A 58,477-nucleotide genomic window follows, 5' to 3' on the forward strand; every position below is an offset into this window, starting at 1 on the left:
AGACCCCATTGCCATGAACTTATCATTTCAAGTTTCCTGCGAACTAAACATATGTCAGTTAGATGATCTGGGTTAAGTGTGCCAGAGCAAGAAATGCTTGGAAATGTGACCGGTAGTGGGGCCTAAAAACCAGAGCTAAAACACCTGATATTGGTATTTTGTACTCTCCAGTCAACTGGAATAGTAAATACAGTGGAGGAACATAGGGCAAGACTTTCTTACCTGTCATGAAGCTGATATTTCTCTCTAACTTCTTCCAGAACAAGGCGCTTAGGACCTTCTCCACCAATCAGAAAGCAGAGATCTGGATGTCTGGCACAAAGCTCTGGAATAATTCCACCCAACAGGTCAATTCCTGGAAACAGTGATGGGCCAATCAATCACAGAACACACTCCAACACTATAAAAGTCCCCTATTACATCATGCTCTGCCTACCCTTCCTGTAGACCAATCGGCTTACTACGACAATGGTTATTTTGCTTTTGTCACGGCAACTGGGATCAGGTGTGAAATCAGTAGGGTCAACTGCATTGGGGATGACAGAGACGATGTCGGGGTTGAGGGCGGCCCTCAGCACAGTGTTCTCCTTGCTGGTGTAGGACACACATACAATGTGGTTGGTGTCGCACAAAGACACAGTAAGCAGTTTATTGGTCAGCACAGAGCTGAGGTCAGCGAATCCGAAGAGCGAGTGGTCTGTGAACACGGTGTTGAGACCCATGGTCTTGGCATGGAACAGAGCATCATGGGCCATGGCTGAGAAGGAGCTGTGGGCATGCACCACAGTGATACGCTCACGCACGAACACACACCTGAGAAGTGGCAGGCTATGGAAGCAGGTGGTGGCCGTGGATTGGTTATACATCACCTACGGGAAGAAGTCATGAAGTTATCATTCTCAGTTTCTGGTAGTAAATTAAAGTGAATGAACTTGTGTAGTAATTTTAAAGATATTTTGCTCCTCAGATGAGGGACTTCACTTTAACTTTAATTCTGGTATAATATTGACACACACTACACTCAGCCAAAGCTTCTTCACGCTCACTGCTAGTCAGATGTACCACCAGTACTTTAATTCCAGAAGTATGATGGTATCTTTTCATTCCATGTTTATTCACCAGCAACATACTCTCCAGCAATGGGTATATGAAACATTGATAAAGGGGCAGAAAGTGGAAAAACACAGATAAAAAAAAAGCAATGAAGCTTAATGAATAGCATACATAGGATGATCAAACCAATTATTTTACTTTTCAACCTAATGCGGTCGTGTTTAACTCACAGACCTGAAGTGGGAGGTAATACACCTTCAGTCCATTGTTGAGGTAGCGCACTCCACGCCGCTCGCCATAGGCGTGTGTTGCTATCACCACCTTGTGGCCCTTCTCTATGAGGCACTGCGAGAGCTGGTAGATGTGGCTCTCCACGCCACCCATGTTGGGGTAAAAGAAGTCAGACACCATGCAAATGCTGTGCTTTCCGCTCTGCAGATATCCATGATGTCCGGAAGTGTTGAACGAGTGTGTGTGATGAGGGATCTCTGTGGAGGAGTGTGTGTGAGGACTGAAGGGTTGCGTCTCAGAAGGACAGGGCACAGGAGACTGGACATTAACTCGCTTTCTTTGCCCCATTCTGAGGTGTGGTCATGGACTAGAAAGTGGAGAACCTGTAACACAAATCCAAAGAAAGATTACAATTCCTAAAGTCCACTTACCAGAGTATGGAAAAATGCACAAAAAAATTTCACCCACTTCAAAATGAATAAACACCAGTCCTCAAACAAGGGTTAGTACTGTGGAGTAAAACCTGTCCCTGGGGGTGGGGCACAAACCTTCTACAAAGCGTTTAAGTGAACCAAAAAAAAAAAATTAAGTGAAGGACAATAAAATACATATATTTTTTTAAATGACACCAACATTGATTTCAGGGGCACATTAAACTCCAAATTAGGATTCAGTCATTTATTTATTTATTTATTGTTCTTTTAATGCCTTGCCAGCATCAGTAGCTATTTTAATGACAAGATAGAGGTAGGTTAATCAGGACATGTTTAACAGGGTTAAACATTCATGTATCATCAGTTCTTTTAATTATTTCATTAATAGGACATCTATTTTTTTAAGAAAACCATTCAATCCAGTATGGGTACCATTCAGTCCAGTACATTTTGACTCCCTTTATGCATTCGTGAAGTTTTTTTTTGTTCATGCATTGTATCGTTAAATATCAAAAATCTAAAACGTGTTTCTCATACCTGACACCTAGTCAAACCCTTTCCAGTTGGTTTTGTGACTGTACATCATTCCTTCAAATGCTATTGAGCTTTAAATTATGGTATATTTTGTGTATGGGCCCATTCGGTAGTGAAATTCATATAAAATTTACATATGATTTATTAGCTTATTTTAATAAAGATCAAAAATCTAAAAGGTGTGTGTCATACCTGACACCTAGTCGAACACTTTACAGTTGGTTTTGTGACTGTACGACATTCCCTTCAAATGCTATTGAGCTTTAAATAATGGTATATTTTGTGTATGGGCCCATTCGGTAGTGAAATTCATATCAAATTTACATATGATTTATTAGCTTATTTTAATAAATAACAAAAAGGTGTGCGTCATGCCTGACACCTGGGTGAACACTTTACAGTTGGTTGTGTGACTGTATGTCATTCCCTTCAAATGCTGTTGAAGTTAAGGTCCTATTCCTGTATTCAGTAATTAAGTGTTTTTTTTCCTCAAAATTCATGTCTCTAAATAAATAAATAAATAAATAAATAAATAAATAAAATACAAAACGAACTAAGTAATATTACGTTGAATGTTAGGACAGCTAGTGCTTCTACCAGCCAACCAATGACAGCTCATTTTCATGTGAGAACTGGTTCTGTAAATGAGTCAGAATCCAGCTGCTTGCCCGTGATGACAGACGATTATAAACATCTGAGCAAATCTTTGATATTACAATTGCTCTACAAATACTCTATGCAGTAGTAAATCGGCACTCTTATAAAATTCAACACCTGTTCACCTGATGCTGCCTCAAATACGTCTCAGCGTCTCAGCCGTTCACAACAAACCATTCAAGTCTTCCGACATTTCCGCGTCAGTGTTTTTCTTCTTCACCACTAACTTGTGAAGTACATTTCAGTTCAATGTGTCACACTGCCCTCTAGTGGATTGCTCATGAACACAGCGCCCATGATACACCCAAGAGTTCTTCTAATACAAAGAAACGTAGAGTAATTCAGTCATTTAATTGAACAAAAAGTTTAACAAAGGGCTTAACATTACTGATATATAATACACAGTTTTGCTTATCCTCGTCTCTTTAAAGTTTAGCTGTAGATGTTTATTTAAGACATGGTCTATGTCCCATACCACATACTGCACTGAAGTACATGTCTGAATAGAACACAGATATGGGTACTAATAGATGTTCTGATCTACAGTTCTGATATACTTCTTAGCATGTGATTTAGGACCGAGCCATGATGAAACATACACAATCAGTTGCATTCTTTTTTCCTCACTAAAATATGAAAGAAAGCAAGAATCAAATATCAAACAGCTATTAAACGTCAAAGGATCGAAATTATTCTCTTATGGTGGCATTACTAATGTTATGCTACACAGCCCATGTACAAAAATTGATGTTAACCTTTTTAACCCATATTTATTTGTTGTTAACCTGTTAAGTAACCTGTCATTATAGGTAATCATAAACCTTGCCTACTGTACAGTGGATATAAAAATTCCAAGGCAATATTTGGTGTGACGACCCTCAGGTAGAATTAGGTAGAACATTAATTTTTGTGCTGGAAAACTAATGTTTGGAAATCTAAAATATTTTTGTACTGACTTGATAATGTAGAAGTCATAAAATAAAAATCTATAGCAAAGTTTGTACTAAATACAGTGAGGGAAAAAAGTATTTGATCCCCTGCTGATTTTGTATGTTTACCCACTGACAAAGAAATGATCAGTCTATAACTTTAATGGTAGATTTATTTGAACAGTGAGAGACAGAATAACAACAAAAAAAATCCAGAAAAACGCACATCAAAAATGTTATAAATTGATTTGCATTTTAATGAGGGAAATAAGTATTTGACCCCTCTGCAAAACATGACTTAGTACTTGGTTTAAAAACCCTTGTTGGCAATCACAGAGGTCAGACGTTTCTTGTAGTTGGCCACCAGGTTTGCACACATCTCAGGAGGGATTTTGTCCCACTCCTCTTTGCAGATCTTCTCCAAATCATTAAGGTTTCGAGGCTGACGTTTGGCAACTCGAACCTTCAGCTCTCTCCACAGATTTTCTATGGGATTAAGGTCTGGAGACTGCCTAGGTCACTCCAGGACCTTAATGTGCTTCTTCTTGAGCCACTCCTTTGTTGCCTTGGCCATGTGTTTTGGGTCATTGTCATGCTGGAATATCCATCCACGACCCATTTTCAATGCCCTGTCTGAGGGAAGGAGGTTTTCACCCAAGATTTGACGGTACATGGCCCCGTCCATCGTCCCTTTGATGCGGTCAAGTTGTCCTGTCCCCTTAGCAGAAAAAAAAACCCCAAAGCATAATGTTTCCACCTCCATGTTTGACGGTGGGGATGGTGTTCCAGGGGTCATAGGCGGCATTCCTCCTCCTCCAAACACGGCGAGTTGAGTTGATGCCAAAGAGCTCCATTTTGGTCTCATCTGACCTCAACGCTTTCACCCAGTTGTCCTCAGAATCATTCAGATGTTCATTGGCAAACTTCAGACGGGCATGTATATGTGTTTTCTTGAGCAGCGGACCTTGCGCGCGCTGCAGGATTTCAGTCCTTCACGGCGTAGTGTGTTACCAATTGTTTTCTTGGTGACTATGGTCCCAGCTGCCTTGAGATCATTGACAAGATCCTCCCGTGTAGTTCTGGGCTGATTCCTCACTGTTCTCATGATCAATGCAACTCCACGAGGTGAGATCTTGCATGGAGCCCCAGGCCGAGGGAGATTGACAGTTCTTTTGTGCTTCTTCCATTTGCGAATAATCGCACCAACTGTTGTCCCCTTCTCACCAAGCTGCTTGGCAATGGTCTTGTAGCCCATTCCAGACTTGTGTAGGTCTACAGTCTTGTCCCTGACATCCTTGGAGAGCTCTTTGGTCTTGGCCATGGTGGAGAGTTTGGAATATGACTGATTGATTGCTTCTGTGGACAGGTGTCTTTTATACAGGTAACAAACTGATATTAGGAGCACTCCCTTTAAGAGTGTGCTCCTAATCTCAGCTCGTTACCTGTATAAAAGACACCTGGGAGCCAGAAATCTTTCTGATTGAGAGGGGGTCAAATACTTTTTTCCCTCATTAAAATGCAAATTAATTTATAAAATTTTTGACATGCGTTTTTCTGGATTTTTTTGTTGTTATTCTGTCTCTCACTGTTCAAATACAACTACCATTAAAATTATAGACTGATCATTTCTTTGTCAGTGGGCAAACGTACAAAATCAGCAGGGGATCAAATACTTTTTTCCCTCACTGTAAGTACTGTATATTTAACAAAGATATTTTTGATAAACCTGTGCTTTGTTTGCAACTGTGTGATATCCATGTATGTTTTTTTTTTTTTTTTTTTTGTGAATTTCTTGAACAAAAGATCAAAAGGTTCAACAATAGAGATCATTTTTACAGCCTTCTTTGCTCATATTTACCAAGAGTTCTAATATTAGTGGAGGGCACTGTATGTATATTATCTCTTATTCTGACTGTTAGGACAGCTAGTTCTTCAGCTTCATAACTAATAATATCTGAGTTTCATGTGAGAATAGTTTTGTAAAAACCGTCTGCTTGCTGACGATGAAAGCTGACTGTAAACATGTGAACAAATCTTGTGTTGTGACCACACAACTGCTCTCCAATAAATAAATACTCTAAATAAATACTCCTATAAAACCCTGTACAATACTTATGCATCTAACATCAACTACAGCTCCGTCTTTCATAATTCAAACCAGCTCACTTCCAATCAGACATTTCTACCATCAGTGCTTTTTTCTTCACCAGTGTATAAAATACATTTTACTGTGATATCGCCCTGTAGTGGACATTCCCTCATGAATACAGCACTCATGATACCATCACCATCACCCTCCCCTTCAATCAGCTATCAATACCTATTAAATATTAAACTAGAAAGCCTTGACTGTTGTATATGGCATGAGTGATTATTATAATTTAGGCTTAGGCATGTTATCTAAAACTCCACCTATTCACAAGCAGGTTCAGTGTTCTGGTGAGCTTGGTTTTACACATTTTTAGCTTTCACATTTTAATGCATTTTTATTCAAATTCATTATCACATTTTCATTGTTCAGAAAGGAAATAATTGCTAACTGAAGGAAGAGTCATGGCCATGTGTTTATCTCTGAAATCATGGTGTCATTACTTTCCCAGAAATGAAAGTGAAACTCTGACCATTTTGACTGGAGCAAATAACAACAGCAAAGGAGACTTTCTTACAAGAGAAAAGTCAGAGATCTTCATCTGCATCTGAAATGGTCTGCAGTCTGCACAGTGCAAAACTCAAACTCTTCTGTCTGGATGATCAACAGCTGGTGTGTTTGGTGTGTCAGATGTCAAGAAAACACACCAAGCATAAATTCTGCCCCATTGATGAGGTGGTAACAGACCGGAAGGTAAACACGCACCAAAATATGCGTATACAGAGATATCTATATATTTTATTCTCTCATGCAATGTATAACACACCACATAAGAAAAAAGATGAATTTTCATTTAAAGCTTTCATTGCACCCCCTAATTTCTGAGTAAAAAGATAAGTTTAAAATGAAATGTGTATCCCACAAAAACAGTTTGAATTTTACATGGCTCTTTTGGCCTCCAGGCATGATTTATAGAATAATGTGATGACTAATTAACAGAAGTACAGTTGGGTCCATACATATTTGGACACTGACAAAGTTATTGTTATTTTAGCTGTGATTCACAGTAAATTGGAATTAAATAATGAATATGACCTCAAAGTGAAGATTTTAGTTTTAATCTGAGGGTATTTACAGCCAAATCAGGCTGAATGCTGTGGCAATAACACACACACACACACACATTATTTTTTACAGGACCAAAAGTAATTGGACAAACTAACAATCATAAATTACATTGTCATTATAAGTGCTTGGCTGCAAATCATTTGTAGTCAATGACTGCCGAAACTCTGGGACCCATAGACATCACCATATGCTGGTTGTCTTCCCTGGTTATGCTCTGCCAGGCCTTTACTGGTTGTTCCAAAACTGTAGAGGATTTTTTCTTGATGTTTTTGGGAAACTCTAAACTTGTGTTCCTGTTGTTGAGGCTTAACAATGGTTTACCTCTTGTGGTAAACCCTCTGCATTAACTATGGTGGTCTTCTCATTATTGTTAACTTTGACCATCCTCCCAGAGGTTGTTCTTGATCTGGCAAGCGGTTGTGAAGCTTTTCTTCACCAGGGTAAAAATTCTTCTGTCATCCACCACAGTTGTCTTCTGAGCCTTTTGGTGTTCCTCAGCTTACCAGTGCTTTCTTTCTTTTTAAGAATGCACCAAATAATTTATTTGGCCACAGCTAATGTTTTTGTTATTGCTCTGATCGGTTTGTTTTGATTTTTTTCAGGATTCACTGGTAGTGACAGCTCTTTGGACTTCATATTGAGAGTTAACAGCAACAAATTCCAAATGTAAATGCCACACTTGAAATCAACTCTTGACTGATTATCTGCTTACTTGTAAGTCAAATAATGAGGGAATAGAAAACACCTGGCCATTTAACAGCTGAGCAGGCAATTCTCCAATTACTTTTGGTATCTTGGGGGGCACATATAAAAAGTGCTTTAATTCCATTGCTATTTACTCAATTTGTAAATCTGAAAATATTAATGATCAAATCCATTATACTGTGGTAGGCAGCTAAAATAACAATAATCTATCACACTGTAAACCCGGATAAGATGATTGTACTTGATTGAAAGTGGTTGCCTTAGAAAAATTAAGTACTGTTTACTCGATAACTTAACTTAAATATTCCAGCCCTTCTAACAATTATTTTAAAGTTCAATGCACTAAATTCCAAGTTGATTTAACTCAAAATCATTTGCAATATCAATTACAGCAATCATCAACAGCTCCTCGAATTCACTTGCAACCACAAGAAAATGGCTTCCCCTGACTCTGCAACAGCTAACCTGTGGAGAGGCATGGTCAGGACAAAAGCTTAATCATTTTAATCCATTTAACTTAAAATTATTCAAACATTGAAATATGTCTACAAATTAGTAGAATCTACTTACATTTTTTAGTAATGCACTAAGCTTAAATAATTTAAGTATGTTGTAATTAAATTGTTAAGTAAATATGAAATCTGGGCTAACAGTGCATATATGATTATTAATAATTAATAAATAATTATTGTTTTATTGGATAATAATAATAATTATTATTGGACCTGACTGTTTGTTCTTGTCCTCAAAATGTTTTTAGCTAAATTGCATAAATTAAAAGCTAAATTATATAAATTAAAGTGTTTTACATTTATTACTGGTTATTAGATGCAAAGATGTCCTCAGTGAGGTTATAAGTAACAGTGAAATGTCATAATTTTTGTTTAAGGCCCTGGTACCTTTTACTTGTTTAGGGCCTTGGTTGCTGTGGCCCCTAAGTAACTTAGATTGCTCATTAGTTAGAGACAGCTCTGCATGCTATAAAGCTATGATCACTTCCAGTGAAACAAATAATATACTCTGAGACATTCAATAGAAGTCCTTCCCTAAATCTATTTAAATGTAGTGAATGTTAGGGTTATTTCTGTCACAAATTTCAATTTAGCATCTATAAGTAATGGATTATGGAGTATTATAAAAACAATTTAGTCAAAAGTTGTTAAAATTTATTCATAGTGAATTTCTATACTTAAGGACATACTTATCAAAAATAAATACATTAAATTTTAATACATACTTATTAAAAAATAAAGGATCATTTTTTTCAACTGTAAGTGCAACCTTTCTTACACTGTAATTATCTAACAGCTAATGTTAGTATAACAAATGTAAATGTCTGTGTTATGCTAACCATCAATCACTTGTTTTTTTAATACATAAAGTTGTCTCTGTTATGTTCATTTTCTCATTAAGCATTACTTTGAAATCAATATCTGAAGCACATAGTCTGTGCTTCAGCACATGCAGTGTGTTGATTTGTTTCAGGAGGAGCTCAAAACTTCACTGAAGCCCCTACAGGAGAAACTGAAGATCTTTAATGTCTGTAAACTGAAACGGAGTCAGACTGCAGAACATATAAAGGTTAGAATCAATAATGGGGTTTTATTGCTATAGATGTGTTTTGCATCATTGCACTGTTTTATTTTATTCATCAGTAATGAAGAACAGAAGCTTCCTGATAATCCAGAGAGATTTGGTGGATTAAGATGCATTCTGGGCTCTGACAGCATTAACTCAGGGACACACTGCTGGGATGTTGAAGTTGGAAACTGCACACTGTGATTAGTGGGTGTGATGACAGAATCTGCTCAGAGGAAGGGAGATATAATCTCCAGAAGTGGAATATGGTATGTGGTGTATAAGATCGGTCAATATGGGACACGTTTTACACCACAACCGGCCACGACCCTCTCAGTAGCACAGAAACTCCAGAGGATCAAAGTGCAGCTAGATTGGGACAGAGGAAAGCTGTCATTCTCTGACCCTCTCACTAACACACACATACACACTTTTACACACAGATTTACTGACAAATTACTGCCACTTCTAGCTGTTGCTTCTAAAGACTCTCCTTTGAAAATCCTCCCACTTCAGTGCTCTGTGAGAGTCTGTAAACTGGTTCAGAGTTAGCGCTCATTCAGAAAAAAAAACAATTATATTAAGAATTTTAAGCATTCTTTCTGTAGGTAAAATTACCCTTGTTGGACAATTGTCTTTATATACTTACAATCCAGTTTGTTCTACTCTCATGTCAACAATTATATTTTGGTCTTGCACAGGCTTGTAATGTTGCTTACCTTTAATCTAACAAAAGCATTTAATTAAAAATTTTAGTTATTGCTTGTGTTTTTCTCATTTTTCCCCCCACATACAAAAGTTTGTGTGTGTGTGTGTGTGTGTGTGTGTGTGTGTGTGTGTGTGCACGCGCACGTGTGTGCGTGTGCGTGTGAATAAAATTTTTTCCATATATCTCTCAATGGTACCAATACTAAAGGTACCAGTAATTCAGGAGTTGGTTGAGGATTCTTCTAGATTATCATATTGCATTGATGCATTTAATGGATTAAGGCTTTAGAAACTCATGTAAGAGGCTTTATGTGCTTATTAGTAGAGCAAAATTGAAACAATTTTCCATCTTCCAGCAGTTTGTAGTATTATAGAGAAAATCAGATTCAAATTTTTGTTAATTCTGTTTTACAGTTGATAATTTAAATGCATATTAAATGCATACTGAGTGTAACAAAATCACATTTTATTCATGTTAAACATGTTAAAATTGTGTAATCGTTCTACATTAGTCTGTTAATAAGAAACATAAAACAATAAATACTGATACAGTCACACAGTGGATATGAATTTAAATCAGAATGTGTTCATTTGACAAAGAATTTCATTGTGCATAGGGTGCTTCAACTAAAATACCACTATTACCAATAAGATTTATCCATCCATCCATCCATCTTCAACCACTTACTCCTTTTCAGGGTCGCAGGGAACCTGGAGCCTATCCCAGGGAGCATCAGGCACAAGGCGGGGTACACCCTGGACAGGGTGCCAGTCCATCGCAGGGCACAATCACATACACACTCCCATTCATACACCATGGACACGCCAATCAGCCTACCATGCATGTCTTTGGACTGGGGGAGGAAACCGGAGTACCCAGAGGAAACCCCCACAGCACGGGGAGAACATGCAAACTCCGCACACACATGGCCCTGGCGGGAATCGAACCCCGGACCCTGGAGGTGTGAGGCGAACGTGCTAACCACTAAGCCACCATGCGCCCCCAATAAGATTTAATTTAATTTAATTTATTTCAACAAATAAATTTAAAGTACATTATTATATAAAAACTCTACCTGGCATAGCCAGTAAGATAATTAAAAATACAACCCATTCATAGACCATCAAGTGTATGAAATAAGTGTCCCTGCTATGAATAAGATGGGAGGTGTAATATTTCCCTCCAGCCTCAATGTCTTTGGAAACCAGTCTGACAGTGGCTGGAAAAAAAAAATTATTATAAAAAGTGCTTTATGACTGATGTAGAAAATCTCTCCAATCTAAGGTCAAAAACTTACAGAGACGAAGGGTTATAGATGTCAAAAGATTTGAAGTCAAATAAAGCTGAGACCTCTGCAGATAGTCTGAATCATACAATCATGACACAGGCTTTTATGCTGGCTTGCAACATCAACTAGGCAGGGTTTACCCCTTCTCCTTTTTTGGAAACAACTTCTCTTTTTGCCACCATTAACCCCTTCTAGTCATATACTGTTTACAAGTGTGGTGCAAGTCCAGTTTATTCATTTAAAAAAAAAAAAAAAGGTTTATTCTTACTCTTTCAACATCATCATATGTCCAAATGTAGTCTTTGGACACCACAGTGTTCTGTTTTAACATCCTTAGCCCTTTACATTGTTATCATTAAATTTCCATCTCAGGTCGGCCTCAGGGCCCAAGCACAAGGGCAGACATTCCCTACTAATGCTCTCTTGTGAGCATTACTGTGACATAATCTTATATACTGGTTACATAAGAGTTGACTAAGGCAGGGGTTCCCAAACTTTTCCAGGGCAAGGCACCCCAAATGGCATTAACACAAAGGCCCCCCTTTTCCAAGATGTCCTTAAAACAAATTAAAAATACAGACTTCTGAATATATCCCCCCTTTTTTTTTAATTAATAATTACGTCTTACATCTTTACATTACATTACATTACATTACATTAGGAATTGTGTGTGTGTGTGTGTGTGTGTGTGTGTGTGTGTGTGTTTGTCTGAGAGTGAGAAAGAGACAACATACTAGTGGGAGGGATGGGCACACCAAATTGTTGAGGCCCCCCGGGCGCCCCCTGGCGGCCCCCACTTTGAAAACCACTGGACTAAGGCATTGTATTGAGCCAAGCATCTCCTTATATTTTAACGGTGGAGGGCCCAAACAGAATTTAAATCAGTAAATTAAATAGATACTAAATAAATAAACAAATTAAACATGCTGATTTACTTGGTTCGGGCACCAGACTAGCTTAATCTTGTCAAATAATGCTGCTTTCACCCAGAATAGCTCTTGAAGCCACCGGTTACAAAACAACGTGAATCAGATTCCGACACAAAAAAAACTTCAGTTCCACAGTTATATTTTCAACAATCAAGGAAACACACCAAAAATTAGCACTTTGGCTCGAGTTCAAATACAGTCTTTGAACCCGTTTTCCTTTTGTTCCACAATAAAGAAAACAAACAAACTTTGTGTGAAAGTTGGTGCCTCTGAGGTAGAAGTATCTCAGATGCTTGAAAACCTCGGCAGATTCAACACTCCACTGCTCAACAGTGCGGCGTAGAGTGAGAGAAGAAACGAGAAGGAAAGAAAAACAAAAAAACAAGAAAACATGAAATAGAGAAGTCTTACATCACACTTTAAACATTATTAATCATTTGACTATATTTGCGTTGAATCAAACCGCACAGCACGATCAAAATGCTTCCTGAAAATGCGTGCGTGAATGTTTGTGGAGGTTTGCGCGTGGCGAAAAGGTGTGTTTGTGTGTGTGTGTGCGCGCGCGCGCGCGCGAGGTGAGCGCTTTTCTTAAACGTATGAGTTGTATGAGGCCTGTAAAACAGGAATTCACCTGGTGAGCTCGTTGCACTCATCAGCACAAAAGGCATGCTTCGCTCTGCAGACGGCGTCCAGCGGTGCCGGTGATGTGTTGTAGTGATGTGTCGTTCATTTTGAATGAATCACATGCACAGTGCGAACATCTTCCCCGGTGGACTCCACTTTTTGAATTAAATTACGGAAAAACGTTAACTTTTCCTCAATATTCCAATTTTTTGAGATGCACCTGTATAGGGTGTGTGTGTGAGAGAGAGAGATTGGGATCAAATGTGACTAAATAAATGTGACTGTAAATGTGAGAGAGTGTGTAGAGTGTTGTGGTGCGGATTGTAGTCCGTGGTGGCCATATTTGAAGGTCATGTGTTGTGGGAAGTGGAGTTTCTCCACTTCACCTGACATGACATGAGGCACAAGGCGGGGTACACCCTGGACAGGGTGCCAGTCCATCGCAGGGCACACAATCAGACACACTCACACACCAATTCATACACTACGGACACTTTAGACATGCCAATCAGCCTACTATGCATGTCTTTGGACTGGGGGAGGAAACCGGAGTACCCGGAGGAAACCCCCACAGCACGGAGAGAACATGCAAACTCCGCACACACAGGGCCCCGGCGGGACTCGAACGCCAGACCATGGAGGTGTGAGGCGAACGTGCCCACTTTGAAAACCACTGACCTAGGTAACTGTGCCCCCTCACCCTGGTAAGCACCCCACTCCACAAACCTGAACACGATTTCAGCCGCTGGGACCACGCTACTGTGCCCTCTTACTTCTTGAAATATTAATAATTAACTAAATATTAAATTAAATTAATTTTATTAATTTAGTTTTAACATGAATACTGATTATGAATGAAGAGTAGAAGCTGAATTAAAAAAATGCTTAACATCATGACATACAGTCATAATCAGCCAATTACATACACATACATGCTGCTATTACGTCAGTGACGTAAATAGCGGTTGAGCATGGTCGTGAGAGCCAACTTTGCAAAGCTGACATTGTCTAAAACATTTAACATTTAGCTTGATAATTCAACAATAATGGAAATTCGCAACGAATGGAAAGACCTTGTTCTAAGAAAGTTTAACACTTTCTTAGAAAAAAAACTTTTTCTTAGAATGTTTTTTTTTTCTAAAAATAAGATGTCATTGCTTTTTTTTTTGTCTTTGTCACTATGTGGTTATGTGAACAGTGCTGGTCGTTATTATTAATGTGAGTGCTTTATGCGTAGCCTTGCTATTTAGCGTCGTTGGGTAATGGCATGATGTTTTTATAGTGTGCCATGTTTAATCTTTGCTTAAAAATAGGTTTAGTAAAGTGGTATTATTATTATTATTAGTAGTAGTAGTAGTAGTAGTATTGTAATCATTCTTGGCTAAGGTAATATAAAATGTGAGCCTCTCTTTACACTACTCACAACCCAAAATTAATCAGCTGCCACCACCTTTAATTACCCAGGGAAGTCCAGGAAATGAGTCTGATCAAACACACTGCATTCACAATTATAAGGAAAATATACGGTACTTTATCAACAGTTAATTCTTTAAAATTATCATTATTATTTTAGTCAGGTGGGAGAGGTCCCCCCCCAAGTGACACATCGAGACCCCCTGATTCCGAATGCCCTGGCGCCGACCCTGGATAGGAAAATAACCAATGATGGGGTGTTTTTTTTTTACCCTCTTCCAATTGGTTTAATGGAATAGCAGATGAAAAGTGCTAGCGGCACCCACTGTTCGCCCTCCCCATTACCTCGTAAAGATTCGTTGCCTGAGATTCTAAGTAACCCTGTAACAGGGTCGAAAACAGATCCGTTAATGATGCTAAAATTAAAGGAATTGGAGGTTAAACGGGAGGAACGAGAAACTAAAATGCTGTGTATTAGGAAATTAGAGCTGGAGATGGAAAGGGAAAGGAGACTTGTGAGTATGACAGTGGTTTCACCTGGCTGGGAACTCAGCGAGGTGTTCCCCTGTGTCTCATTACTTTGCTCCGCTGCCCTCAGCTCCTGTTCCAAATTCTTCTAGCCCTGCTTCGGGTCCAGAGGGGAGGGGGGTAACAGGATTTGATATAAGTAAACACATTAATCTGGTTCCTCCTTTCAGAGAAGCCGAAGCTGAGTCATATTTCACATCTTTTGCAGGTGTAGCAGCTGCATTGCCATGGCCAAAAGAAATGTGGGCTCTGCTCTTGCAATGTAAGCTGGTTGGGAAGGCACAGGAAGTATGGTCTTCGTTACATATTGAGCAAAGCCTTGATTACAAGATTGTGAAAAAAACTGTACTCTGTGCTTACGAGCTAGTGCCTGAAGTGTATAGGCAGAGATTCGGGGCCCATAAGAAAACGGACAGACAAACGTTTAGAAAGTGTGCGAGGGAGAAGCAAACCCTTTTTGAAAAGTGGTGTGTGGCCAGTACAACTAGTACTTTTGAGACTTTAAAACAGTTATTTTATTGTAATACTTTAAGACCCAAAAGTGTAATCTCTCTCAGCAGCCGTTGTGCTTGCTGATGAGTTTGTATTAACACACAGAATAGGTTTTTTTTCCTGGTAGGGAACGCTGAGAAGGTTGCTGTCCATGGTGCTGAAGGACAGACGAGGTGGAATTTATGCGGGCCGTAGAGGGACTCAGACACGTCTTGGGGATGGTAGTCTGCTTTTACTGCCTTGATGCAGGTCACCTCATCGCAGACTGCGATGCCTGGAAAAAAAAATGCATAAGGCAAACCAAAAGGGGTGTGGTTTGTAAATTATATGCCATGCGTTAAGTCACCTGTCTCCTCCATATCCGGCTATGACCCTTTTATCCTACAGGGCCAAATAGCGTGCTGTAGTGAGGACAAGTTAACACCACTGTCTATTCTGAGAGATACAGGTGCAGCCCAGTCTCTCATTTTGAGCGGTGTATTAAGATTAACACCAGAATCTTATACTGGATCTGATGTGATTCTCAAAGGGGTGGGGGAGGGTTGTGTTAAAGCTCCCTTATACAAACTGTCTCTGAACTCAGAGCTAGTCACAGGTTGTGTGTGTGTGTTGTAGTATGCGCCCAACTCCCAGTGGAGGGAGTGAAGTTCATTTTGGGGAATGATTTAGCAGATGGACAGGTGTTTCCTCACCCTGTAGTGGTTAATAATCCAAGAGTGTATGAGAGCGGTGATACATTGGCCAAATTGCTAAATATTTTTCCTGCCTGTGTGGTTACACGAGCACAAGCTCGGAAGTGGGATGAAGTTGTTGATTTATCTCATTCCTTTCTTCAAGCTGAAAATGTCAGTTTGACAGGAGAAATGTTAGTTGATGCAAAACCCTCAAAAAGCAAAAGTGAATATTTTAAATTATGTGAAGTTTCATTGCAGATTGGACGCGAACAACTGGCAGCTGCTCAGAAAGCTGACCCTTCGCTGGTGAAGTGTATTGAGGCTGCAACAGACAAAATTCCACTTGAAAATTCCAAGGTAACTTATTTTGGGGAAAATGGTATATTGATGCGTTTGTGAAAAAATGACCATAGTTTGCGTCAGGTGGTGGTACCCACAGGTTATCGTTTCCAAATATTGAGTTTGGTACATAACAACATGTTGTCCCGGCACTTAGGGATTTTGACAACATATGCGCGTATTTTGAGGTATGTTTTTTGACCTGGTTTGAAGTCAGCTGTGTCCACCTTTTACCGGTCATGTCACATCTGTCAGGTGGTTGGAAAACCGAACCAGAAAATAAGTTCCGCTTCGTTGTATCCAATTCTTGTATTAGGTGAGCCATTTGAACGCATCATTATTGATTGTGTTGGTCCTTTACCAAAGTCAAAGTCAGGATATCAGATTATACTTACCGTTATGTGCGCTGTGACGCGGTTTCCGGAAGCATTTCCCCCGCGCAGTATTAAAGCGAAGAATGTGGTAAAAAGAGCTGATCAAGTTCTGTTCTATATTCGACTCGCCAAAGACAGTTCAATCGGATCAAGGTTCCAATTTCACATCGACATTGTTTAAACAAATTCTCCACGAGCTGGCATCAGGTATCTAGCACTTACCATCCTGAGTCACAGGGAGCGCTTGAACGTTTCTACCACTTAAGACCATGCTGCATGCATTCTGTGTGGAAACGGGAAAAGATTAAATTAGTTTTTGGACACACTGTGCGTGGACGTTGAAGTTGTTGAGAGATCATCTTCCCCCAGTGTTTGTACTTGACTGTGAGTGTAGTGTATGAGCATCTGAATTGTGCCTATGAAATTGCAAAGGAGATTTTGGACAAGACCAAGATAAAAATTAAGAAAACTTTTTGATGCACATAGTTCCAACCGAAATTTTCAGCCAGGTGATTCAATGCTGGTACTATTGCCCATTCTTGGTTCCACACTGCAAGCACGATTTTCTGGCCCCTATGTGGTGGAAAAGAAATTGAGTGACACTAATTGCATGATTCGCACTCCAGGAAAAAGAATGCGAGTGTGTCACGTTAATATGCTTAAGCATTATGTGGGCAGAGAGAGCGTGGACAGTTGCTCCATCGCCCCTTGATATTTCTGAAGAGGGTGAGTTAGGTGATTGTGATGTCGCTATTCCACGATTCACTGCCTAATTCAATGCCTATGAAGCAGCATCTGTATCCTGTAAATCCTAAGAAACAAGAAGAGATGAGGAAGGAGGTAGGGTATTTGATGGAACATGGTCTTGCAGTGCCTACATTACCAGTCAAAAGTTTGAGACAGTTGACTGAAATGTTTCTCATGATCTTAAAAATCTTTTGATCTGAAGGTGTATGATTAAATGTTGAAATCGATGTTGCAGACAAAAATATAATTGTGCCAACATATTCATTTCTTTCATTAGAAAACTAACATTTTATTTACAAAATATTTTTTTAATGTATGACTTGGAGCAAAATATTCCGAAAAGCAGCCAATAAGTGTCCAGCATAGATGGGAACTCCTTTAATACTGTTTAAAAAGCATCATTTAGAAATCAGTTGAGAAAATGGCAAGAATACTTGTCTGAAAATTCTAGGCAAAAATGGTGTATGCTTATGTCGACAACGTGGTGATTTATTCAAATACATGTAGTGAGCATGTTAAATCATTACATACAGTGTTTAGTCGACTAGCAAGAGCTTCTCTTACAGTGAATCTAGCCAAGTGTGAGTTTGCCAAAGCGTTTTAAAAGTTCACCTACATCCAACCTCAAATTAGAACTACTATAGGAAACAAAGTTTAAACTCCATGTTGGTCTTGAAAATTGAAAGAGGTTTAATGTAATCATGTCAAAGATTAAATATTCTCTAATACATCATAAACTGAAATACACTTAGCCTTGTACGGAGGAGGTGAGAGAGAATGCTCTGGATGAAACACAGCAGATAGATATGAATCCAAACACCTCGGGTTCCTCTCTCCCATGCCATATTAAAGCAAATGTCCAAATCACCCTAGTCATAAAGAAGGATTCTTATGTTCACATTCACACATATATTTTTAGTGCTCTCATGTTCTCTCTTGATGTCCACTGAGAAGAGGGATGCTGGCCCCTTACATCTATTTCTTTCCATACCATTACTCTATACTATTTGAAATGAGCATAAACAAGCTGAACAATATACAGTGATTGTAAATATTAATTAATAGTTGTAAATCTGCATTGCATTTTAATCATGCATTTAAAAAACAAAAAAACAAACAAAAAAAACTAAACTATTGAATTACGTATCATGGAAGGATTCGTAGAGAGAGGCTGCAGGAGTGTAAACAGCATTTTAATCCAAGCACAGTGGTATGTGAAAACAGAGTCAGTTAGAGATTAAACATAGTCATAAATAGATATGATGTTGCTAGGCCAGTTTTGAGATAGGTGTGGCTAAAAGCATTAAAAGAATGAAATGAATGTTCAGAAAAGTTCATTCATTCACTCTTTCATTTATGTTCAGTAACTAATTCATCCTGTTCAGATTTGTGGAGGAACACTGTGCACAAGTCAGGAATGCATACAGAAAGAAGATTTTTTTTTAAAGGACATTGTTAACTAACATAACACGACTAAAACTGTCCGATTGGCTTAAAGCTCAACTACTGCTCCAGATGATAAAGGTTGAGAAATGCTGTAGTGTATGTGTTACCTCCTCTAAAATTATCTGCATTGTTTCAGAAAAAAAAAAGGTCTTTTTCCAGTCTTCAACTTTTTTTTTTTTTTGAGGAGGACATCCCATTCAACCGCACACAGAGTGTTCCCAGGATATCACCTGGAATTCATCACCACCCTGAGCAGGATAAAGCAGTTACTGAAGATGAATCAATGTTATCCGCTGAAATTAAATATTAAAAAAGATAAGGAAGAAAAATTTGAGAGAAGAACTTGACTAATACTGTGCTATTGTAATACTCGTGTATGGGTGTTATGGGGCTTGATTCCATAAATAAAATACAAAGATACTCTTGTGAGCTTGTTATAGTGTCTTTGTGAAAATATTGCATTATTTCTGCTGAGTAAGAATTAATTGATTTGTTAAGTAAGTTATTTCTTTTGTATTTGGGGAATGGAATATATGGTATTACTGAATGAACGTTTACTTTGATGGGGAGAGGGAGAGAGAGGGGTAGAGTTGGAGAAAATTATTAAGGAAGAGCTCGTTATAGTGTCTTTGTGAAAATATTGTATTATTTCTGCTGAGTAAGAATTAATTGATTTGTTAAGTAAGTTATTTTTTTTTGTATCAAAGTAAACGTTCATTCAGTAATACCATATATTCCATTCCCCAAATACAAAAGAAATAACTTACTTAACAAATCAATTAATTCTTACTCAGCAGAAATAATACAATATTTTCACAAAGACACTATAACGAGCTCTTCCTTAATACTTTTCTCTGTCTTTATTTATTTATTTATTTTTCAACTCTCTTCCCTGCTCTCCGGCTACGTCCGAAATCGCACACTATAACAGTACGTACTAATCAGTATGTGTGTACTATGACTACAATCCCGGACATACTACATCCGCCATGTTAGCATTGTCATGTGACCTTCAACGTCATCTTAAACACAAAAATCTTAAACAAGTTAACAACTTATTAAACAAGTCCAGTTTAACCAAGGTATTATATTAGTATATATATTAGTATATAGTATATAGTTAAACAATATATATATATATATATATATATATATATATATATATATATATATATATATATATATATATATAATTTATTTATTTATTTATTTATTTATATTTTTTACGCCGACGCTATCTTGCGTGATTTTTTTCTGAGCTCGTCCGCACCAATCCCGTTGCATCATGGGATTGTTTAACTCTCCTAGTGTGCATCGGTTGCATACTGCAAAATCTCGCCGGAAGCAGTACGTCATCCGGGTATTTCTCGCCTACTTAGAATTCGGACATACTACCCCTCTGGCGTACTACTTTTCGCCTACTAGTGGGTAGTATGCGGTTTCGCAGCCCAACTCTTTTTTCAAAACCGTATTCTTCATCAAAATAAAAGTACATTCAGTAATACAATATATTCCATTCCCCAAATACAAAATAAATCTAAATGATGACATTATACAAAATGAATATGTTATTTAACCTGTAATATCTATTAAAAGATTTATAAGCCTTGCCTGCAGTCTTAACAGGTGTCTTCTCCTAAACTCCGCCTATTAAGGAAGTGCCGAGTCTGAGACTCTAGTCCTTCATAAACAACCTGCATTGTTCTGCTCAGGTGAGTTTCTTCACCAGATTTTATATTATTATGCATTTTATACGCAAAAACACGGAATTATATTTTCAGTGTTGTGAAAAGAAGTAATTATTAACTGGACCCACAGTCATTTGTTTACTTTCCCAGATTGAGTACTGTCCCATAAACAGACTGGAGCAAATAACAACAGCAAAACAAAATGGCTACTAAGTTTTCAGAGGAGGATTTCTCCTGTCCTGTGTGCCATGATATCTACAAGGATCCTGTTGTCCTGCAATGCAGTCACAGTATGTGTAAAGTGTGTTTAGAGAAGTCCTGGGAAGCCAAAGGATCCAGAGAATGTCCTCTTTGTAGGAGGAGGTCGTCTATACCTGATCCACCCAGAAATCTGGCCTTAAAGAACCTGTGTGAGACTCTCTTACAGGAGAAAAATCCGAGTTCTTCACCAGCGTCTGAAACAGTCTGCAGTCTGCGCAGTGAGAAACTCTTCAGTCTGGATGATAAGCACTCGGTGTGTGTGATAAATCAGGATTCAGGAAAACACAATGAGCACAAAATCTGCCCCACTAATGAGACAGTAACTGACTGTAAGGTAAACAGGAATGAAAACTTTACATATACAGACATATCTGTGGATTTTACTCTTTCCTGAAAAGTATAGCACACCACACACAAATTTTTCAGAAAAGTTTCACATTTAAGTCTTATAATAGATTTTACTCTCAAATTCGAAATGTAAGAAAACATACCAAGCTCAATCCCTCCTGAAAAGTCCATAACAATCTGTAAGTTATGATTTTGATCACATTTCCCGTTACATCCTTTACTACACTTTAATTTTGTTTAAATATTTGTTAATTTCATTATATTATCTGTAATTGTTACACTGAAAATCTACTTGTTTTCAATATACAGAATAAGCATTGCAAAGTTCAGTGGTGAGCAGAATCTTAATTAATATCTGAAGCATAGAGTCTCCATGTAGTGTGTTGATTTGTTTCAGGAGGAGCTCAAAACTGCACTGAAGCTCCTACAGGAGAAACTGAAGATCTTTAAAGACTGTAATCTGAACTGGAGTCGGACTGCAGAACATATAAAGGTTAGAGTCAATAACATTGTTTTAATATTATAATTATATATTGTATCATTGCATAATCAGTTGTATTTCATTTGATTTGCTCTTCACTGCAGATTCAGGCCCAACACACAGAGCGGCAGATTAAGGAGGAGTTTGAGAAGTTTCACCAGTTTCTACGAGATGAAGAGGCAGTCAGGATCGCTGCACTGAGAGATGAAGAGGAGCAGAAGAGTCAAATGATGAAGGAGAAGATTGAGAATCTGAGCAGAGACATATCGTCTCTTTTGGACACAATCAGAGTCATAGAAGAGGAGATGAGAGCTGAAGACGTCTCTTTCTTACAAGTGAGGATCATTTAGTCAGTATTTATACTGTGAGAAAGTGAAAATTCTTTCTAACATCAGAAACATGACATTTCAGTGGTGTAAAAATGTAAATCATATACACTGATGTTTGCGTTGTTGTTTTACAGAACTATGAAGCCACAGTGAAAAGGTGAGTGATGTGGTTCATGTCTCTCTCGTTCTCTGTGTTTCTGAATCCAAACCCACAGCAACACTGACTCCTGAATATTTTTGTAGAGCTCAGTGTACACTGCAGCATCCAGAGGAGCTTTCAGGAGCACTGATCCATGTGGCAAAACATCTGGCCAACCTGAAGTTCAGAGTCTGGGAGAAGATGCAGGACATTGTCCAATACAGTAATATATTTTATATTTATGTACTGTGTGTGATCTTTAAATTGTGACTAGCAGCTAATATTCTGTTTGCTGTTCAGTCATTGCTTAACAACATTTCTCTCTCTCTCTCTCTCTCTCTCTCTCTCTCTCTCTCTCTCTGTGTGTGTGTGTATGTTTTCAGCACCTGTAACTCTGGACCCCAACACTGCTCATTCTAATCTCATTGTATCTGATGATCTGACCACTGTGAGACGCAATGTTAAGAAACAGGAGCTTCCTGATAATCAAGAGAGATTTGATGAATTTGAATGTATCCTGGGCTCTGAGGGCTTTAATTCAGGGACACACTGCTGGGATGTTGAAGTTGGAGGCTGTAAACAGTGGTCACTGGGTGTGATGACAGAGTCTGCTCAGAAGAAGGGAGATATATTTAACAGAATTGGAATCTGGTTTATGTGGTGTAAGAACGGCAAACATGCAGTATGTTCTACACCACATCCAACCACTCCCATCTCAATACCACAAGAACTCGAGAGGATCAGAGTGCAGCTGGACTGGGAGAGAGGAAAGCTGTCATTATCTAACCCTATTACTAACACAGACATATACACATTCACACACACATTCACTGAGAAATTACTGCCATTTTTAGCTAATACATATAAAGAGAATTCTCTGAAGATCCTCCCACTTCATTGCTCTGTAAGCGTGAATCAGTTAGAGCTGGTTCAGAAATAAAATATATATTTTTAAGCTTAATCAGATCTATTATTTATGAATACTTGTCTTTGTTTAGACAGTTTACTTTATATTCTTACAGTACAGTGTGTTCTGTTGTGTCAACAATTATATTTCAGTCTTGCATAGACCTGCAATGTACACTGTAAAACATTTTATGTCTCCAACTTTAAAAGATTACATAACTGATTTCATCATATTTTTAACATTTACATCTATTCATTTAGCAGATGCTTTTATCCAAAGTGACTTACAAATGAGGAAATAACTTCATGGATGATTAGTTTTTTTATGTAAATTTAAATGCTAACCAAACTGAAAGTGCTTACTTGCAGCCTCTTAAAGTTCTAATGCATAACTTGTAATTTTAGGTTGACAGAACTTGATGAGTTAAGTCAAAATTTCATGTTATATTTCCCAGCTAAAAAACACATTGTAATTAACTAGTTAGTATCACAAACACACAATTGTATTTTTTACCTGGCAACTGCACAACCTGGGTGCACTGAACTAATCATTAAACTATTCAAAGGCATGTTGAAAAAAATAATTCTTTATTAACAGTAACAAGTAAAAGAGGAGAAAGATGACTTTTTCAATAATCCCTAGTGGTATAACGATACACTCGGGTCATGATTCGATTCGATTCACGATAATGGCATCACGATTTCAGTTCGATTCTAAGAATATTTTGTTTGAAGAAAAATTATGACTGAAAAGTGTTTTTTTTCTGAAACATTAACAATGCATAATGTGCATTTTTGTCTGTATAATACTAAATAAATAAAAAAAAATTGCTAACAACAGAGGTCTAATGTTGTAAACAAAACGTACTAGAGGTTCACTATACAGTATCTTAAAAATAAATAAATACATTTATAAATTTATTCGATTGAATAAACAAAATGTCCGTAAATGTTCATAGAGGAACCTTAGGAATCATTTTTACCGGAAATAGAGCTGCATAGTTGGCTAAAATGTCCAAGTTCTGCAACCTTGGGGGCCGAAGATCACAGCAGCATGGAGCTGGTGTTATTTTAAAAGCTACTGAAGAGCTCTTTTTAACTGTTATAACATGATTGTGTAACCATATAACCTATAATGCATGTTGATAGTTGTGATCCGGAGATACGATCCCGGCGTTCTCTTTAAATACTGTATGTTTGAACTTTATTGGTTGTGCAGATTGGGACCTCTGGTGTTCAAACAGTGCAATTGCATTAGATGCATTATTAATAGAATGCTTTCCCACCATGAGAACTGCACAGTCCCAGGATGCACCTTGTCAAATCTTCTGCATCGCAATGCATAGTGTCAGAATGCATCGTTACACCCCTAAGTTACCTATCTTTTTCAATAACTTTTTTAAGTAAATATACAGCCCCAATATGTGAATCTGGAAAATAATTACTGGTAATGCTAAAACAAACCTTTTTAAGCAGCAGTTTTGGGGCTCAAGACTAGGACAGTAAATCTTCCTCCATGGGAAAGTTTTCTGGCACTAGGTCATTTATTGAGGAGGTCCTGGATTGGCCAATAATATGAAAGAGTATTTTTTCATACTTTTATACATTATTTTGGTGTTATGTGATATGTGGTATGTGGGACAGAAGCTCTGCAGGTCACAATGCAGGTCAATCTCTCTCTCTCTCTACTGAGAAAAATACTGATAGAGAGAGTGATGGGTCAGCTATGATTTTCCTCTTACCTTCACTTCATCCCAGAATATTACTCTATACAAGAGGTTCTCAACCTTTTGTAACTAAAGCCCCCCCCCCTTTCACCTATCATATGGCACCCCCCTCCCCCCCAAGATTTGAGGAGACCAGGTATAATGGTTATCTATTCTATATAATATATATACCTAATCTATAATCTGTTTTAGATAGATAGATTTTTTGTTTGCTTTTGTGTTTTTGTACTTTTTTAATTACTTTTATTATTTTTAAAATAACTTTTATGACTTTTATAAAACTATATAACGGACAGTTATGGAGCATGAATTATAAAAAATGTTTCTGAACACTATAACTACTTTGAACAAGAGAACTAGGCTGTAATAACGTGTACTATTTTACATGTAAAATATATTGCAGTCCATTCGTCTTATATTCTAAAAACATTCGCATATGAATGGTGTAAATTGGGAGGAAGGGCGCAATCCATGGCAATGTTAAATCTCAGGCTCTCAGCCTCTCACTGAACAGAGCAGACGTCCCACGAGAGGTGAGATGGCAGCGGGAAAGCAAGACCTCGCGCTTGCAGGAAAGTACTGGTGACATTTGGAAAGTTGCTAAGGTTTGTCCAAAAAGTCGCTAGATTTGTCGCTAGGCGCTTTTTTATTTTTGCAAAAAAAGGTCGCTAAAGGGGTCGGAAAAGTCGCTAAGTTGGCAACACTGGTCTGCATAAAAGGCAGGCTAAGCTCCGCTTCTCCCCAGCAAAAAGAAAATACAGAAGGAGAGGGAATGCCGGGTTTTTCATTTATGCACATTCTATTTGAAAAGCAATAAAATACACAAAGTACACAAATGATGCCCTGTCTGTGTTTTTTTCTTGAAAATAATTTGCGCCCCCATTCCAATCTCTATGTGCCCCCCAGGGGGGCCCCTGGTTGAGAACCACTGCTCTATACTGTCTGCAAGTAGTATAAATATATATTAGAATGTGAATTAGAATATTTTGTTAGTAAAATACTGAATTAATCTTGTAGATGAAATCAGTGTTGGGTTTTAGTCATAAAAAAGTCATTTTAATTCAAAAGCATTTTAATCCAAACACAGTAGTAGGTGAAAACAGGGTCAGAACTGCAGGTGGATAACTGACATGGTCACATACAGATATGTTCCTGCTAGGCCAATTTGGAGATCAGAGTGGCTTAAAGCATTAAAAAGTCTACAACATGTTCAGCAAAATTCATTAATTCCTCTTCAGTAATCAGTTTATGCTTGACAGGATTGTGAGGGATCCAATCCTGGGATCACTGGACAGCACACAGGAATACACCCCGAATTGCATTCCAGTCCATTGCAGGCTCAACAAAATGATGGAACTAAATTATTTTCATATATGGTTATGATTGAAATTAGAGGGCTATTGTCTTGCATTTCCTTCTTGACTTACCAAGTAAATGTGTTCATCTATGACACATTTTGTATAATTAGTATTTTGAGTCCTTTTTGAGTCCAAGTTCCTTCATTTTTTCCTGTTTTTAACATCACAAACTTTTTTTTAAGTTGCCACTAAAATACACTCAATTTCACACTTCCTGTTTGTCTATAATACACTTTCACTGTACAATTGAAAAAATGTGCACACATTTTCTTCTCATTCTAGCTCTATAACTTCCCATTGCTGTAATTTATCCCTCTCTTCCACTCCTCCTTTTCCATGTTCTCTCCATCCTTTTCACTTTGTCTGGGTGGAGATCTGCAGCACTGGTGTACTGAACTCACTGGACTGCTGGCTGCTGGTGGCTCTCAGCAGGCAGCTGAGAAGCATGTCTTTGACCTGCCCTGTCTCCAGCTTGTGCTCTCGGCTCAGCTGTAGAGTGATCTGCTCTAGCTCAGACGCCATGATAGGGCCCTCAGTAAGGTACTCTGTGTACAGCTCCAGCAGCTTCTGTTCCAGGTAGCCATTCAGCTCTGAGTTAGAAAGCGGACGACCATCCTGCAGCAGAGAGAGACGTTCACGCACACTGCCCTCTCTCCAGCGTCTGGAACTCCTGTATTCAGGGAGCAGAGGAGGAAGAAGGGAGGGAGGAGGAACATCTCTGGAAAGCAGGAAGGGCCCAGGGTGGGGGTCCTGTGAGGAATTGCCTTCTAGATTGCCTACACCAGGACTGAGAGGCAGCACCTGGCCTCCAGCAATGTATAGATCATTGTAATGCTGGCAAATGCTGTGGCAACTGGAGGGCACTAGGAAGGCCTCTGTTCCTGGAGATGGTGCTCGACCAGGGATGCCGACGCCTGGAGACAGATTTCGGCAATCCAGGGGTGCTACAGAAACAGACTGAAAGTCTGGGGACTGGAGCTCTTGAGAAGAGTTGCTGGGAGAGCAGTGGACTGGGACTTCAATTTGTGCTGACAGGTTGTTGGCCAGAGGAGGAGATTTAGGAGCATTGACTGAGTGGCTAGTGGGAGGATCCACACACTCAAAATCAGAACAAAAAATCATATGCCACAACCTACTTTCACACAGCATCCCTATATACACACACAAGCAATATCCAAAAAGAAATTATTAGTTAATATAACAAAACTGTCAGTCATTTGTTATTGTTGTAATATCAGATTGGTTTAAAGCTCACCTACTGTTGCGATGATAATGGTTGGGTAATGCTCTGTATGACTGCAGTGTGTGTGTCCCTTGATTCTGTGATAGTGTGAGAGGTGGAGTGAAACTCCTGCCCTTTTATGCAGGTTTTATACAGTACTACGTGAGGAAGTGAAAGAATCATTTGTGATTTCAGAACAGTTGTGTATCATGCAATCATATTAGACTTAGTACACATATATAGGAATGTATGAGTTATGTTTAACATCTTGCTATAAGTTAGAAATGTAGTAACTTCTATCCATGGCAAAATCGCAAAACACAGAGTCTGTAGAGATGAACTGCTATGGTCTAACATTAAAACAATCAGCAAGTCTGTAGGTATTACAGACAAGTTCAGATATAAATTAACTGAGTAACATTTGGATCAAGACTTCCTGATGAGGAGTTTATAAGTTTAGAATTCTTGTACCTGTTGTAGTCTCACACACAAAGACGCATGTACACTGTATAGCACAGCTGTCTATATGAGAAAAGGAAGAGATTAATTTCAGTTTCTAGAAAACAAGTTAATCAGTATTTCAGTCAGAAAATATTCCCCAGTCTTGCACCTGGAGCTGTATCGTCACTTGTGGTTACCTTGCCTCTGTAGCAAGCATGTTGCAAGGGCATAGCTTTAGTTCTAACAATGATAACGACCAATAACCAATTAGAACACTTAAGATAGACAGATAAAATATAATGAAGCCTCTTTGGTTTTACCTGCAGAAACACAAAGCAAGTACAGTCTCCAGAAGAACCAGAAGAAAAAGATAAAAACTAAGCTTGGGTGACTAGGAACAGGGAATTGTTCAACCATGGCTTCCTGATTCACAGGGATATACATATGAGGTAACACATAGGCCAAATTTCATTCATAACAATGGGTAAGACCAAGGAATATAGCTGTGATGTGTAGCAAAAGGTCTTTGAGCTTCACAAAACAGGAAGTGGCTATAAGAAAATAGCACAGGCATTGAAATGCCCATTTACACCATCAGGGCAATAATTAAGAAGTTCCAGTCAACTGAAAATGTTATAAATCAACCTGGAATTGGACGTGTGTCTATATTGTCTCAACACACTGTGAAGAGGATGGTTCGAGTGGCCAAAATATCACCAAGGTTCACAGCTGGAGAATTGCAGAAGTTAGTTGCGTCTTAGGGTCAGAAAATTTCCAGAACTACAATCCGAAGTCACCTACATCACCACAAGTTGTTTGGAAGGGTTTCATGGAAAAAGTCTCTCCTCTCATCCAAAAACAAACTCAAGCATCTTCAGTTTGTCAGACACTACTGGAACTTCAAATGGGATCGGGTTCTATGGTCAGATGAAACCAAAATAGAGCTTTTTGGCAATAAACATCAGAGGTGGTTTTGGCGCACACAGAGAGGTAGCCATATGGAAAAGTGCCTCATGCCCTTGGTTAAATATGGTAGGCTCTTTAATGTTTTGGGGCTGTTTTTCTGCCAGAGGACCTGGACATTTTGTTAGGATACATGGCATCATGGACTCTACCAAATATCAACAGATATTAAATGAAAACCTGACTGCCTCTGCTAGAAAGCTTAAAATGGGCCGTGGTTGGATCTTCCAGCAGGATAATGATCCAAAACATTCATCAAAATCAGCACAAAAATGTGTTGACCACATCAAAATCAACCACATCAAAATCAACACAAAAATGTGTTGAAATGTGTTGACTGACCCCAAAATCAAGGTCTGCCTGCCATGGTCATCCCAGTCCCCTGACTTGAAACCCCTACCCATACCCACACCTGTGGAATGAACTTAAGAGGAGAGTCCCCCAGCGTGGACCTCGAAATTTGAAGGATCTGGATAGATTCTGTGTGGAGGAATGGTCTCGGATCCCTTGCCCATCTCCAAACTCATCAGGCATTATAGGAGAATACTCAGAGCTGTTATCTTGACAAAGGGAAATAGCACAAAGTATTGATTAAAAGGGTGCCAATAATTGTTGCACACCTATATTTAACAAAAACTTTTTATAAACCTGTGTTTTGTTTGCAATTGTTTGATATCCATGAGAGCAGAGTATTTTTGTGAATTCTTCGAACAAAAGATCAAAAGATTAAACAATTAAAACAATTTTTCAGAGCCGTCTTTGCTCATATTTACCAAGGGTGCCAATAGTACTTTGAGTGTCTAGAAAAGCACTATATAAATGTAACTGTAACTAACTAAATATTAGTGGAGGGCACTGTATATAAGGAATATTTATGCTTACCCATAGCTAACTAATACTAATGTCTCTAGTACTAGTGTTAACAACTATGATAATCTCTGCATGTTGTGCATTGACTAGCACAGGTCCTATAAATAGCACAGGCCTATTACTTGGACATAGACTATATGGCATGCCCAAAAGTTTGTTAACATGTGGCAATCACACTCATGTGTAATTGTTGAACATCCATCCATCCATCCATACATTTTCTGTACTTCATATCCTTACTGGGTCACGGGGAACCTGGAGCCTATCCCAGGGAGCATGGGGCACAAAAAGGGGGACACCCTGGACAGGGCCCCAATCCATTGCAGGGCACAATCACACACCCATTCATACACTATGGACACTTTTGGACATGCCAACCAGCATACAATGCATGTCTTTGGAGCACAGTGAGAGCATGCAAGCTGAGCACACACAGGGCCACAGCAGGAATCGAACCCTTGACCATGGAGGTGTGAGGCAAACATCCAAACCACTGACCCCTACTTGTTGAACATCCCATTCCAAATTTAGTCCCCCCTTTGCTGTTATAATAACCTCCACTCTTCTGGGAAGGCTTTCCACTAAAGTGTGGAGTGTGGTTGTGGGGATTTGCCTCAAATGCATTAGTGAGGTCAGGTACTGGTGTAAGGCGATGAGGCCTGGGGTGCAGTTGGTGTTCCAGTTCATCCCAAAGTTGTTCGAGGGGTTGAGGTCTACTGCCACATGATTGGCTGATTAGATAACCGCATAAATGTGCAAGAGTACAGGTGTTCCTAATACAGTGGACAGTGACTGAGTGGATAAAAATAGGGGGTCTATGACTTTCACACAGTACTAAATTGTACAACGATTCAAACATCAGTAAATGCTTTTAAGCACACATCACATTCTTTTTCTAAATGTCTCTTCATTTTTTCATGGGATAAGTGAATCAGGCCAGATTGTCTTGCTCACCTGCTGGTTGTGAGCAAGTGAAGAGTCCCTGACCTGCCTTCAGATAATGACAATAAGACAAAGTTTACAAGGGGGACAAAAACAATCCTGGCCTGTTTTTGTTGAAGGCCTACACATCAACCCCTGAAAGCTGTACCTGTTTAAACGTGTTCTATACTGTATGCTAGCCATTATATAATCTAGACTAAGTCAATCTGGGCCCAAATGGACACTCTTAGTGTCTTTTCACCACTGAGGTAATGAATGTTCTCTGTGTAATGAACGCCTGTTGGCATATAAAGCCCCTGATTATCTGTGTGTAGTCTAATACGCGTGTCGCTGATTCATTATTAAAGTTTGGTTTAGAGTTACAAAGCCGGTTGCCATGGTTACGTTACACCGCAACACCGCGAGGCAACATGGGAGTTGTTTTGCCTTTTTAATCCGTGCGTGCATTTACTACCATTCAAGGACAGGTATGTTAATTCTATCCCAATTTATCACTCATTCCATGTAAATCGTGTTACAGACTTGAGTGAGTATTTCCATGTAGGCTATGAAGTTAATCCAGACAGGGGATGGACGCGGATTGCGAGCATCTATTGGATTATTATTATTATTATTATTATTATTATAATTTGATGACCTGGTGGTCGGTGTGTTTGCTGTGATGTTCAAGAAAATCAACGCGGTTTTCCGGCCGAGCCGCGACCACAGCGCGCGGGAGGACTACCACAGCGCGTGCACGGTGAAGCTCGTGCGCAGCGCCTCCATGCTCGCAGTGGGAGAGAGGAATCGCGCGCACAGGGACTCGACGCTGAAGCGAAGCGCAAGCGCGATCAGTGTTCAGTCCAGCACCGCGCTCTACTATTACCACAGCCGCGAGGAGCGCGTGTGGTTCTACTCCCAAAACCAGGAATGTCTAGAGTACCTGCAGGAGCTGGTCGCGCTCAGGAGACGTTACACCAAGAGCGTCAGTGACCTGAAACAAGGAGAACGGCGAGCGCAAACCTCGAGCAAGAAGAAGCATGCACCCCAACCTCCACAGGTGAGAAAATCTACTAACGACTGCTTAAAGCAGGGGTTTGAGAAGCTCAGCCAGGGAGTCCGTGATTTTTATTATGTTGCATTGGAGGAAATCGCAGCTCATTAATATCGAAGTTATTAAAGGCTTCCCTGTTGGAAAATAAATAAATAAATAAATAAAATAGAAACTATCACAGAAATTCCAATAGTTTCCACTACAAATACCATTGCAACCCAGCTGTTAACCATTAAAACCATTAATATTAACATTATTGGTCTTGAATGGTATCCACTAGACATAACATGACACCAATAGAAGGCAACAAATTACCAGTAGAGACCGGCAGGAACCATTAAAGATTCCATTAAAACAAATACAATCCCCATTATAACCATTAAAACCATTAAATATTCTATGAGGGTTTCTATTGGGGTTTTTTCCCTAGCACGGCTGTTTATTATTGCTGTCCCATAGCACTGGTCACTTAAATTGAATGGGTTAAATCCAAACCTCATTAACTCAAAATAAGTGTCGCTATAAATAATGTCACTCTGGCCCAGTGTGACGGTGGAAAGTTGAGGAATAAAAAGATTTGTGGCTCCAGTAAATAACCATAATATTACTGTACACATTAAAAATGACTCTAATTTACCCTAGAATAGTACAGTAAGATTACATTCATACAACTACTGAAGGGGTACATGGAACTATATGGACGGGGCGGCTGTGGCTCAGGTGGTAGAGCGGGTTGTCCACTAATTGTAGGGTGGGCGGTTTGATTCCCGGCCCACATGACTCCACATGCCGAAGTGTCCTTGGATAAGACACTGAAGCCAAGTTGCTCCTGATGGCAAGTTAGCGCCTTGCATTGCAGCTCTGCTACCATTGGTGTGTGAGTGTGTGTGTGTGAATGGCTGAATGAGACACAGTGTAAAGTGCTTTGGATAAAAGCGCTATATAAGTGCACCATTTACCATTATTTTACAATTTAACTAATTTTAGTTTCCTGGCTGCAGAAAGCTGAATACCCATGTTTCATGCCCATCACTTAAAGAACAGTTTCCTTTTCCACTCATTTGAATTAATGTCATTATAAGCTATCAATTAAGAGACATAGGATGCTAATCCTGTTCCTGGAGTAAACTCTGTTCTGCACATTTAGATGTTAGTGTTCTCAACACATCTGATCCAACTAATCAGCTAATTTACAATCATTTCTGAGTTAAAGTGGGTGTGTTAGAGCAGGGAAAACACTAAACTGTGCAAGACAGGGGGTACACATCAGGACCAGAGCTGGAAACCTATAACTTAAGAGACATCCATTCTCAAAGTCCATTTATGAGATTTAAACACCAAACCACATTGGACATATGACTGTCATAAACCAATTAGTATCCAAGTGCATATGCTGAGCAGGTTTTTAACTGTAGGAATGCACATTTAATTCGACTGCATTAACAGTATAGCACACTTCAGTTTCGATCTTCAGAAGTGCGAAAACGGTCAGTAGCCTATGTATAACTTTCCCTGAACTCACCCTTTCTATAAAATATTATTAAACAATGTAACCACTGGTGTTAATTACACTTAAACCATGTTACATGGTATATTTCTCCTGATGCCTAGACAATGCTACAGTTATGCAGAAATGTAACACAGAAAGGGCTTGATAATTAGCATATTGATCATTAGGTTGATAATACGCCTACTGAAATGAACCTGTGAGCCGATTATCAGGCAGTATTAATGCATAGTCTTTTTCCAAATCTTTCAAAGCATATAAATCCTCAACCATCTGCCCCACCAATCCCCAGCGAAGAGGACACACTGCAGTTTTTTGATGCTGTTATTGCCAGCTGTGACTCAGAGCGCACAAGAAAACCACATGTGGATGATGGCCATGCAGATGTAGACTTTATTGGTATGTTGAGAGAACATTTAACCAATCATTGACCAATTATTTTTATTATGAGCATTTTCCTAACTTTTGGCATTTTATAAGAACTGAAACCTCATATGATTTAAATTGTCACATAGTCTATGAACCAGTGAGAAATTCATCCCATTTGAACTGTACAGAGACACATGGCAAGTCATTACATCAATCAGAAAATATTAGAGCCATGTTTAAGGTGGCTAATTAGTTTTTTTCTATGGAGTTCACTCTTGTTCAGTTAATGCATCATCATTTATCATGTCTTCATTGTGCCTGTCCACAGTGGCGACCAGTACGAGTCAGCACGACCTCCATTCTAACTGGGTGCTGCGAGACCCACGGCGGATAGCCACAGACGAGTCTCGGCTGAAGAGGGCAGAGCTGGGGTCAGATGAAAGTGCTTGGAGGAAGGCGGCAGGTGGGACCACAAGCAGTTTGAGACAGCTGCAGAGAAACCCCATTCACCTACCCAAAGTGGTGGAGAGTGCCTTGCAGAGCCTGCGCTTCAAGCCCAAGCTTAAGAAGAAAGATTAGCATGTGGCATTAAATGCAAATGACTGATAAGCATCCCAGTTGATTCATGATGACATACCTTTGTAATGGATAAGCCATTCAGATTTCAGTTCTATTTCAGTCAAAATAGTTCTGTAGTGGAATGCAACACAGGTATGCTAACTCTGCGACAGCTTGTCAAGTGATTCATCTTGACAGTTGGTCAGTATAAGAATTACATGTAGTGACACTGATGACCCTCACCAGGAAGCAGACTAAAATGAATGAATGAATGAATGAATGAATGGATGGATGGATATAGTAAAATCAGTGGCACTATCCAAACATGGAAAAAAAAAGAATGTCCTGGCTGGGGAGGCTAGAATAATTAAGCATACAAACATACAATTTGAGGAACAGCCTTCGATGGTGTTCAGAGCTGCTGAGAGTGAGCGGAGTCGTGTGTTGTGAAAAATGTATGTGAGTGTGGTGATGTAATATTGGGGTGGTGAAGCTGCCTCACTGACCAGCTTCATCAATAATCCACAGCAGATCAGAGTCTCTGTTTCAGGAGTTTTCAACAGCAGCAGGGCAATTGACTATAGACGGGGGAAAAAAACTCTGTTCAAAGAGTCACCCAGCCCGAGTAATAAGACTCTCTCCTACTCAACAAACCTCAATTAGAGATTTGTCTAGGGGAGATCAGATTAAATCAGTCGGCTGCTCAGGCACTGGTGTATGTTGTATATAATCCGTCAGGCCATTTCTAAACTGCTTTGTGGCTGGATATGAAACCTGAATGTCTAGCCTTCTTATAACATCCTCTGATTGGATGAACCTGTGTTAGTCTGGACACTTAACAAGTTAAAAGAGACATTTGGAGAACAAAAAAATTATTAAATTATAAAATACAGTGTAAATGAAATATGCTTCAGGTTTTAAAGTGCCTTTGTTGTATTCTAGGGCTGTTTTTATAAGTATAGAAGAAGCCTCATCTTCTGCTAAAACATGTTTAAACAAATAGTTATTATTTATTCCAACGTAAATTGTGCCCCCAAAAAACTTTTTTTATTTAGAAATTAAATGTATATAATTGGTTTCCTGGTGCGAGATAAGCTCACTTTTTTGTTGTTTTTAAATAAAAGTCAATATGAGGAACATGCACTTTCTTTTTCTCAGGAAAGAGGAAACAAAACAAACAGATGTTTTTACTTTGCAAAGCCAGACCCTGAAACCTTAAAAGACGCACATGGCAGGATGTTTAACACAAAATTAATAAATTAGTAATTCAGTTAGTAGTACTGTAGTACTGTAGTGTTACATATAGTCTTAAATACACGGCTATCCATAAGCACTGAAACAATAAGATCAAATTGTTTTTTCTTTTCTTCATATAATATACCACACACATCAACCATCATTAGTTTAGTTATTTTTCTTTTTTGGAAGTATATTTTATCATGTTTAAGCATGAGAAAGGTCTTCAACCTTCACACCTTTTCTGTGAGATTTGTCTATGTACTTGCAACCATTTAACTAAACCATAGTTGGACCAGTTTTCCTAATTTGCACATTCCAATCATCTATAACCAAGTCTTAAACAATTTCAATCAAGAAATTTGAGCACACAATACTAAAATGACACTGCAGATCCAATACGCATGGAAACACAATGGTGACATGCTATAGTGGTTAAGTATTAAATACTTACACTTAAAAATGCAAGTGGTGCTCATAAATAAATAAAGGGGAAATAAATGTTTATTGCTGAAAAACTGAGAAATGGAAAATCAATGGCAAACAAAGGCCTTGCCATGAGGTAATGGATACCTGAAATATACACTGATAGGGATGCAATAAATGAATGAGTGACTAAGTACTTGTTTTTTTTTTACTTTATTAACAAAAACATACACATATTCAAGCATATACAGACACAAACACACTCTCACTTCATTTCCTGCTTGACTTTAGGGCTAAAGAATGAAGACATGCTCTTCATGCCAGTTTTGTCCACTTTAGCAAGTGTCTTCTGAGCAGCTGTCATCTTCTTAGGGGGCTATCAGGAAAACATAAATGTATTTAGTCCTTGTGCTCACACACACACACATAGATGCAGAAACTGTGTTCAAACAGTAAAGATAGAACAGAAAGACTGCAGCCACACCACATCAATGGAAGGATAGGCAGACAGTTGCCACAGGCAGCCTTACGAGAGGCCAAAAGGAAAAAGCCTGTCATGCTTGGGTCTATATTCTCACTCACTTTTCGGGCAAAGTCAGCACTGTTGAACTTGGTGTAGTCCTCCCCTGCCTCCACTGGTTTATCTGACAATTTCCTTTTCTGTTCAGTAGAAGATAGCAATCATACAATCACCACATCTTTTCTATCTGCTGCTTCTGTAACAAGGCAGAATAGCTGAAGGACAGTGTTAACTACAAATGTGTTGATTATCAACTAAAAGAAGCATCCTTGATTTGCTACCACTTCTTAAAATGAAAGAAAAAAAGTGATCCCTCACACACACAACCCCTTGCAGACTTGAATATCACTGACTTCCAGATTATGCTGCCACTAACTGAAGTCAAATGTGCATTGTTAGAACAATACTACATGTCAATCCACAAAATAATCCACAACTAAACTGTATGGCCCAAATTTTTGGACACCTGACCATCCCACCCATATGTGTTTCCTTCCCCAAGCTATTGCCACAAAGTTGGAGGCACACGATTGTCTATAATTTAACATTACAATTTCCCTTCACTGGAACCAAGAGGCCCAAACATGTTCGAGCATGACAATGCCTCTGTGCACAAAGCGAGCTCCATGAAGACATGGTTTGCCAAGATTGGAGTGAAAGGACTCGAGAAGGTTTGCACAGAGCCCTGACCTCAACCCCACTGAACACCTTTTGGATGAACTGGAACACCGACTGCATGCCTGACCTCACTAATGCTCCTGCGGCTGAATGGGTAAATCCAGAGCCATACTCCAAAATCTAGGGGAAGCTTTCCCAGAAGAGTGGTGGTTATTATAACAGCAAAGGGGAACTAAATCTGGAATGGGATGTTCAAAAAGGACATACAGTAGGGTCCAAAATCTGACATCACTTTTGAAAATGTGCCATTTTCTAATTTAATAAAAACCTTTTTCATTACAAATTATATCCTTATAATTGGTTATATGATTTTATATAATTATAAAATTTATAAAAATTTTCATGGATTTCAGAAATTCTTAGTAATTGGTATGCACCATTTTAATTACAGCATTCACTCAAACTGGCACGGTCTTCAAAAATTTGTATAAAATCTGACTATCCATGTTAGATCAAATACATCACAGTGACATCTGAACATGTGCCATAGAAGGGATAAGACTCGCAGAAAATCTGACATTAAGTTAACATGGTCAGATATGTTAACATCACAAACATGTTTAAATGTAAATGGTGACCTAGAAAGAGTTTATACTTGAATATTCCAAGAAAATTTCCTTTCTTTGGTTAAAATTCTTTTCTATTCAGAAACTGTTTATTTCCAGTTTCCAATAAAATTTTTTTTTTTTAAATTCTACATTATAAATGTGGTCTCAGACTTTTGGGCCCCACTGTTTCCATGATTGGTCAGGTGTCCACAAACTTTTGGTCACCTAGTGTATGTTTCTGAACATACCGCACACTAAATCTAATTAACTGAACTCCAAAAGGAGAATGAAGAAGCAAAGCATTAGAAAGAACAAAAACAGCTATAGGTGAAGCATCAGGTGATTTGCTCAAAAATAAAACAGCAAATGATATTTTACAGGAATCAACAGTAGAAATAAACCGCTACAGGACCCATTATGAGTCAATATTAGAGCTGCAACAACTAATCGATAAAATCGATAATAATCGATTATGAAAATCGTTGCCAACGAATCTCATTATCAATTAGCTGGTCTGCGCACGGCATGTTTACTCACTACGTTACTTCTGTTCTGAAAACACGCTTCGGAGAGTAAATACTAAAGTTGTGTCCCAAATGAAGTATTGTACACTTACACTATGTACTGTGTACTCTATTGTCTAGTGTGTGAATTTTAGAAAGGTAATATCATCTAAAATGAAACACTAGCTTTTTTTTTTACTAACCGGAAGTATAAGCCGGTTAGCTAGCTTTAGCCTAATACCCAGAGTCAACGACAATGACTTCCTTCAGTTTACTGTTTATGTCAACATTACCTTTTATTCCCAACATGATCTCAGTCACCATCAGACGGAGGCTGATGGACGAAAGTGTGCGACCCCCAAGTCCTCTAAGGCAGGGGTGCATTTTATATTAAACACCATGGAGAAGATCAAACTTTATAAAGCAGAGTTTTTGTAGCACAGAAGCACAACAGTAATGCTGTCGCGAGTTGCTTAAAAGGGTTAGTTTAATTTAAGTTTAACATTATATGCTGTATCAGTGTAACTTCTGTAGTTTATTATAATGGAAGTGATCTGTTAGTAACGAGGCCGCGCTGATACACAGTGGGAGCGCGACTAAGATCTGTAATGTTTAATTAAAACACTATGATCAAAAGTAAACAGAAGTAAAATAAAATTCCTAAAGACAGCAAGTAACAAAAACCACAAGGTGCAGTGAAAGTGAGTTTTTATTATTAATTTAGGACTGTAGTTTAATTCAGTGATTTGTGTGCATCCATAAAAAGTTATGCATATATACTATTATATTATATTATATTTTATATATATATATATATATATATATATATATATATATATATATATATATATATATATATATAAAACAAGTATTCATGCATAATTTTTTATGGATGCTCAAAAAGCACTGAATTAAACTACAGTCCTAAATGAATAATATATATTCTGGTGTGTGTGTATTGGGTTCTTTTCAGTCTTATATAATTGGACAAACAGTAAAATTTTAGTCTGAAGTGTATATTTGTAACACTCAGTTTGTGGATTTTATTTTAAATAAACTGAAAAAAAAAAAGGTTTCAGATTATTCGATTAATCGGAAAAATAAATAAATAACCATTGAATGAAAATAATCATTAGTTGCAGCCGTAGTCAATATAATTAAAACTGGCTAGGGTGCATTAGAGCATGCTACCATTTTAGCTGAACAAATACTAAGCCAATCATTGTCTGCATAAGAGTAATCAGAAAGGGATAGAAGAAGGAAACACTGGCTTCTGCCGAAGTCTATCTGGTTTACCTTGGAAGGAGGCTCCACCTCTTTAGGGCTGGATATTTCAGGTAACCTTTTGAAAGGAGCAAACATGTTGTACCATGAAAAGCAAAGACAAAATAAAATTAATTGTAAAAATAAAAGAATGACACGCACTCTGTGTGGTTACACAAACAGCCATTGAAAATGTACTGTACACTTAATTTGTGTAGAGAAATGCTTGTATGACCACGGGGAATGTGCCAAATACCATCAAAATATCATACTTCTTTAGATAAAGTCAATTCAGTTCCTATATAAAATATTTTACATGTGCGTGTGTACTTACTGCAGATGCTTGTGCAGGTCTTTGCTCAGATCTTCACTGATGTATTCCGAGATGAGTCCGTGAGCGTAACGCAAATAATCTTCTGCAAAAATAATTCATAATATTATCAGCATACACCACATACACAAATAATCCAGTATAGGCACAGTTTTCATTTCAACTTACCTTCAGTCACATCTGTCTCCTGTTTAACTCGCACATAAGTGGTGGACTTCACGCCTCCACCTACAGAAATGTTGCTCTTTTTAAGTGCACTCACTGTGTTCAAAACCTGAAAGGACAAAATATGACAAAATTAATAGATTTTTCTTCCCTATAGCAGTGTTTTTGCTCCATAAGAAATTTAGCAGTGGGCACCACAGTGAAATTATGGACCACCAAAATTCATTGCCCTCTTAGCGTAACACTACTAGCATAGTGTGTCACACTCTATTTAAATGCTCGTTCACCAGTGACATAGATTGGCACATTTCAGTGTTTGTAGCAGTAGAAACATTTTGGGTGTGTTGTTTAAAGTCAAGGAGGTTGATATTCGTCTATTCATCTAGTGTATAGTTCAGATAGGTACCTGTATAGCAAATATACACTGTGTGGTACAGCATTCAAAATGCACTATTTAACAGTCATGTAATCACTACCCAGATGAGGATGGGTTCCCTCTGAGTCTGGTTCCTCTCAAGGTTTCTTCCTCTTAACATCTAAGGGAGTTTTTCCTTGCCACCGTCGCCACCGGCTTGCTCAGTTGGGATAAATTCGCACCTTTAATATCTATACACCGTGTTGATACTTCTGTAAAGCTGCTTTGAGACAATGTCTACTGTAAAAAGTGCTATACAAATAAAATTGAATTGAATTACACACATTACACTGGTCTCATGTAATTTGAGACATTTCACATTTATTGGGAAAGCCTATATACCCACCTTTTTCTTCAGCCAGTCCATGGTCTTCTCTTGGCTATATCTGTGGAATTTCTGACTGCCCACAACTACAACAGGAACACAAATGTTAGTATAAAACTGGTGCAAGTGATGTGTGTGCATCCTCACATACATACCTTTCTCATCTGCCACATGCTGAAGTGTGTCCAGAGCCTGTGTGCATTTCAACAATCTTGTGCACCCCGGGTAATCCTCATCCATGACTATCTGCTGCAGTGGTTGAAACTTCCCCTGAGGACAACATGATTACTTCAATTCCAGATCTTACTGCTTTATAAATGATCATTCATTATGCCTGTATAAAATTGTATGTACATGCTTTTCACACGTCAGCACATTTCAGCTGATCAAAAAAGTGAAAGATGTGCAGTTCCATGATGATGTTTTCAAAAGTTTTTTTTTTGTATTATAGAGCAATTAAACATACAGGTTGGGGATGCTTCTTCAATAACGTACCTCCAGTAGATACGTAGATACTACCTCCAGTAGTGCGGAATAAATAATGTATGTAGCAATAAATATAAGCTTTAATTTCCTAATATATAAATGATATACTTAAATCTAATATAAAAAAATAAGGTAATTAATTAAATTTTAAACCTTTTATGAGTATAAAAATATTCATTCGTATTAAACCAATAAAAAGACGTCAGTGTTTTCTTTATTTAAATATTGACGGTTTTTAACACACTCGTTCTCATATGTTATGTTTCTATAATACTACTATATCCTATACTATATTACCGTATAATATACTATATAATGCCCCCTGCATAGAACATGCCACATACCCACACATCTCCACATCTCACAGGCACTTGTATGGTGGATGCTCATGTAATTTAAAAGTTGTTTAACTAGTAAAGAAGTATGATTGATGCTCTGGTTTAGCTTTCTATAAGAAGAATGTTTATTTAACATTTAAGGAAAGGAATTTCCACATCAGTGCCTTCTAACACTCCGAGGTAATGGTAAAGTTGTCCTTTAAACATTTCCATCTGCAATTTTACAGTTTATGAGTAACATGATTAGGTGAATTTTTTTCTAATTAACTTTAATGGAGGTTTCACATCATTAAATGTAACTATAAACAGATCAACTGTATAACACATAGTCCTTTAATAAATACCAGTGTGTAATCGTTAGCAAACTGTTGTTGTATAAATAGAATGAAACATTTCGGAGTAGTTACAGCATCAAACATTGCCACTGAGTAATTTCCTATAACAGCACTCCCTGTGATGTTTTAGATGTTAGGCTGTTATAAAAATCTAACTTTATTACATTTTTTGAGCAGTACTATTTTTATAATGACACCCTGAGCTGGTTTACCTCCACTGCACCGCTCTGTAGGTAAGGCAACAACAAGAACAGTGGGTCCATAGGAGTCACATACAGCAGTCTGCCATCTAGAAACCCATAAATACAACCACACACAAAAGACGTTCATGCCAAATTTCAGTTGATGTGAATCAAAACAAGCCGTCGACATGTCAATGTTTTAATTACACCTACACTTTCAAAATCTACAGTTAGTTAGTGAGTTACAGTTGTTTAAAAATAACAGTTATCCAAGCTTTTCCACTGAATATCAAAACTCTAATTACATAAATGTCAGTGTAAATTATTTAATAGAACAATGTTTGCAAATCATGGTGATGGCATGTTCTGATCATGTATATACTGTAAACAGAGTTAACGGGGTGTTCAGGAAACCCACGCCCAGGATGAGGAACCGGTCCTGGCTAATGAACAGATTGTCTGACACTAACAGTGACTGCGTTTACATGCACATCAATATTCCGATATTAATCAGAATTTGGCAATATTCTAATTAGAATTGCGTCATGTGAACAACACAATACGATTGCCCGATTCAGATTAAGACAATATTAAACAGAATTTGATGTATGATAACGTACATAGTCAATGATGTAATGCACACAAATCATGCATGCCAGTGCTTGAATGAATTTACTGTGACTTCGTCAAGACATGCATTACATTTTTGCTAGACGTAGCTTCCAATGCACAACTTAAAAGTTCCAATTCAAAAAATATTTTCCAAATTCAATTCCAATCTTTTCCATTCCATTTGTTACAGGACCTGCCCAAATTCGTTCTTTTTTTTTGAGCCACCATTTTTTGCTGGTATCGTCCCAATTCCGATCCTGGGTATCGGGATTGGATTTATAGAAAAACATAGTAGGCTGCCTCACAGCAAGCTCCGTCAGTCAGTATCAGGGAATCATCAAACTGTGTGTTCTCACCTCTTTGGACTGTTTGGTCGATAAACCAAGAGTGGAAATCTTCAACAAATGCCTTCACCTCATAAAGCCGCGCATCTCCTCTACTGAACAGGTATTGTGAAGCAGCACCTAATGCACAGATTAGAGAGCTATTAGTTATATAATTCAGGGGTTATCCACACCAGGCCTGATGACCACTGCCATTATTTTACATACTTCCCTACTACCAACTCTCCTGATTTTGCTTATCAATTAGTCTTAAAGACCTTCCTTATGTGGATCCGATCACTTGGAGTAGGAAACTTGAACAGTGGCTCCACAGGACTGCAGTTGGAACCCCTAATCTAGCCAGATGGTCACCATGAGTAATACAGTAACAAGACATTGTTAAGACCTGTAGCTGGGTTTCTGAGTCTGATGAATGTTGGGTCACCATCATCTAGTTTTGTCTTGTCCAGGGCAGAATCTGTTCAGAACAATGTAATATGTTAAGTAACAGGGACTTCTGCCAAACATACTACAAGCAAATTAGTAAAAACAAAATTCAAGGTTAGTAAAACATCTCTCAAACTAGCATCACCTGGATGACAATATTTACCGTCTTAAAGGCAAAATACAACGTGAACAATGTGCATTTATAACAAACATGTGATCTTCAGTTGTGCCCAAGATTTATTTTGCAATGAAACTGATTGACTTTTTAAACCATATTTAAATCAACATGTTGGCCCATTTCCACTCCATCTTTGGCAAACCATGTCTTCAAGAACCTGTGCACAAGGGCACTGTCATGACGAAATATGTTTGAGCAGCTTATTTCCGCTGAATGGAGATTGTAATACTACAGCATACAAAGACATCTTATACAACTGTGTGCTTCCAACTTTGTGGCAACAGTTTGGGTAAGAACTACATATGGGAGTGATGGTCGTGTGTCCATATACTTTTGGCCATAAAAGGGGTCAAAAGTGTTTTTCCTTTGTTTCGAAAGCTTTCATTGTACAGGTGCATCTCCAAAAATTTGAATATCGTAGTAAAGTTCTTTTTTTCCATAATTTAATTCAAAAAGTGGAACTTTCATATATTGTAGATTCATTACACATAAAGCCTTTTTTTGTTTTAATCTTGATGCTTACGGTTTACAGCTCATGGAAATCAAAAATCCAATATCTCAAAATATTAGAATAAAGAATTTATAATACAGAAATGTCAACCTGAGAAGAACTCAACACACCTGCAAAGGTTTCCTGAGCCTTTAATCTCTCTGTCTGGTTCAGGACACAACCACAAATCATGGGGAAGATTAAAGTAAATTTTGCATTTCATTTGGAAATCAAGGTCCCAGAGTCTGACCACGGTATTACTGTGCTTGACTGGCCAGCCAACTCGCCTGACCTGAACCCCATAGAGAGTCTATGATAGACACCAGACCAACAATACAGAAGGCCACTATCAAAGCAACCTGGGCTTCCATAACACCTCAGCAACCTGGGCTTCCATAACACCTCAACAACCTTAACTTCCACAACGCCTCAGCAATCTGGACTCCCATAACACCTGAGCAAGCTGGACTCCCATAACACCTGAGCAAGCTGGACTCCCGTAACACCTCAGCAAGCTGGACTCCTGTAACACCTCAGCAAGCTGGGCTTCAATAACACCTCAGCAACCTGGGCTTCAATAACACCTCAGCAACCTGGGCTTCAATAACACCACTGCAACCTGGACTTCCATAACATCTCAGCAAGCTGAACTTCCATAACACCTCAACAACCTGGACTTCCATAACATCTCAGCAACCTGGACTTCCATAACACCACAGCAACCTGGGCTTCCGTAACACCTCAGCAACCTGGGCTTCCGTAACACCTCAGCAACCTGGGCTTCAATAACACCACAGCAACCTGGACTTCCATAACACCTCAGCAACCTGGGCTTCCATAACACCTCAGCAGTACCACAGGCTGATTGCCTCCATGCCACGACGCATTCAGGCAGTAATTCGTGCAGAAGGATTAAAGCCCCGACCAAGTATTGAGTGCATAAATTAACATACTTTTCAGAAGGTCGACATTTCTGTATTATAAATTCTTTATTCTAATATTTTGAGATACTGGATTATTGATTTCCATAAACTGTAAACCGTAATCATCAAGACTAAAACAACCAAAAAAAAAAGTTTTGAAATATATTTCACTTTATGTGTAATGAACGTAGAAAATATGAAGGTTCCACTTTTTGAATTAAATTACGGGAAAAACGAACTTTTACATGATATTCCAACTTTTTGAGTCGCATCTGTATTATTAAATGGGTTTTCCGTTATCTGACTCGCTTAGTAAAATGGTTTACCTACTGTTCAGCTTTTAGCCCTGATTCCATTAAGGAGTTAAAGTGTATGTTTATTGTTATGAATACTGTTTTGTTTCTCATGTTCAGGCAGAAAAACCATCAGCCTGAGATAATTTAGCTCTGCCTAAGTGCTCTGTAGATCCCTTTAGACTAAATCACCTACACAGCATCGCTGTATGACTCAGGACTTACCGCTACTGCTAACTAAATAAACAGAAAGTAAATATAACGCATCATGAACACAGCGAAGAACAATGTTATAACATACAGAGACTACAGTGCGAATAGTCTGTTGCTAGGAAACGCATAAAGAGAAATTAGCGCCAGTGATAATGGCCGTTTCAGTTGCAGAAGCTTAACTTCAGTGTCCTGCCGGTTTGTGCTGCTCTAACACATAAAGTAAAATATATATATATATATATATATCTTGGTTCATTTGTCATACCTGCAGCAATGACAACCCAGCTATCATTACTGGTGTGTGCCGAGCGCTTCTTTTTGGTTGTCATATTCAAGAGTTTGTGCTTTATTTGTAAGGCCGCTGAAGTGCTGTTGCCCCTGCCCCACGCAGAAATGGCGCCACACTTTCATTTCTTTACAGCGTGCTAAGGGGTAACCACATTTTGTTTAAAATGTTTTTTCCGGACATAGTTAGTACATGTGTCAAGAAACGTTGTTTGTCCTAGTGTTTTGGACTAAAAAATAATTTTCATATTCTAAATATCATTATAAATGTATGCACGCAGTATTTTCTACTGAAACCTTGTTATTGCGACTCCCCCAATAATAATGGTACGTTCCACATCAGGCTCGGGCGCGAGCTGCTTCTACTGCAGGCGTGTTTACTCCATGTCATGGACAGGAAAACCAGCACTTATCATTTAACGGTTATTTGACACAGATAGGGAGGAAAACACACACTGCATAGGTGAAAAAAAAACGATCAATTGTTACTGTATAACTTCATTTCTTCAATGTTCCAGCTCTATTCTTAGCATTTGTTTACATCATAGATTAGATATATTAAAAGAATTATTGTATTGTATTGCTATTTATATATTGCACTACAGAAAACACAGCAATCAAATAATGAAGGGGTAGTTATTGATTTGTTTACAAAAACTCGATACACAGTCTTTAATCGTGTGTTTAGTTTTACACATTTCTGTTATTTCCACAAGATGGCGCCACATACTTCAGGAATGCTTACGGAACAACTAAAGGGGCTGTGTAAGAATTGCATTTGCAGAAGATGTGTAATATTTCTAGCTCACTAGAGTACGTTATATATACTAAAAAGTAATTTATAGGATTGAGGGAAATAGCTTGTTTGATGCACCATGTCTGAGCATCATATAAAAGCTTTCTCACTCTCATTCTCTTTCTTTCAGGGTCTACAGAAAAAGGTTTCATCACACTCAAGCAGTCATCGTAGCCAAAAGACATTCATATGCTCTTCTAGGCTTGTGTGCCTTTAAATTTGTTGTGAAACCCCTGATCTGGAACAATGATAGTGGTATTCAGGTCAGATTGTGGTCTGATGATCGGGACATGAGGAGGCTCAGACCCTCCAGATGGGCGGGAAACCATCATAAACTAACAAGGGGTTGGGGGATCATGCGTGCTAAAACATACCATGTTTTATTTTGTGTGACTAAAGGAAAAGTTAGTCCAAGAGAAAGAAATGTTGCAGTATATGCGGGTAATATAGTTACAGTATTCATTCATGCATTCATTCATTCATCTTCAGTAACAGCTTTGGGTTAAATGTAAGGTAAGCATGATATTATGTTTCCATTTACTTTCTGATTAAAAGAAGAGTGATGGGAAACCAAAAGATTAATCAAACACACAGTAGAGTTTAAGTGTGTTGTCATCACATATAGACTCTGACTGCTTGGGATTTTACAGAAACCTCCTTGGCACACCACAGGAATGGTAAGACTTCTCAGATCATCAGGGAGGAATTCCCACAGCTGGGATATGACAATCCCAGACATACACACACTCACACATACATACACCACACACGGAACTCTGTATCTAACTGTGGTTCTATGAACTGCCAAGGATGGTCAAAATCACCAGGGTACTTACTTTCTTGTGCACGTATATATGCATACATGTTGTGACCTTAAACAAAGTCACAAAGTGACCGCATGTGTTCAATTCTTAACCACCATGTGTTCACTCCGCTTAACCACCAGGGGTGGTGAGAATCATGTGGATAACCTATACGATGATGTCATAGAGTAGCATTTCACAAAAGGGTCTTGGTGTTGCAGCCTGCCTGTGGACCAAAGCGATGACTCACCATCCAATGGGCCAGTCTGTTTAGACAGGGGAGTGCCTTGTGTCTTCTTTCCATGGCACATGAACAGTTGATCTGATGTTGGAATCTCTACTGTCCAGTCCAAATAGTGCCCCATAGGGTATGTACTGCACTCAGCAGGCTCGCCTTAGTGGAATGCTGTAAGGTCAATAGATCAGGTCAGTGGTTAACAAAAGAAGGTGATGTGAATGGCCAAAAAACCCAGGGTTCAATCACAAGGGCACTCTAGAGTCATCTTTTGAACTAGGAGATATGTTTAGTAGAACACCTTGTTCTGGACCACAGGGTCTAGTTTTTTGATTGCATCTCTGTTCAAGAGTGAACTTTCTGGAACAGAGCATAAAAAGGTGGTTGTCTGAATTTGACAAGGTCCTGAGCCCTGAAAACTTTGGGGGCTGACAGTGGAACTGAAGTTTGTACCTCTGCAACAGGAAGATTCTGGGAGACTTTGGGGACTGCGTGACTGAGCTTGAAGTGCAGAGGGAGGCCTTACTTCGGCCAGTGTATGTATGATAGTTAAATACAACTATCTTTGCACTATGACAAGGGAGAATTATTGGCACTAGCTGCACATTTACAGGCACACAAGTTGATGTGACACCTCAGAGCGATGTGAAAACTCAATGTCATGAGAAGGCACACCCATCAAGGGACTGAGAGGTGAGTGCTGCACTGAGCAGCAGAACAGTTTGTAATTAACTTGCAGACAGCACAGGAGTAATAGATAATACAGCTAGTGATCTAATAAAGCCAAAATCAAGCTAGTATTCAGGGAGTTCAGAATGGTTCCAAAAAGTAAGAAATACGCTCACTGCTGTGAAGAGGTAAAAGGAGATGATAAAAGTCTATTGGCAGTGTTGGATGAATATAGCTTGGATAATATAGCTTTTCCTCTGCTAATGCTGTGATACTGAAAAGCCCATGAGACCCATCATCATGCGCACGTGTGATGTCCATTTGTCTGGTATAATATTTTTAAAGAAATTTAACAACAATTATGTCAGGATGAGTTTGGCACGATGTGACACTGTTTCTGTTAAACTATTGAAACAGTATGACCAATTTATTTGTTTATTCTATACACCAAAGCCATTTGGATTTGAGCTCAAAAGATGGATATGAGACGAGAGTTTAGGATTTCTGTGTTTATTTCCTGATATTTACATCTAGATGTGTTAAACAACATAAAACATATAACCTTTGGTATCAGACCACCTAACTTTCAGGCGAACAAAAGTATAGGACCAGATAAGTCTTGAAGTAAATAAACATAAATAACACTTAATATTTGGTTGCATATCCCTTAACTGCATCAAGCCTATGAGTCACTGACATCACCAAATTATTGATTTCTTCTTTTATGTTACTTTTCCAGGCTTTTACCACAGCCTTTCTTTCTCCACTTCTTTCTTGCTTTTCTCCAATAGACAGCTCTCTGATCTTCATGTAGACTTATCCTTTTTTAAAGACAAAAAACGCAGTCTTTTTTGGAGGCTAAAACCAAAAGTAGACATTTAGAACTATTTATTGTTTAAACAATGAATCTAACAGGACACACCTGGGTAACAAGTAACACTTGTTCCAACATTTTTGCCCGCGTACAAATTGGGTGGTCTGATACAAAATGTGCTCTATGTCGTTTAACACGTCTACATATAAATACCAGGAAATAAAAGCTCTAAACTCTCTTATCATGTTCATCATTCGATCTCAAACCCAAATATCTTTGGTGTATAGCACAAATAAATAAATTGGCCTTGCTGTTCCAATAGTTTCGGAGGGGACCGTACTTCTTCCCATTACATGTGTTCCATACTGTCTCTCCCTTCTCGTTTTTCATTTCATTACCTGGCTGGGTGCATTTGTATAAAAAGGGGCATATTGACCAGAGACAAATAATTCTTCAAGATGATCTATGTAGTGATACAGTATAAAGGAGATACAGTGTGGTTGGTATGTGTGTGTGTGTGTGTGTGTGTGTGTGTGTGTGTGTGTGTGTTTGGGGGGGATTTTGTGATGATGTAATTCCTGATGATATCATGATCTGGACCATCTGGCCAGGGGACCCTAATAAGTTGACTTTTCTTCAGTGTTACCAAGTCGGTTTTCATTTTCTATCAGCTATTCAGATCAGATACTGCTATTAAAAACACTCACTCTGTGTGTGTGTGTGTGTGTGTGTGTGTGTGTGTGTGTGTGTGTGTCAGCGGTTAGACTAAAACCGCACATCTTTCAGACAGATGCACACCATCCCTATCCCTATCGTCAGCAGCAGCAGCAGTAACACCACCACCATCCGCAGGTGGTTAGCACCATCCAAGGTTAGAGCTATAATATTTGTCCAAAAGGAATGATCTTTAAAAACTGTAGAGCACAAAGTGATGATTCTTACTTTGCATCAGAGCCACACTTCCACCCACACACATGCAAAATTAGCCAAATACGCGCACACTGACCAACATGCACCTAACCATGAGATAAAGCAACAGCAGTAGACTACACACTGAAAACTCATGTAACGAACCTATAATTACCAACAGCAGTGATTTTTTTTTTGCAAAATATTTTATGTTACAGTGTCTAGAACAACAGGCTTGCGATCACGAACATTTGGAAGGATGTCTTTTACAACTTTTTTGCTCACTCTCTGCAGTGTCATGAACAGATTTGAGATCATTTCATCGAGGTTGTGGAACAGTGTATTTTTTCACTCAGAGGACAGAAAGCGAAAATCTTTTGAGTTTCCAATCAAACAAACAAAAAACAAAACAACAACAAGAAAAAAGCACTAATGGCGCTTTAGGATGCACGGCCAGCTTTTCTTTCTAGTTCATTTGCCGGCTAAACTATAGCTGTAAGGGGTCTGTGAAACTAAGTGTGGTTTTCTGCTGGAGCAGTTACACTGGGTGAATTTAAACCGACCGACAGGTAATCCGAAAATAGACGTGTGAGTAGGATTTCATGACAGCTCGTGCTGCTTCTGAGTGCCGTCTGTAAATTGAAAGGCTGACCAATTAGGCATAAAATTAACGATTGTGAACCAATTTGTGAGTTCGACTCATAATTAATGTGCAGTTCTCCAAACGTGGCTTTAATTCATCCAATAAAATAACTTCAGTAATTCAAATGAGTTTCTGTACTGTTCATCTTGTTATTTTCTACTGCAGGTTGGACTAAGAATATTTATTTATTTATTTATTTATTTATTTATTTGTTTGTTTATGGAGCTGGGTCAAATCTAAGGTCGAGAAAACATGACATATTACATACAAACTGGATGTGTTAAATCATCAGACTGCCGAAGAGTTGAATTTCGTTAGAATAGACTTTTAAAAAACTCTCAAATCTACTTTTCTCTTATTTTCAAATCAGTTTTAAAGTTAGGAGAAACGTACAGCCTTTTAATGTGAATGGGCGATCACATTTTCAACTTTTTTTTTATGAATTGATGTATTTCTTTTCTTCAGTGTCCATCTTTAATGCAGAGAAAAGAAGAAAAAATCGTAAACTAAACCTATAGGCTGCGCACTTAATCGGCTTTTGTGCATTTAAAGACAAACATAGGAAGCGTCTATGGAAAATGCAGAGAGCATCACCTCAGCTGTGTCAATAAGTTCGTGCCCAGGCGTTGTGTTTCTCCTGCATAAATAGCCTAAAGAACTCAAGCGCCTATATGCCTGCTAAAGTAAAACACAATTTAATGCTGTAATGCAGTTGTTTTTTTAATTATTATTATTATTTATTTATTTATTTATTTATTTTTAGAGATTCCAATCAGCCCATAGGGTTATAAAGAATTAGACTATTTACAACATTCCCTCAACCAATATAGCACAACGCCCACTAGAAAATTACACCCCATGGCCAATACTTTTGTAGTGTACAAACAGACATGCTTTAAACACAAACTTCTATCTTGAGGTTTGTAATAGGGTATCATATTCATATTCATGATCATTATCATATTAAAATCGATCATAAAATGTACAATTCATAATAGGAGAGTATAGTTACCTATGGCTTAGTTCAAAATAGCCACCAAAATCGTTAGTCATAGTTAGCATACCACTATACTCTTCACTAGTTATCACTGTCCTCCTCACTAGTTATCACTGTACTCGTCACTAGTTATCACTGTCCTCTTCACTAGTTATCACTATACACTTCACTGTAGTTATCACTGTCCTCTTCACTAGTTATCACTATACACTTCACTATAGTTATCACTGTCCTCTTCAATAGTTATCACTATACACTTCACTATAGTTATCATTATACACTTCACTATAGTTATCACTGTACTCTTCACTAGTTATCACTATACACTTCACTAGTTATCACCTTACTCTTCAGAGACACGGGTTTAAGACGCATTTTATGCACTTTGATTCAATTTTACAATTTGAAGAGATGAACGGGACACATAAGGACTCTTCTCAGTTATTTAGATATCACCATTACAGTAATAATAGCCTATATGTCAGATTATTCCAAGGTAATGCGAAACAATTCTACTACAAAACAGTATTTGGAAGATACTAAACTATGGCTCCATTTGGGGGGAAAAACCTCTTTCTGTTAGGCTGAAACAAATTAGTCTGAAATATTATATTAAAAATACATCTGGGTCTCCTTATTGACTTGTAATTAGTTTCTAATAATGTCGCATTACAAAAGGTCCACATGACCCCCAGAACATGAACATATGTTATAATAAACATTTTAAGCAATAGAAAAAAATATATCTAATAAGGGATACATATCAAGTCACAACATTTCAAGACATGCACTGATGCAACTCTATAGCAACTTGTGGTGATCGAAAGAAAGCAGCAGTCTACCGACAAAATAACGTGTATCACAATAACCAAGGTGTTGCGTAGGCTAAGTTTCCCACGTCTATTTTATATGGACATTCTGTTCCTCAGTAAATCAGAGCACTTGGCGTTCACATAATCTGGGACAGGCCCATGCAGCGTATCAAGTAATGCATGATGTATGGATTATGTAATACTCAAATGTCCTATTTTGACATACAGTAGCAGCTTATGTTTGGGACGCAGTCCTGGTTGGCCATAGATAAACGTAAAGCTCGGCTCGAGCGCCAATTCTCTGCTTGTCACCACAACAGCGCGTTGCGCCTCAAACCTGAGACGCTGTTCCAGGTGACAGAAACTAGTGCACTGTTTTGGATCTAAAAGGTCCACTAGTGTCTGTGTCTATAGGTCGGGTGCGTTTGGTCTCTTTTTCAGTCCTTCCTTTATGTCAGCGCCGCTCCGCCTCCTGAGCGTGCAACTTTGACGCTGTGTATAAATACTGGAACAAAAGAACTTCCTCAATGCCCGGCGAAACGGCAATAAATAAACTCACAGTTATCCGTCGCGATCCGAAATGATCGATTATTATAATGATTATGATTATTATTATTATTAGATCTGCGAGGTAATGGTGATGACTGCATTTGATACTTCTTTTTCTCCAAACCAAGGAATACTTCGCACATTCGCGTTTCTCTTCAAATGGTAAGATGCCTATCCTAAACATATCAACTTTTTTTAAAATGCTATGTCTATGGGTTTATTTAGAAATATGAATATGAATGACCTAAGGTCGTACAGCCAACATTAACAGAGTTGTGGGGATCTTTCGAGCGAGATATGTTGGAAGTGTAGCAGGTTGAGAGTTAAGGCGGAAAAACTCCATCTGGACTTCCTGAGATGGAAGCGCTTTTGATAAAACATTAGTTGCTGCACACAGCCTTCAGTAACAAGCCTGTCAATCAATGTTTATAGCATAAAGCATATTTAAAACTTCTGGTGATTAAGAAAGACGCTTAATCTAGGCTAGATGCGTACTGAAGGTATTTTCGTGATCAAGAAGGCACTTAAATGTTTAGGTTCAAAATAGAAAATGATGATATGAAATCTAAAATGAAATAATTTTTAAATAAACTGATTAAAGTTAATATGTGTTCCAAGGTTGAAGACAAGACAACTAAGACAGGTTGCCGTTCAAAAGCGTGCTTTGTATATCTGTATGTCTGTGGGTTTTTTTGTTTTTTTTAAAGATATCAATCAAATCGGATTTTCCTGTTATACAAATTGATAATTTTGCAATGAAATATTAATATTCAAACTATAATATATTGTAATGTTTTGTTGATCCTTGTGGCGTCTAAACAAAGATCTGTGATAGGTTAGACCGTGTGCTGGAGCGCCTGTAGAAAGTAGGCACCCTGTTTACAATAACAGCGGCCTCGTCTTATCACGTGATTGACAATGAAGGCGCACCAATAAAGGCGTGGGCTGGCGACGGTGGGCGGGGCCTGTGGCGCCAGCAACGCGCTATATTTGGAAGGGGTGACGTCATCGCCAGTCTGCATGTCAGAGGCGGGACATCCGTGAGGATGCGCGCTTGTCTGGGCATGTCTATAGCTCTCTTTGTCAGCCACTGTTTACTTATTTTACCGGCGACCTAACGACATTGAGTTTAATATAAAATACCAAACATCTTTATTCTGGGCTGGTAACTTTTCAACTATGACTCTAATTTCTTCATTTCTAAAAATGTGTGTGTGTTAGTGTGTTTGTTTGTTTATTTACATATGTGTGGGAAGGTTTTTATCTCTTGTTGGGGACCAAATGTCCCTACAAGGATAGGACTATTTGATCGTTTTGACGTTCTGATGACATCTAGCTTTTTTTTGTACAAAAACTGTAGCTTCGATTAAAAACAAACAAATATAAACTAAAAAGGCTTACTTGTGGATACCGAGGGTAGGGTTAGGTGGAGGTATACACTCACGGAGCACTTTATTAGGAACACCTGTAGGCTACTGTACACGTAGCCGTTCATGCAGTTATCTAATCAGCCAATCGTATGGCAGCAGTGCAGTGCAAAAAATCATGCAGGCTCTGGCCAGCAGCTTTGAGTAATGTTTGTGTCAACCAGCAGCATGGGGAATAAATGTGATCTCAGGGATTTTGACCATGGCATGATTACTTGTGCTAGATGGGTTAGTTTGAGTATTTCTATAACTGCTGATCTCCTGGGATTTTCATGCACAACAGTCTCTAGAGATTACTCAGAATGGTGCAATAAGGAAAAAATATAGAGTAAGTGGCAGTTCTGCAGATGGAAACGGCATGTTGATGAGTCAAAAGAGAATGACCAGACTGGATTGAGCTGACAGAAAAGCTACAGTAACTCAGATAACCACTCTACAATTGTGGTGAACAGAAAAGCATCTCAGAATGCACAACATGTTGAACCTTGAGGCGGATTGGCTACAACAGCAGAAGACCATGTCGTGGTTCTACTTCTGACAGTCAAGAACAGAACGCTGAGGCTGCAGTGGGCACAGGCTCACCAAAACTGGACAGGTGAAGACTGGAAAAACGTAGCCTGGTCTGATTTCTGCTGAGGCACACAGATGTTGGGGTCAGAATTTGGCGCCAACCGCATTAATCCATGGACCCAACCTGCCTTGTGTCAACAGTCCAGGCTGGTGGAGGTGGTATAATGGTGTGGAGAATGTTTTCTTGCCACACTTTGGTCCCGTTATTACCCGTCAACCATAGCTTGAATGCCACAGCCTATTTGAGTATTGTTGCTGACCATGTGCATCCCTTCATGGCCACAATTTACCCACCTTCTAATGGCTACTTCCAGCATGATAATGCAAAAGTTGTCAAAGCATAAGTCGTCTCAAACTGTTTTATGAACATGACAATGAGTTCAATGGTCTTCAGTGGCCTTCCCAATCACTTGATCTGAATCTAGTAGATCACCTTTGGTATGTGGTAGAACTGGAGATTTGCAGCATGAAAATGCACCTGAAAAATCTACTGGAATTGCATGATGCAATCACGTCAACATGGACCAGAATCTCAAACCGGAATTTTTTTACCATCTTGTGGAATCCATGCCTTGATGAATTCAGACTGTTCTGAGAGCAAAGGGAGGCGCTACCCAGTATTAGTATAGTGTTCCTAATCAAGTTTTAGGTGAGTGTAAATGGAGAAAAATCCATGTCAGATTGAAAAGCAGTCATACTGGGGGGAAATCATGAAATACAATAAACAGGTGCTAACGTGCCACAGTGAAAAGCAAAACTTTCACTGCATTGCTCTTCATCACTATGTGAAAAACAATCAATATGGGTTTTGCCTTTTAAGAATGAAATGCTGGTTGACTGCCAGAAGTGAATATTATCCTCCATTAAAAGCAATCCATGTTGCAGTATTGTATTTAACTGTGTTTCCTTTTTGTGTGAAATACAATACAGAAACAGTGACAAGCAGAAAATGTTATGCCTAGTTAATCAGTACATGTGAGAGCTTTCATTGTATTTTTCATTAAAGCATCCCCAGTATGAACATAAAAAAATGCCTCATTTTGAAGGCTGAAGATGCAGCATTGATGAAAATACTAAGTCTAAGAATGTGTTCTTGTCTAAGAATGTGTTTTTAGTCATATGAACATTATCATATTTTAGTAATAATTAAAAAAGCTTGATGATTAAGAGTTGAAGGCAGTAGGAATGAAGAAACAATGAGCCTATATGAAATTTTAAGGGGAAATATTTTATCTGGACTGCAGTACCTCCTGGAATATTATGCTTCCAGGACCTTGTTCCCACCTCTGATTACAGCCATGCCCCCAAGTAAAACAGCTAAAGACCCACCACTTCTGTGAATACTTAACTAACCCCTAAAACGCCAACCCCACATAGTCCTTTACATATATATATATATATATATATATATATATATATATATATATATATATATATATATATATTTATAAATAAACTTTGGCACTTACCTCTACTCTGCACACTCTGCTTTTCTAGTACACTGTTAAAAACATCTTGTGTGGTAGCACTACTTATATTGTTCTCTGCTTGATATATCGCTTTGCTTGTATTTCCCCATTTGTAAGTCGCTTTGGATAAAAGCATCTGCTAAATGAATAAATGTAAATGTAAGTATAGCGTGATTGAACAGCCAGTGCATTATGTTGTGCACAAGTAGCTCATGCACCACAAAGTAAATTGCGATGCACAGGGCAATTACATTCACTTCTGACCAAAGTCAGTGTTTAATTCTTAAGATGTATGGTGCTTTTCAGTGTGGAACGTTTTATGTATGTCACTAATGAAAAAGCAGTATGGTTTGTGTATTGTATTTCATGTACTGACCCGACCCCCCACCCCACCCCCCAAGTATGATTGGTTTTCTACATAATATGGTCAAAAGCATGTGGACACCTGACCATCACACCCATATGTGGGTTTTCCCAAACTGTTGCCACAAAGCTGGAAGCACATAACTGTATATCTTTGTATGCTGGAACTAAGGGGCCTAAATATGTTCCAGTGTGACAATGCCCCTTTCCACAAAGTGAAGACCTGATTTGCCAAGGTTGATGAGGAAGAGCTTGAGAGGCCTGCACAGAGCCCTGACCTCAACCCACTGAACACCTTTGGGATGTATTGGAACAGTGACTGTGCCCTAGGCCTCTTCGTTCAACATCATAGTCACTAATGCTCTTGTGGCTGAATGAGCACAAATCCACACAGCCACAATCCAAAATCTAGTGGAAACCTTCCTGGAAGAGTGGAGGTTAATATATCATCAAAAAAGAATTAATGGTCAGATGTCCATAAATTTTTGGCCATACAGTGTAACTGCCACAGAATTAATTAGCTGAATTAATAATTATGCCAATGGCAGGTCTTCTCAAAGATAGTAATACAGCAACCTTTTGACTTTGACTGTGTGTGTGTGTGTGTGTGTGTGTGTGTGTTTGTTTGTTTGTTTATTTACATATGTGTGGGAAGGTTTTTATCTCTTGTTGGGGACCAAATGTCCCTACAAGGGACAACAAGTATTGCTGGCTTGACTTACAGGGATGTGAACAAGTAACTACACCCCTACATTTATCACACCTTCAAATCCATAAAATTAGAATCAGGTGTTCAAGGTTGAGTGCCAGTGACTAGACCCTACTTAGGGAATGCAGGTGGATCCTGTCTTATTTATACCCCTCTCATATCTAGTGTCTGGTTTTCCCTTATTGAGGTGTGTGGTGTCATCATGCCAAGGTCTAAAGGGTTATGTAAGACCTTTAGAGAAATGGCTGTGGATGCGTATGAGTCTGGCAAGGAATTTAAAAAGATCTCCAAATTATTTGAAATACATCATTCCACTCTAAGGAAAATCATCAACAAGTGGTGCAGACTTCAAACGACTGCCAATTTGGCCGTCCCAGCAAATTCAATACAAGAGCAGACCATCTGATGCAAAAATAAGTATCCAAGAGCTCCAAAATTTCATCACAGGATCTGCTAGTAAGTCTTGCAACTGTTAGTGTCAGAGTGCATGCTTCTACAATCAGAAAGAGATTTGACCTGCATGAGAGCCGTGCCAGGAAAAAGTCTTTGCTGTCTGAAAAAGAACATTAAAGCAAGACTACAGTTTGCCAATGAGCATATAGTCAAAGACCAGGCCTTTCAGAATAATGTGCTCTGGACAGACAAATCAAAGATAGATTTGTTTGGCCACAGTAACAGCAGACATATTTGGTGCAGACCAAAGATAGCTTTTCAGGAGAAGCACTACATACCAACTTTGAAGCACGGTGGGGGATATGTTATGGTTTGGGGTTGCTTTGCTGCCTCAGGGACTGGACATCTTCCATTCATTGATTCAACTATGAATTCTACATCATATCAAAGACAATGTGAGGCCAACTGTCCGATAGTTGAAGTTGAACTGAAAGTGGACCTTTCAACAGGATAATGATCCTAAGCACACTAGCGCCAACCGCATGAATTTGGAGTGCCTTAGTCAAGGGTCTCAATTGTTACCTAATGAGAGGTTTCAGTTTTTAAGTTTAAATAAATTTGCAAAAAAAAATTATAAAAATGTGTTTTCGGTTTGTCATTATGGGCAATTGTGTGTGAATTGATGGCACAAAAGTAAATTTAATACATTTAAAATGAAATCTATAACACAATAAAGTGTGCAAAAACTGAAGGAGTCTGAA

The 58,477-nt window shown here is 38.5% G+C and overlaps 5 protein-coding genes across 12 annotated transcripts in view; 2 read left to right on the forward strand and 3 right to left on the reverse strand.

Moving 5' to 3' along the window:
* The window catches only part of piga (phosphatidylinositol glycan anchor biosynthesis, class A), a 5,272-nt gene extending 2,128 nt beyond the window's left edge, over nt 1–3,144 (reverse strand). Inside the window, exons 1-4 of one of the 2 annotated variants that reach the window (XM_053626641.1) lie at nt 3,035–3,144; nt 1,288–1,667; nt 437–869; nt 223–355 (exon numbers count right to left, since the gene is read on the reverse strand). In XM_053626641.1, coding sequence (XP_053482616.1) covers nt 223–355; nt 437–869; nt 1,288–1,632 — 911 coding nt within the window. In that variant the 5' untranslated portion in view covers nt 1,633–1,667; nt 3,035–3,144. Of the gene's footprint in view, nt 1–222; nt 356–436; nt 870–1,287; nt 1,668–3,026 lie in introns of both variants that reach the window. The other variant, XM_053626640.1, reaches the window with a different exon arrangement.
* Nucleotides 3,145–20,596: 17,452 nt separating this feature from the next.
* LOC128609356 (E3 ubiquitin-protein ligase TRIM35-like) lies at nt 20,597–23,087 on the forward strand. The gene is made up of 7 exons (XM_053627888.1): nt 20,597–20,613; nt 20,720–21,184; nt 21,596–21,691; nt 21,784–22,014; nt 22,143–22,165; nt 22,252–22,370; nt 22,531–23,087. Exons 2-7 carry the CDS (start codon nt 20,792–20,794, stop codon nt 23,085–23,087), a joined length of 1,419 nt encoding a protein of 472 aa, XP_053483863.1. The 5' UTR covers nt 20,597–20,613; nt 20,720–20,791.
* Nucleotides 23,088–25,369: 2,282 nt separating this feature from the next.
* Nucleotides 25,370–31,258, reverse strand: LOC128608705 (TLR adapter interacting with SLC15A4 on the lysosome). Of its 6 annotated transcripts, none has more exons than XM_053626649.1 (5): nt 30,589–31,258; nt 29,217–29,324; nt 27,832–27,882; nt 27,394–27,518; nt 25,370–27,289 (listed from the first exon to the last, which is right to left on the reverse strand). In XM_053626649.1, exon 5 carries the CDS (start codon nt 27,285–27,287, stop codon nt 26,493–26,495), a length of 795 nt encoding a protein of 264 aa, XP_053482624.1. In that variant the 5' UTR covers nt 27,288–27,289; nt 27,394–27,518; nt 27,832–27,882; nt 29,217–29,324; nt 30,589–31,258; the 3' UTR covers nt 25,370–26,492. The 6 variants fall into 6 exon arrangements, with proteins under 6 accessions (XP_053482624.1, XP_053482626.1, XP_053482621.1 ...); XM_053626651.1 differs by having other exon boundaries at nt 27,398–27,518; nt 29,177–29,324; XM_053626646.1 differs by having other exon boundaries at nt 29,177–29,324.
* Nucleotides 31,238–35,180, forward strand: LOC128609357 (uncharacterized protein C13orf42). Its single transcript, XM_053627889.1, has 3 exons — nt 31,238–31,615; nt 33,371–33,515; nt 33,814–35,180. The coding sequence occupies exons 1-3, from the start codon at nt 31,238–31,240 to the stop codon at nt 34,062–34,064; spliced, it is 774 nt and encodes a 257-aa protein (XP_053483864.1). The 3' UTR covers nt 34,065–35,180.
* A 709-nt stretch (nt 35,181–35,889) lies between these two features.
* rnaseh2b (ribonuclease H2, subunit B) lies at nt 35,890–45,665 on the reverse strand. 2 transcript variants are annotated; one of them, XM_053626643.1, is made up of 11 exons: nt 45,539–45,665; nt 43,136–43,207; nt 42,763–42,870; nt 41,825–41,901; nt 40,609–40,723; nt 40,475–40,539; nt 39,717–39,822; nt 39,552–39,633; nt 39,251–39,296; nt 36,288–36,365; nt 35,890–36,081 (listed from the first exon to the last, which is right to left on the reverse strand). In XM_053626643.1, the coding sequence occupies exons 1-11, from the start codon at nt 45,600–45,602 to the stop codon at nt 35,971–35,973; spliced, it is 924 nt and encodes a 307-aa protein (XP_053482618.1). In that variant the 5' UTR covers nt 45,603–45,665; the 3' UTR covers nt 35,890–35,970. The 2 variants fall into 2 exon arrangements, with proteins under 2 accessions (XP_053482618.1, XP_053482620.1); XM_053626645.1 differs by lacking the exon at nt 36,288–36,365.
* Between the last annotated feature and the right edge of the window lie 12,812 nt (nt 45,666–58,477).

Source organism: Ictalurus furcatus, chromosome 6 (assembly GCF_023375685.1).
Source record: "Ictalurus furcatus strain D&B chromosome 6, Billie_1.0, whole genome shotgun sequence".
NCBI classification, from domain to species: domain Eukaryota; kingdom Metazoa; phylum Chordata; class Actinopteri; order Siluriformes; family Ictaluridae; genus Ictalurus; species Ictalurus furcatus.

Excerpts from the sequence above, each read along its gene's own strand:
- LOC128609357 (XM_053627889.1), top strand. The coding sequence starts at position 31,238 with ATGTTCAAGAAAATCAACGCGGTTTTCCGGCCGAGCCGCGACCACAGC. Across the intron at positions 31,616-33,370 it reads ATGCACCCCAACCTCCACAG|CATATAAATCCTCAACCATC; the intron begins GTGAGAAAATCT and ends AATCTTTCAAAG. Across the intron at positions 33,516-33,813 it reads TGCAGATGTAGACTTTATTG|TGGCGACCAGTACGAGTCAG; the intron begins GTATGTTGAGAG and ends GCCTGTCCACAG.
- rnaseh2b (XM_053626643.1), bottom strand. The coding sequence starts at position 45,602 with ATGACAACCAAAAAGAAGCGCTCGGCACACACCAGTAATGATAGCTGG. Across the intron at positions 41,902-42,762 it reads CGACCAAACAGTCCAAAGAG|ATGGCAGACTGCTGTATGTG; the intron begins GTGAGAACACAC and ends ATGGGTTTCTAG. Across the intron at positions 40,540-40,608 it reads GCATGTGGCAGATGAGAAAG|TTGTGGGCAGTCAGAAATTC; the intron begins GTATGTATGTGA and ends TTCCTGTTGTAG.
- LOC128608705 (XM_053626650.1), bottom strand. The coding sequence starts at position 27,287 with ATGCTGTGTGAAAGTAGGTTGTGGCATATGATTTTTTGTTCTGATTTT.
- LOC128609356 (XM_053627888.1), top strand. The coding sequence starts at position 20,792 with ATGGCTACTAAGTTTTCAGAGGAGGATTTCTCCTGTCCTGTGTGCCAT. Across the intron at positions 21,185-21,595 it reads AGACAGTAACTGACTGTAAG|GAGGAGCTCAAAACTGCACT; the intron begins GTAAACAGGAAT and ends GATTTGTTTCAG. Across the intron at positions 22,371-22,530 it reads GCAGGACATTGTCCAATACA|CACCTGTAACTCTGGACCCC; the intron begins GTAATATATTTT and ends GTATGTTTTCAG.